The following is a 72,089-nucleotide window of genomic DNA, read 5'->3' as shown; positions in this document are numbered from 1 at the left end:
AAGAACACTTGGGAGATGCTTGAAAATTTGAAGATCTAACAATAATTATGACGATATTTGTGTAAGCAATCCATGATTTGGATGAAGGATAGTAGAATATCTAAGTGTAGGAGGAAGATACTTACCAAATGTGGAGGAAAAGCTCAAGACCAGCCTTTGAATCTCGAATTTTAGAGAGAGAAAGTGAAAGAGATGTGTTTGTTCTCCTTGAGAAATAGTGAATAAAGTGGGAGGAGAGATAAGGGTTTTTCTATCCTTGTGACAAGGTACTTGGCTGGAAAGAGTAGGGAAAAGGACAATGAAATGACCAGGTATGGTGGAATACTAACTGGGGATGGTCTTGGAGTGGGTATGGGAGGTAACTTGTGTCTTTGCCCAAAGGGTAAGTCAACACTCCACCCATAAATCTTACCTACTAGATTTTATTCTTAGGCAAGGATTTTCCCCAAAATATAATTAAAATATGGATATTTAGGGTTTATTATGTTAAAATACGAGTTTGGGTGAAAATCCCGCGTTAAAATCATGAAAAACGAGCTTAAAACGAAGTTTGGGTCAAAAACCGGCAATATGGACCGAACCTGCGAGGTTCGGCTCTAAGAGAGTGAGAACCGAGAGAAAGGAAGGAAGGAACCGAGAGAAGAGAAGGGGACCGAAGGTGCGAGGGGGAGGGACCGAAGGTCCGAGGTCTCGGTTCGATCTGCTGAGCTTCGGTAAGGGTGTGGTTCGCTTCTGACATCTTCGCTTCTGACAAGTTCGGTTCCTAAGAGATTCGGCTCCTTAAGAGGTTTCGGCTCCTTAAGAGGGTTCGGCTCCTTAAGGCTGTTTTTCGCGTAGACTTCCGTTTTCGAGCTGTTTTCGTCAAATTCGAGGGTCGGGATGCCCCGAGTGATTATAAACAGTTGAGAGAGATTTCGAGAGAGATTTGGGAGAGATTTCACACTCTTGGAGAGATTTCCCATACAGAGAGAGATTTGGGAGAGATTTCACATTCTTGGAGAGATTTCACATACAAAGAGAGATTTGGGAGAGATTTCACATTCTTGGAGAGATTTCTCATACAGAGAGAGATTTGGGAGAGATTTCACACTCTTGGAGAGATTTGGGAGAGATTTCACACACTTGGAGAGATTTCTCATACAGAGAGAGATTTGGGAGAGATTTCACATTCTTGGAGAGATTTCTCATACAGAGAGAGATTTGGGAGAGATTTGGGAGAGATTTGGGAGAGATTTCACACACTTGGAGAGATTTCTCATACAGAGATAATGGATATTGACACACCATACAGTCGTATAGTCTCTTTGATGTACGTCCTATCCAATTTCTCCATCATGTCGGTTTCTTTGATTGGTAGGAAGTGCGCGAATTCGGCCAGTCTGTCGACGATTATCCAAATGGTATCGAGACCACCCAATGTCTTGGGTAACTTGGTTATGAAGTCCATGGTTAGCCGCTCCCACTTCCTTTTGGGTATCACTGGTTGTTGTAGGAAACACGAAGGATTCTGTTATTCTACCTTGACCTTGGCACAAGTCAGATACTGTCCACATATGTAGCGATGTCGGCTTTCATGTTTGGCCACCAATATTGTTTCTTAAGGTCCAGATACATCATTTCTGGACCTGGATGGACTGAGTGGCGAGTTTTGTGTGCTTCGTTCGTGAGGACGTCCCTGAATCCACCGAACTTTGGTGTCCAGATTCAGATTCCGGAGGTACCGAGCCCTGTCGCTCTTGACTTCTAGGTTCTTATTCACTCCTCTTAAGTTTTCACCCATCGCATACTCTGGTTTCAAGGTCTCTAGTTCGAATTCTCCTGATTTGCATAGACAGGAATGGATGGATTGTCATTGCCAATGACCTTACTTGGCAGCACGAGTATTCCTTTCTGTACAAGGTATTCGCCACCTTGTTGGCCTTGCTCAGATAATGGCAAATCTAGTACTACTAGTCACTTAGTAGTTCTACCCATCGTCCTTGAATCAGGCAAAGTTCTTTTCGGTCGAGAATGTACTGAATGCTCTTATGACTGATGAAAACTTGTGTATCTTTGCGTCGTAGGGATGGCGCTTCCAATCTTCTGGGGTGAACACTACTGTTCCTAGTTCTGGGTCACGTGTGGTCTAGCCGACTTCGTACACTTTTAGTCGTCTTGAGGTATTGGTAATGAAACCTGATTATTGCGTAGGGCCTGCTTTTGTGTTTGGAGGGCGGTTTCTTGCTTCTCTCTCTATGTGATTTTTGATTCTTGTTTGTCGTTCCAACGGATTTTCACCATCTTGTCTGTTGTTTAGGTCGGTGGGGAACGTATGGGTTTGGTTTATGCGACTAGACTAAATCGAATGGTAGAACATCCACTCGCTCTTATGGGTAGCCTTATCTCGAAGTTCATGGTAGGACTCATTCCTGGTCCATCTATCATTAACTCGTGCATATAGGTCATATGTAATTGAGTTTGGTAAAACAGTCGGATGGCGTGGTACTCCTCTCTTGAGTACTTCAAGGTTCCGTAACGAGAGATGACCCGGAGGTCCACGTCGGATTTGTGCTTATGAGAGACGAGGGTTTCGATATTCAGGAGGTTAGGTGAGGGGTCTTTCCGTAGCACATTTAATTGGAACGGTGAGGACTAAACCAATCCAAATCGATTGATGTTATCGAAACTTCCTAGTGAAACATGTGTTAAGTTGTATTCGAATGAAATGTTTGTTAGGGAGATAAAGTATCATGTGCCTCTTGTTAGTACGTTCTGTGTTGGTCGGTGTTATTATTACTGCAGATGATTCGCATTGCAACAACTAGTACTAGTAGTATACATGTTCTGATAGTTAGCGATGATACTTCATATTATGATCCCTAACAGGCCTCTAGATGTTCACTCGATGCGCATAAGTGTTTTGATTTAATTGAACGAGAGAGTATTTCAACTAATTTTAAAAGACGATAATCTTAGCAACATTCCACGTACATTACAGACATATGGTACTTCAATATTCTTGTTTTGAAACGTTCCAAAATTCCTAATAAGGTTCCTTGTTACTTTCGCTGGTTCGGTTGTCACACTCCTCCCGTTCCTCCGTCATTCCTCTCGGTTGGACAGTCCCTCTTGAAGTGTCCCTTTTCACCGCATAGGTAGCATACTGGATTTACACCAGTATTGGTGGTTAAAGCGATGTGTTGGGTCAGGGTCCTACAGAAGCGGACGGTATGTCCTTTCCTGTTGCAGTTGATACAGTGTAGAATCCGGCAAGCTCCTGTGTGATGGTAGTTACACTTGTTACACTTTGGAAGTGTCCCCATATATTGTATGTCCGGTGCTTGAGTGGTAGATGTTGTGGCTGATGTCGAGGCATGAGTTGCGACTTTTGTCGTAATTATAGGAGCAGCCACGGATCGCTGTCCTTTAGCGAGTTTTTGAGATGGGTTACACTGTTTTTTGTCCCAAAACTTCTGTTTCTTGCTCTTAGGTTTGTGGTTTGAGGCATTTTCGTTGGTAGTCGCCCGCTGGTGTTCTTGATTGTTATCGCGGTTAGTCTTTCTGGCGCCATCTCCGCTCCCGCTGGCATGGTTAGCATTGAGTTGCGCCATGACGGCTGCCACGGCTGCCGTGACCGCAGCTTGAAAAGTAGCAGAGTCTATCTGCAGGGTTGGTGCCTTGCTAGTTGGTTGGTTACCTCTTGGTGAAGACATAATTCTGTTTCATGATGAAAAACGACTTCGTGAGTGGGTATGATTACCTCAAGTGCATTCTTACAATTTATATTCACATATGCAAATTTCACACATTGTTGTACTATTATCAGTGTTCATGCTAAACACTCCTGAGATGGAGTTACGAAAATGGGTAGAATTAGGTTTTGTACGAATGTTAAATTCACCCATCCTAGTTACTATCTTTGCCCAAACACTCTTAGCTGAGGAGTTCTGATGGAATCCGACGTATTAGTGCTGGTATGATCGCACCCTATAGGTCTACGAAGAAGGCAACTTTCAACCAAAATGTTTTAAAGGTGAGACGATAATGAGTCGTTAGAAAGGGCTATGCGTCGTGGGTTATCCAACTAAGTTTATCTTAGTTCTAAGTGTATTGTATTTCGATTTTTATGGTGTTCTGAAAGCAATTCCTAATGAAAGTCTGTAATAAACCCATGTATTTTAGTAGTTCTGTATCCAAGTGAAACTTTGTAATTTGATCCAAGCTAGGTCCTTCTTACGACCACTTGATGTATGCTTAGTGGTATGATTAAGACTTAATAGACCTTTGAGTCTAATGGGCCTGCCGTAAGCCCATTTTGTTGATATGATTCTAGTAATCTTAGTTTCAGAGAAAATTTTTGACCTCGATGCAGGTCTACACCAACTCATTGTAAGGAAAAGTTTTGACAGTAAATAAATCCCCCGATTAGAATAACCACTTAAATCGCAGGGTTGAGCTTACACATAGAATAGAGTAGCACTAACGCATACTCATGAACCTAATCTACAAGGTCTTGTGAGCAGTATGAACTTTACTCACGACGATCTGTCCCTTGCGATGCCTGAGACAAAGTCGATGCACCTTGCAGCTCTGCCAATCGACGCTTGGCTACAACCATTCTCTCTTCGAGTGTCGTGCGTCTACCCTGTTTCTCTTTTGCCTCCGCCCGAGCGGCGATAAGGTTCTTAAGAAGTTGGTCTCTGGGATAGCAGTCTCTTTCCAGGCCTCGGGTACGTGAGATGGTGGTGTCTGTAGTAGCGCCCAATTTCCGTACTCGATTTGCAGTCCCCCTGTTTTAATCCCCGATGTTCGCGATCTGCCGGGTCTTCGCCGGGAGGGCTCTGTCAGTCGGTCCCCCGTGGTTGAGGTCATAGCAACTTCGTTGGTCTCCAAATGGTGATCGTTGTCGTTGCTGTCGATTCCAACCCTCGATCACGGTTGGCCAACGGGGCACAGGTCCGATGTAGTCGAAGCGGTTTGTGGGAACCTTGGCTATGTACGGAGGGTTGATCACCTCTGGTTCCTCTTCTGATTCTTCCTCGTCTTCATCTTCACTAGTCATTATTTCGATTTCCTCATCTTCATATTCTTCTTCCTCGTTTTTCCTCAGGTTCTTCATCGGGGTCTTCTTCGGTTTCTTCTCCTAACCGTCCACCATTTCCCTGGTTGGGAAAGTAGGAGTCGCCTGGTAAGTAGAATCTTTCCATGTTATACATGCGAGAATAGGAGGGGTAGGAAGCATATATTAGTCGTATTCCTAGAAATACTTATAGGGGTTTGATCCTCATTAGTTACTTCTATAATGACATAGTGCATACTATTTACATATAACAAAGATATGATAGACCTTCGAATAAGTGATCCTACCATAGGTCCACATCCAAACAAGGAAAAGGAAGTAAGGCAATGACAACAGATTCTAAGTCTATGATCTCTAAGTTATATATAACTTTTGAGTATCCACTTAGTGACTATAGACCTATTATTAAGTATCTGTTTAGTTTTCACATAAGTTATAATATTACAAAATACTCCTATAGTATTTTTAAACGTTATGTTTGGTTCTTAGCAACTTTCTTGTATGGGAAGTTTTTAGGCTTGTTGCTCACTACAATCATACCCCGGCATACATTAGTCACACCTCGGATAAATATAGTTGATCGTGCTATATTCATCCTAAGTCTGATTACATATCCCAAGTTCTACTCGTAGTGTCCAACTCCACGTTTTACTTTTGTATTGTCCTAGATACGATACTATACTAGTTTGTATGTATGTACTCATACTTTTAACAAGAAACTATTTCATTTCTAACAGTATAATTGTTTTGAAATTGTTAAATCAGAGACTTTTAGTCCCAATGTATTTATAGTTTGTATATGTTATGTGGTTCGATATACTTAGTTCACTATAAACAATGCTCTGATACCAATCTGTCACACCCCCAAACCAAGGATGGCGGAAACGTCCGGGGGTGGCGGACTTCATGTATAGTATCATAACAACGTGTATAACAGTGATCAAAGCAATACAACCAATCATAAATATAAAGGAAAAGAATTACATGGTTTCAAGTGTTACATATTTCAATGATTGATTACAACATGATATAAAAATAGTTGTTCAACGTCGTAGGTTTCCATCCTCAAAAGCTTGTGATTACCTGGTTTCGCTGATTCCCTGAGAATACAAGTAGTTTTGAAAAAGTGTCAACAATTAAGTTGGTGAGTTCATAAGCTTTTTAGATGAAGAGTTTGGAAACCGATCTTTGTTATGAATTGTATGATACCAAGAAAAATCCAATATTTTCCTTACGAAAGTGATGTGTTGTCTTAAATTCCAAGACCGAAAGTGTACAGTACTATCCATACTTATTGATATAAAAAGTGATTTTAAATCGACATAAAACCCTTTTTGATTTGAGAAAATCCCCGTAAACTTTATGTGTTGTTAACTCCCTATGTGAGTCGCTATAACCATACTATGACTAATGAACCCGCCACGACGTTTCTCAGGCGTCGAAAAAGATAATGACACTTGTCACCTCAGACCTGCCGGTCTAGCTGTTGCATGCAGCTCAGGTGTGGTTTGTCAAAACCCAATATAGATCTATACACAACTATCACGTTCTCCCTACAAGAGACTCTGGTTATAACTACCAGGAATTTTAACCCGTACTCTAGGAGTACTAAGAGGAATGTCTCACAATTTACGTTAACAAGTTTACGTGTGGTGTGTGTATGTGTAAAACCTTTTTCTGTAGGAATAAAACCTTCCGAACTGTGTTTGTTGTGTTAATGGAATCATAAACTATACTTATTATAGCTTATCAAAACATTTTGTAATGGTAGAAATCCTCTTTGTATATGATGTAAACCCTTATAATGAGGTAAAAGACATGTAATATAACCAACATGTACTTATATATGATAATACACACCTTGCTCAGCAAATTACAAGGTGTAAATGAGTTATTGACAATTTTCTAGTTTTATCTTTTCTGTTCCTGTTCTTGGAATAATTATAGAGAAATCATACGGAGTCGAAAACTGATTCCGTAAATTCTCAGGGTTTAGAAAATGTGTCTAGTTTGTTCATAATTTTTATTATGATTTTTAGAAGTCTCTAACTGGTGTGAAAACATTCGTATTCACTGACTGGTCCGTATTCGTTGCTACAGTGATAAGCCGTTTTGTAAAAATCGCCAAAAATTGTAGAAAAATCGTATGGAGATGTACAAGTAGTCATTTTAAAGGTATGAACCTGAACTATTTTCATATTAAACAGTTTTGAAAGATATTAAGTCTAAGTTGGTCAAAACAGTCCATGAATAGGACTCAACTTTTCTGATGAAAGCTGTTGTTTGAGTTTAGTTAAGTTTTTGGTGTTTTAACTTGTATTCCCCCCCTAAAACTTGAAGAAAACATGAAAATGTAGGGGTATGAACTCACCTTGAGTGATTTCAATAGATGCATGATGAAGAAAAGAAGTGTTCAACTCAAGAATACTTGGGAGATGCTTGAAGATTTGAAGATCTAACAATAATTATGACGATATTTGTGTAAGCAATCCATGATTTGGATGAAGGATAGTAGAATATCTAAGTGTAGGAGGAAGATACTTACCAAATGTGGAGGAAAAGCTCAAGACCAGCCTTTGAATCTCGAATTTTAGAGAGAGAAAGTGAAAGAGATGTGTTTGTTCTCCTTGAGAAATAGTGAATAAAGTGGGAGGAGAGATAAGGGTTTTTCTATCCTTGTGACAAGGTACTTGGCTGGAAAGAGTGGGGAAAAGGACAATGAAATGATCAGGTATGGTGGAATACTAATTGGGGATGGTCTTGGAGTGGGTATGGGAGGTAACTTGTGTCTTTGCCCAAAGGGTAAGTCAACACTCCACCCATAAATCTTACCTACTAGATTTTATTCTTAGGCAAAGATTTTCCCCAAAATATAATTAAAATATGGATATTTAGGGTTTATTATGTTAAAATACGAGTTTGGGTGAAAATCCCGCGTTAAAATCATGAAAAACGAGCTTAAAACGAAGTTTGGGTCAAAAACCGGCAATATGGACCGAACCTGCGAGGTTCGGCTCTAAGAGAGTGAGAACCGAGAGAAAGGAAGGAAGGAACCGAGAGAAGAGAAGGGGACCGAAGGTGCGAGGGGGAGGGACCGAAGGTCCGAGGTCTCGGTTCGATCTGCTGAGCTTCGGTCCGAGAGGGTGTGGTTCGCTTCTGACATCTTCGCTTCTGACAAGTTCGGTTCCTAAGAGATTCGGCTCCTTAAGAGGTTTCGGCTCCTTAAGAGGGTTCGGCTCCTTAAGGCTGTTTTTCGCGTAGACTTCCGTTTTCGAGCTGTTTTCGTCAAATTCGAGGGTCGGGATGCCCCGAGTGATTATAAACAGTTGAGAGAGATTTCGAGAGAGATTTGGGAGAGATTTCACACTCTTGGAGAGATTTCTCATACAGAGAGAGATTTGGGAGAGATTTCACATTCTTGGAGAGATTTCACATACAAAGAGAGATTGGGAGAGATTTCACATTCTTGGAGAGATTTCTCATACAGAGAGAGATTTGGGAGAGATTTCACACTCTTGGAGAGATTTGGGAGAGATTTCACACACTTGGAGAGATTTCTCATACAGAGAGAGATTTGGGAGAGATTTCACATTCTTGGAGAGATTTCTCATACAGAGAGAGATTTGGGAGAGATTTCACACTCTTGGAGAGATTTGGGAGAGATTTCACACACTTGGAGAGATTTCTCATACATAGAGAGATTTTGCGAGAGATTTCACATACTTGGAGAGATTTCTCATATAGAGAGAGATTTAGGAGAGATAGAGTGAAAGAGGTTGAGAGAGACTACGTTTGTGACCTTTTTGAGTGTTTGGCTTCGTAACCCCAAGGTTTGTACACTCTGTTAAGCCTCGTTATGATTGTTATATGCCCTCGAGGGTTAAGGAATAATGTTTTATCGAATAGATTCATCACTTACCCTGATTAGGGTTTAGAATTTCCGAACACGCGAATACTCTAAGTGATACTTTGTATTAAGATAGCGAGTTGTACAATGAGAAGCATAACGGAAACCCTAATATACAAGGGTTAGATAAGTTGACCGGTTTGACTTGTTGACTTTATTTGACTTTGACTTGACCAGAAATTGACGGTTGTCACATCATCCCCCCGTTAGAAGGAATTTCGTCCCGAAATTAACGGTTCGACTGGGACTTCAAGAGTTAGGGAAAAGATGCGGGTATTTTTGTTTCATCTGGTCTTCGTACTCCCAGGTGAACTCGGGTCCTCGTTTAGCGTCCCAACGGACCTTCACAATAGGAATGCGACTTTGTTTCGTTCTCTTGATTTCCCGATCCATGATTTCAACCGGTTCTTCTACGAAGTGGAGACTCTCGTTGATTTTGATTTCGCCGAGTGCTATTACAAGAGTCTCGTCGGACAGACACTTCTTTAAGTTTGATGCGTGGGAGGTCGGGTGTATGTTATTAAGTTCTCGTGGCAGTCGAAGTTGTACGCCAGTGGCCAATTCTGGCAAGGATTTCAAATGGCCCGATGTATCTTGGATTTAGTTTCCTACGTTTACCGAAACGTATCGTTCTTTTCCACGGTGAGACCTTCAGTAGTACATGGTTCCCAACCTGGAATTCCAAGGGTTTGAGTTGCTTATCCGCATAGCTCTTTTATCGGTCTCGAATTTGTGGATCTTTTCCTTTGTCTCCCTTATGGTTTCGGCCATAGAGGGTGCTGTTAGGGACTTGCTCCTTCGCTAGCTGTGTATCTCCCACTTCAGCCCAGCGCAGTGGTTATTTGCCCTTGCTGATTTAGAGATCTTCGAACGGAGCGACCTTGATGTTAGGGTGATTGTTGTTGTTGTTGAAAATTCAATGAGTGGTAAGTGGGCATTCCCACTCTTTACCAAAGTCAATCGCCCCAAGCTATTAGCATGTCTTCCAAGGTTTGAATAGTTTCTTTTGCTCTGTCCGTCGAATTATAGGTGGTAGACCATACTCAATTCTAACCTAGTCCCTGCCATGGTTGCCAGCATCGCGAAATGAATCTCCTATCCCTGACAGAGATAATGGATATTGACACACCATGCAGTCGTATAGTCTCTTTGATGTACGTCCTAGCCAATTTCTCCATCATGTCGGTTTCTTTGATTGGTAGGAAGTGCGCGAATTCGGCCAGTCTGTCGACGATTATCCAAATGGTATCGAGACCACCCAATGTCTTGGGTAACTTGGTTATGAAGTCCATGGTTAGCCGCTCCCACTTCCTTTTGGGTGTCACTGGTTGTTGTAGGAAACACGAAGGCTTCTGTTACTCTACCTTGACCTTGTCACAAGTCAGATACTGTCCACATATGTAGCGATGTCGGCTTTCATGTTCGGCCACCAATATTGTTTCTTAAGGTCCAGATACATCATTTCTGGACCTGGATGGACTGAGTGGCGAGTTTTGTGTGCTTCGTTCGTGACGACGTCCCTGAATCCCCCGAACTTTAGTGTCCAGATTTCGATTCCGGAGGTACCGAGCCCTGTCGCTCTTGACTTCTAGGTTCTTATTCACTCCTCTTAAGTTTTCACCCATCGCATACTCTGGTTTCAAGGTCTCTAGTTCGAATTCTCCTGATTTGCATAGACAGGAATGGATGGATTGTCATTGCCAATGACCTTACTTGGCAGCACGAGTATTCCTTTCTGTACAAGGTATTGGCCACCTTATTGGCCTTGCTCAGATAATGGCGAATCTAGTACTACTAGTCACTTAGTAGTTCTACCCATCGTCCTTGAATCAGGCAAAGTTCTTTTCGGTCGAGAATGTACTGAATGCTCTTATGACCGATGAAAACTTGTGCATCTTTGCGTCGTAGGGATGGCGCTTCCAATCTTCTGGGGTGAACACTACTGTTCCTAGTTCTGGGTCACGTGTGGTCTAGCCGACTTCGTACACTTTTTGCCGTCTTGAGGTATTGGTAATGACTCCTGATTATTGCGTAGGGCCTGCTTTTGTGTTTGGAGGGCGGTTTCTTGCTTCTCTCTCTATGTGATTTTTGATTCTTGTTTGTCGTTCCAACGGATTTTCACCATCTTGTCTGCTGTTTAGGTCGGTGGGGAACGTATGGGTTTGGTTTATGCGACTAGACTAAATCGAATGGTAGAACATCCACTCGCTCCTCTGGGTAGCCTTATCTCGAAGTTCATGGTAGGACTCATTCCTGGTCCATCTATCATTAACTCGTGCATATAGGTCATATGTAATTGAGTTTGGTAAAACAGTCGGATGGCGTGGTACTCCTCTCTTGAGTACTTCAAGGTTCCGTAACGAGAGATGACCCGGAGGTCCGCGTCGGATTTGTGCTTATGAGAGACGAGGGTTTCGATATTCAGGAGGTTAGGTGAGGGGTCTTTCCGTAGCACATTTAATTGGAACGGTGAGGACTAAACCAATCCAAATCGATTGATGTTATCGAAACTTCCTAGTGAAACATGTGTTAAGTTGTATTCGAATGAAATGTTTGTTAGGGAGATAAAGTATCATGTGCCTCTTGTTAGTACGTTCTGTGTTGGTCGGTGTTATTATTACTGCAGATGATTCGCATTGCAACAACTAGTACTAGTAGTATACATGTTCTGATAGTTAGCGATGATACTTCATATTATGATCCCTAACAGGCCTCTAGATGTTCACTCGATGCGCATAAGTGTTTTGATTTAATTGAACGAGAGAGTATTTCAACTAATTTTAAAAGACGATAATCTTAGCAACATTCCACGTACATTACAGACATATGGTACTTCAATATTCTTGTTTTGAAACGTTCCAAAATTCCTAATAAGGTTCCTTGTTACTTTCGCTGGTTCGGTTGTCACACTCCTCCCGTTCCTCCGTCATTCCTCTCGGTTGGACAGTCCCTCTTGAAGTGTCCCTTTTCACCGCATAGGTAGCATACTGGATTTACACCAGTATTGGTGGTTAAAGCGATGTGTTGGGTCAGGGTCCTACAGAAGCGGACGGTATGTCCTTTCCTGTTGCAGTTAATACAGTGTAGAATCCGGCAAGCTCCTGTGTGATGGTAGTTACACTTGTTACACTTTGGAAGTGTCCCCATATATTGTCTGTCCGATGCTTGAGTGGCAGATGTTGTGGCTGATTTCGAGGCATGAGTTGCGACTTTTGTCGTAATTATAGGAGCAGCCACGGATCGCTGTCCTTTAGCGAGTTTTTGAGATGGGTTACACTGCTTTTTGTCCCAAAACTTCTGTTTCTTGCTCTTAGGTTTGTGGTTTGAGGCATTTTCGTTGGTAGTCGCTCACTGGTGTTCTTGATTGTTATCGCGGTTAGTATTTCTGGCACCATCTCCGCGCCCGCTGGCGTGGTTAGCATTGAGTTGCGCCATGACGGCTGCCACGCCTGCCGTGACCGCAGCTTGAAAAGTAGCAGAGTCTATCTGCAGGGTTGGTGCCTTGCTAGTTGGTTGGTTACCTCTTGGTGAGGACATAATTCTGTTTCATGATGAAAAACGACTTCGTGAGTGGGGATGATTACCTTAAGTGCATTCTTACAATTTATATTCACATATGCAAATTTCACACATTGTTGTACTATTCTCAGTGTTCATGCTAAACACTCCTGAGATGGAGTTATGAAAATGGGTAGAATTAGGTTTTGTACGAATGTTAAATTCACCCATCCTAGTTACTATCTTTGCCCAAACACTCTTAGCTGAGGAGTTATGATGGAATCCGACGTATTAGTGCTGGTATGATCGCACCCTATAGGTCTACGAAGAAGGCAACTTTCAACCAAAATGTTTTAAAGGTGAGACGATAATGAGTCGTTACAAAAGGGCTATGCGTCGTGGGTTATCCAACTAAGTTTATCTTAGTTCTAAGTGTATTGTATTTCGATTTTTATGGTGTTCTGAAAGCAATTCCTAATGAAAGTCTGTAATAAACCCATGTATTTTAGTAGTTCTGTATCCAAGTGAAACTTTGTAATTTGATCCAAGCTAGGTCCTTCTTACGACCACTTGATGTATGCTTAGTGGTATGATTAAGACTTAATAGACCTTTGAGTCTAATGGGCCTGCCGTAAGCCCATTTTGTTGATATGATTCTAGTAATCTTAGTTTCAGAGAAAATTTTTGACCTCGATGCAGGTCTACACCAACTCATTGTAAGGAAAAGTTTTGATAGTAAATAAATCCCCCGATTAGAATAACCACTTAAATCGCAGGGTTGAGCTTACACATAGAATAGAGTAGCACTAACGCATACTCATGAACCTAATCTACAAGGTCTTGTGAGCAGTATGAACTTTAATCACGACGATCCGTCCCTTGCGATGCCTGAGACAAAGTCGATGCACCTTGCAGCTCTGCCAATCGACGCTTGGCTACAACCATTCTCTCTTCGAGTGTCGTGCGTCTACCCTGTTTCTCTTTTGCCTCCGCCCGAGCGGCGATAAGGTTCTTAAGAAGTTGGTCTCTGGGATAGCAGTCTCTTTCCAGGCCTCGGGTACGTGAGATGGTGGTGTCTGTAGTAGCGCCCAATTTCCATACTCGATTTGCAGTCCCCCTGTTTTAATTCCCGATGTTCGCGATCTGCCGGGTCTTCGCCGGGAGGGCTCTGTCAGTCGGTCCCCCGTGGTTGAGGTCATAGCAACTTCGTTGGTCTCCAAATGGTGATCGCTGTCGTTGCTGTCGATTCCAACCCTCGATCACGGTTGGCCAACGGGGCACAGGTCCGATGTAGTCGAAGCGGTTTGTGGGAACCTTGGCTATGTACGGAGGGTTGATCACCTCTGGTTCCTCTTCTGATTCTGCCTCGTCTTCATCTTCACTAGTCATTATTTCGATTTCCTCATCTTCATATTCTTCTTCCTCGTTTTTCCTCGGGTTCTTCATCGGGGTCTTCTTCGGTTTCTTCTCCTAACCGTCCACCATTTCCCTGGTTGGGAAAGTAGGAGTCGCCTGGTAAGTAGAATCTTTCCATGTTATACATGCGAGAATAGGAGGGGTAGGAAGCATATATTACTCGTATTCCTAGAAATACTTATAGGGGTTTGATCCTCATTAGTTACTTCTATAATGACATAGTGCATACTATTTACATATAACAAAGATATGATAGACCTCGAATAAGTGATCCTACCCTAGGTCCACATCCAAACAAGGAAAAGGAAGTAAGGCAATGACAACAGATTCTAAGTCTATGATCTCTAAGTTATATATAACTTTTGAGTATCCACTTAGTGACTATAGACCTATTATTAAGTATCTGTTTAGTTTTCACATAAGTTATAATATTACAAAATACTCCTATAGTATTTTTAAACGTTATGTTTGGTTCTTAGCAACTTTCTTGATGGGAAGTTTTTAGGCTTGTTGCTCACTACAATCATACCCCGACAAACATTAGTCACACCTCGGATAAATATAGTTGATCGTGCTATATTCATCCTAAGTCTGATTACATATCCCAAGTTCTACTCGTAGTGTCCAACTCCACGTTTTACTTTTGTATTGTCCTAGATACGATACTATACTAGTTTGTATGTATGTACTCATACTTTTAACAAGAAACTATTTCATTTCTAACAGTATAATTGTTTTGAAATTGTTAAATCAGAGACTTTTAGTCCCAATGTATTTATAGTTTGTATATGTTATGTGGTTCGATATACTTAGTTCACTATAAACAATGCTCTGATACCAATCTGTCACACCCCCAAACCAAGGATGGCGGAAACGTCCGGGGGTGGCGGACTTCATGTATAGTATCATAACAACGTGTATAACAGTGATCAAAGCAATACAACCAATCATAAATATAAAGGAAAAGAATTACATGGTTTCAAGTGTTACATATTTCAATGATTGATTACAACATGATATAAAAATAGTTGTTCAACGTCGTAGGTTTCCATCCTCAAAAGCTTGTGATTACCTGGTTTCGCTGATTCCCTGAGAATACAAGTAGTTTTGAAAAAGTGTCAACAATTAAGTTGGTGAGTTCATAAGCTTTTTAGATGAAGAGTTTGGAAACCGATCTTTGTTATGAATTGTATGATACTAAGAAAAATCCAATATTTTCCTTACGAAAGTGATGTGTTGTCTTAAATTCCAAGACCGAAAGTGTACAGTACTATCCATACTTATTGATATAAAAAGTGATTTTAAATCGACATAAAACCCTTTTTGATTTGAGAAAATCCCCGTAAACTTTATGTGTTGTTAACTCCCTATGTGAGTCGCTATAACCATACTATGACTAATGAACCCGCCACGACGTTTCTCAGGCGTCGAAAAAGATAATGACACTTGTCACCTCAGACCTGCCGGTCTAGCTGTTGCATGCAGCTCAGGTGTGGTTTGTCAAAACCCAATATAGATCTATACACAACTATCACGTTCTCCCTACAAGAGACTCTGGTTATAACTACCAGGAATTTTAACTCGTACTCTAGGAGTACTAAGAGGAATGTCTCACAATTTACGTTAACAAGTTTACGTGTGGTGTGTGTATGTGTAAAACCTTTTTCTGTAGGAATAAAACCTTCCGAACTGTGTTTGTTGTGTTAATGGAATCATAAACTATACCTATTATAGCTTATCAAAACATTTTGTAATGGTAGAAATCCTCTTTGTATATGATGTAAACCCTTATAATGAGGTAAAAGACATGTAATATAACCAACATGTACTTATATATGATAATACACACCTTGCTCAGCAAATTACAAGGTGTAAATGAGTTATTGACAATTTTCTAGTTTTATCTTTTCTGTTCCTGTTCTTGGAATAATTATAGAGAAATCATACGGAGTCGAAAACTGATTCCGTAAATTCTGAGGGTTTAGAAAATGTGTCTAGTTTGTTCATAATTTTTATTATGATTTTTAGAAGTCTCTAACTGGTGTGAAAACGTTCGTATTCACTGACTGGTCCGTATTCGTTGCTACAGTGATAAGCCGTTTTGTAAAAATCGCCAAAAATTGTAGAAAAATCGTATGGAGATGTGCAAGTAGTAATTTTAAAGGTATGAACCTGAACTATTTTCATATTAAACAGTTTTGAAAGATATTAAGTCTAAGTTGGTCAAAACAGTCCATGAATAGGACTCAACTTTTCTGATGAATGTTGTTGTTTGAGTTTAGTTAAGTTTTTGGTGTTTTAACTGGTATTCCCCCCCTAAAACTTGAAGAAAACATGAAAATGTAGGGGTATGAACTCACCTTGAGTGATTTCAATAGATGCATGATGAAGAAAAGAAGTGTTCAACTCAAGAACACTTGGGAGATGCTTGAAGATTTGAAGATCTAACAATAATTATGACGATATTTGTGTAAGCAATCCACGATTTGGATGAAGGATAGTAGAATATCTAAGTGTAGGAGGAAGATACTTACCAAATGTGGAGGAAAAGCTCAAGACCAGCCTTTGAATCTCGAATTTTAGAGAGAGAAAGTGAAAGAGATGTGTTTGTTCTCCTTGAGAAATAGTGAATAAAGTGGGAGGAGAGATAAGGGTTTTTCTATCCTTGTGAGAAGGTACTTGGCTGGAAAGAGTGGGGAAAAGGACAATGAAATGACCAGGTATGGTGGAATACTAACTGGGGATGGTATTGGAGTGGGTATGGGAGGTAACCTGTGTCTTTGCCCAAAGGGTAAGTCAACACTCCACCCATAAATCTTACCTACTAGATTTTATTCTTAGGCAAGGATTTTCCCCAAAATATAATTAAAATATGGATATTTAGGGTTTATTATGTTAAAATACGAGTTTGGGTGAAAATCCCGCGTTAAAATCATGAAAAACGAGCTTAAAACGAAGTTTGGGTCAAAAACCGGCAATATGGACCGAACCTGCGAGGTTCGGCTCTAAGAGAGTGAGAACCGAGAGAAGGGAAGGAAGGAACCGAGAGAAGAGAAGGGGACCGAAGGTGCGAGGGGGAGGGACCGAAGGTCCGAGGTCTCGGTTCGATCTGCTGAGCTTCGGTCCGAGAGGGTGTGGTTCGCTTCTGACATCTTCGCTTCTAACAAGTTCGGTTCCTAAGAGGTTCGGCTCCTTAAGAGGGTTCGGCTCCTTAGGAGGTTTCGGCTCCTTAAGAGGGTTCGGCTCCTTAAGGCTGTTTTTCGCATAGACTTCCGTTTTCGAGCTGTTTTCGTCAAATTCGAGGGTCGGGATGCCCCGAGTGATTATAAACAGTTGAGAGAGATTTCGAGAGAGATTTGGGAGAGATTTCACACTCTTGAAGAGATTTCTCATACAGAGAGAGATTTGGGAGAGATTTCACATTCTTGGAGAGATTTCACATACAAAGAGAGATTTGGGAGAGATTTCACATTCTTGGAGAGATTTGGGAGAGATTTCACACTCTTGGAGAGATTTGGGAGAGATTTCACACACTTGGAGAGATTTCTCATACAGAGAGAGATTTAGGAGAGATTTCACATTATTGGAGAGATTTCTCATACAGAGAGAGATTTAGGAGAGATTTCACATTCTTGGAGAGATTTCTCATACAGAGAGAGATTTGGGACAGATTTCACACTCTTGGAGTGATTTGGGAGAGATTTCACACACTTGGAGAGATTTCTCATACAGAGAGAGATTTGGGAGAGATTTCACATACTTGGAGAGATTTCTCATATATAGAGAGATTTTGGAGAGATAGAGTGAAATAGGTTGAGAGAGACCACGTTTGTGACCTTTTTGAGTGTTTGGCTTCGCAACGCAAGGTTTGTACACTCTGTTAAGCCTCGTTATGATTGTTATATGCCCTCGAGGGTTAAGGAATAATGTTTTATCGAATAGATTCATCACTTACCTGATTAGGGTTTAGAATTTCCGAACACGCGAATACTCTAAGTGATACTTTGTATTAAGATATCGAGTTGTACAATGAGAAGCATAACGGAAACCCTAATATACAAGGGTTAGATAAGTTGACCGGTTTGACTTGTTGACTTTATTTGACTTTGACTTGACCAGAAATTGACGGTTGTCACAAAATACGAGCAAGTAGACATCGGTTTTGTGTTCGTGCTACATGTAATTAATGGATTTATGATAATTTATGTTTATTTATATCTCTTTAGCTTCATTATCTTTTTTCTCATATCTGAACATTAAACCATTTTAATTTGCAGCTTAGTAGAAATCTTCATTCGTCAATTATAGAAGGGACATTTCCAGAGTATGTTTTCCTTTTAACTTTTTGTGCAGTTTTTCCCTTGGGTAGTTTTTTTTTTTTTTTTTTTAATCTGGGAGACAAGTTCTTATCTGCCACCAATGTTTTTTCCTGCAGATTTGTATGCAACTTCTTGAGGAAAATGGTATGTGTACTTTTGGCATGACTTCACCATATGCATTTTTAATCCATCAATTTATATTTCAGAAAACATATTGAAAACGATTATTTTTTGAATGTTGTTTGTACTGTTGCATTTTTTCAATGTTGATAATAAAACATGTCATCCAAGTGTTTGATATAATGTCAAAAAGAGAAGGTTTTTGTGTAAATGAGGCAAGTTTGATATGTTGGACTTATTGGGAAGATTTTGTTAGAATATGTTATGCTAAACTACATACTATTTTGTTAGAACGTACAATAACATGTTTATACTTGTGTTGAAATATTCTGTTAGAAGTAAAGTAGATAATACTCTGTAAGAATTTCTAAGGAATTGAAGTTTAAGCAACAAACGGAAATGAAATATTCTTTTATAATTGAAGTTAATATATGTAGTTATGTTATTTTGGTGTATTCAAACCTGCAAATTATTTCTGAATGAGAAAACACAATAATCTTTTAGAATGAGGTTATTAACACTCATCGATTTGATGGCTATTATTCGTAAAAGAATTCGCAAAAGAATGTTATTTAAGTGCATTTTGTAATGTATTCTGTCAGAATTTATTTATATAAATGCATTCTGTTAGAATGTTTTTGAGAATGTTTGTTAACAACAAGTATATTTGTTTAACGGGTAATACTAACGAGTAATGTATCTTATTCTCTCAGAATTATAAGGAGAAGAAATTCAATACTGATCACACAAGAGAAATATTTGGAATCGAGTTCAACAACAAGTATATATGAGAAGATCAAGTGGATATTCTATTAGAATATGTTAGAATATGTATAAGGATATTAGTATGTAAGAATATGTATAAATTTGTATTTTATTTCGGATGTGTATTAAGAATAAAATCATATACCCAAATTGGATGTATATAAATAATATCTAGAATTCTTAAATTAGATTAATTATCAAAAATATATGCATTGGAAATATATTCTACAAGAATAAAATCGAAAATATGTTTACTACTTTATGGTTGGCATTTTGTCATTCTGATAGAATAAAATCAGATTTTTAAATTTGAATTAATTTAAAATATTCAGATTTTTAAAAATAATAAAATTAATTATCCCTAAAAATCCGAAAATTTCCTTTTTTAATATAGGTTAATTGACTAAAATGCCCTTATGCTGAAATTTGTGTGATTATGTAGCACATGGTTCCTGGTATGTATTTTATTTAAGTAATTTTGCATTTTTGGCCTGGGACTCGGCGAGTTGAAGGCCCAACTCGCCGAGTAGAAGCGGGATGAGACGCGGGGTTTAAGTATGGGACTCGTCGAGTCGGGTCCTGGACTCGACGAGTAGGCTCTGTCTGGACAAAACCCTAATCTGAGGGTTTGCACCCTATTTAAACAACCTTATACAACCTCCATCGCCCCTTTATGCTCCCAGAAACCCTCCATAGCAAACCCTAAGCGTTTTGGTGCAAGATCTAAGGCTTTTGAGTGATTTTGTGGGTTTTGACCACAAGGAAGAAGGAAGAGCCTAGAAGGATCAAGAGGAGACTGAAGGATTCGAGTTTGGTGCATCATTTGCAGTGTTTGAAAGGTATAAAGTCTGTACCTTGCTTGCTTATTCATTTGATCCCTTTTTGGGGAGATTTAGGGCTTTTATAAGCCATTCTTGGTAACCAACATGATTGCAAACATGGTTGGGGGTTGAGGCTTCGGATCTAGGCCCATGGAAGAGTTAGAAGGCAAAAAAGGGTTGCTTTTGCACCCATGGAAGCCCCTATGCAACTTAAGAGCCTCTTTTAGAGCCTTTTTGGCTCAAAGTCCCATGCATGCACGTAAAGTTCGTAACTTTACGTGCTAGATCGAGTTTAGGGGCCTAGATCTATCATTTGGACAAGAGTTGTACACCAGAAATCGAAGGAATAGACTTGGGACTGTATCGACTCGGCGAGTCATCCTTGGGACTCGGCGAGTCCGAGGCTTGACTTCTTTTCTGTTATGGTCCAAGAGACCCAGTTGAGTGAAAGAAAGGTTTTAGAGGGTCCAGGAGAGTGACCCAAACGTATCGGGATAAGCCATAATCTTGGAGTTCATGGGACTCGGCGAGTGCATGAGTCGACTCGGCGAGTCCAAGGTAATCTCCCAACTCTTGAAGATGAACTCGACGAGTTGTTCATACAACTCGGCGAGCCGAGGACAGGACGTGTTCATAGGACGAAGATGGACTCGACGAGTTGTTCATACAACTCGGCGAGTCGGATGAAGGTTCATCCGGGGTGGTGTTAGAAGGAGAACTCGTCGAGTCGTTGCTAAACTCGATGAGTAGAGTCGTGGATGAGGACAGTTGAAGAGATAGGGACTCGACGAGTTGGCGGCCCAACTCGACGAGTAGAGACGTGAATGAGGACAGTGGAAGAGATAGGGACTCGACGAGTTGGCGGCCTAACTCGGCGAGTCGGGTCAACTGGAAGTTGACTTTGACTTTGACTTGGACTTGGTTAGGGGTAAAATGGTCATTTTACCCTACGAATAGATATCAGACTCTGATTAAGTGTTTTGTGGGGATTATAGCCGAAGGATTTCCGAAGCAGCAGCAGACAGAGATTTCCCGCACAGATTATCAGCAGCTACTCGTTCGAGGTGAGTTACCTTCCAGTAGTTGTGGGTCTACGGCCACAATGCCGGCCCACCAGTAGGAATTGTATGTTAGATGATCGTCTTTGTGATATCATCTAGGTTTGCTACTACCTGATATGTTATATGCTAGCATGATATGTATATGTGACAGTAGTAGAGTCCGGTTGTTAGGACCGGAGGGTAGGTCAGACACCCCAGATATGTCTGACAGTATGTGATGATATGATTATATGCTGGCATGATATGTTATATGTGATAGTGGTAGTAGGAAGGTAATAGTCCCCAAGTTCGGTTGTTAGGACCGAAGGGTAGGTCGGACACCCCAGAAACGCCTGACAGTATGTTTACGTTATGATACATGTGATAGTAGCGGTAGGGGTGGAATAGTCCCCGAGGTTCGGTTGATAGGACCGAAGGGTAGGTCAAAACCCCATAATGGCTTGACATGGGTAGGTCAGCACCCCAGAATGGCTTGACACGGGTAGGTCGGCACCCCAGAATGGTCGTACTGGGTAGGTCGGGCACCCCAGAATTGCCCGGCAGTATGTATGCGATATGTCTGTATGGTATGTGGTATGATGGGGGAACTCACTAAGCTTTGTGCGTACAGTTTTAGTTTTGGTTTCAGGTACCTCTTCGTCTAAGGGGAAGGAGCCGGCAGTGTAGCAGCGCATCACACACACATATGATTTCCGCATGGAGTTTTCTGGGATTGTACTCTGATTGATTTTTACTTTGACATTATGATTTCAGACACATTGTTATAGTTTTGTTTGCAAATGATATGGCATGGGAAATGTTTTGGTAAACTATGTTGAGAATTACTAAATAAAAAAAAATTGGGCTTGGAAATTGGGATGTTACAAGTTGGTATCAGAGCCCTGGTTTGAGGGATTCGGACACACCCTCGGGAGTGTCTGGACTCAAACCGAGGGATTTAAAAGATTTTTACAAAGAAAATGGTTTTCTAAAATCTGAGTCAAAGGGTTTTGAGAAAGAACAAGGTGTGTGATGCGTGCGACCAGCTGAGCTCAAGTAAGTTTTCCCCCAAGATACCCATACTTGTTATAATAAGTTATATGATATATGATTCTGAGAACTGCATGCTGGATTAGGGCTAAGGATCTAGGAGGATGCCTTGTATGCCTGATGTATATGATTCTGAGAACTGCATGCTAGAGTAGGGCCAAGGATCTAGGAAGGATTCCTTATATGCCTATTGTACGAGCTGTATGTTAGGACTGTTTAGTCAGCAGTAGGATAGCCTGATTAGGTTATGCCTTATGCGGTTACTCGATGCACGAATGCTGCTTGCTTTGTGCTTAAGGGGGTCCTGGCTAACTTTAACTAACTAGTGAGCGGATATTTAACAGTACTCGCAAGCTAGTTAGGGAAGGGAAGTAGGGACTCCTAGTGCAACTGATGGCGGAGAGTAGGTCAGAGAGTGCCCCAGGAAAGCCTGGGATGAGACTAGATGGAAAGGGATATTGGTTAAGGGACCTGGTGAAGTCGAGACAGTCCTTGAGGAAAGTACAGATAGATGTTGAGGGTAGTATGGGCCCGTATTACTGGAAGCAGAGGATCCGTACTCGAATCAAGGAAGGTTGAGACAGAACCGGGAAACTTGGAGAGTGTGTTAGACCTCTCGAGAGTATGTATGACCCTGACATTTATGCGTGTATTTTTCAGTATGGTGACCACGCGACATGGAGCATGAGGTTCCGGATCAGGATCAGGATCAGGCTCGGGTGAAGGATCCGAGCAGGTTGATGACGGGCTGCGCGAGTTCATCGCGTTTGAGATCACGAGAGGCATTCTTGAGTCGACCCCGGTCATTTTCGAGTCGATCAAGGAGGGGATTGTTGAGCTGATGGAGGATCGCCTCCGGGCATTCAGGAGTGATATGGCATCTAGCCAGACGAGTACGCGCACACTGTCCTTTAAGGACTTTCGTGGGAGTGGTGCGCCGGATTATCACGGGGTGAAAGACCCCATCGCTGCCAGGAGATGGATCGTAGACATTGAGTCTGCGTAGTTGACGAGCTTCTGCCCGGAAGGGTCGAAGGTCCGCTTTGCTGCGGGATGTTTGAGGGATAGAGCTAGAGACTGGTGGGAGTCGATTGGTGACTCATTGGGAGCCCCAGCCGTCGAGGCCATGACATGGTCAGATTTCGTGACCAGATTCAGAGCTGAGTTTACGCCGGCTGTAGAGCTTCAACAGCTGGCCAGAGAGTTTTTGGATATGAGGCAGACTACGGAGACTGTGGCGGAGATCACCGCCAAGTTCCGGGAGAGAGCATTGTTGGTACCCCAGTATGCGGGGGATGAGGAGATGCGGAAGACCCGCTACCATGATACGTTGAGGGCTGATATTCGGGAGCATGTCAGCTACTCTGCCTGCCCGACCTTGGAGTCCATGATTGCCAGGGCATGGGAGAGGGAGCTCGATTTGGAGCATGTGAGGAAGAGGAAAGCTGAGTCTGAGCAGGTTACAGGGGTTTCGGGGAAGAAACTCAAGGGATCCGACGTTAGGTCGAAGGGCCAGCCGGGCCAAAGCCGCTGCAGGAAGTGTGGCAGGCCGCATGAGGGAGCTTGTAGAGCAGGATCGTCAGGCTGCTACAAGTGCGGCAAGACGGGGCACTTTGGCAGGGATTGTACTGCCCCCGCCCCTACAGTACAGATGACAGACCTGATTTGCTTCCATTGCAATCAGAGGGGCCACAAAAAGGCCAATTGCCCGAGATTGACAGCAGCGTCAGCAGCGGCGCCGGTTTCAGCGACAACACGGGTTGCGGATGGCCGGAAGGCCAAGACAGAGGCTCCAGTGGTGCGGAGCCGAGCATTTCTGTTGACAGCCGAGGAGGCACGCGCTGCACCTGATGTAGTGACGGGATCGTTCCATGTGAACGGTATCCCAGTTCAAGTATTGTTTGATTCGGTTGCTACCCGATCGTTTGTCTCTCTTGCGCTTAGCAAGAAGTTCCCTGAGTCGTCGGGCACGTTGGATTGCCTTCTAGAGGTCGACATTGCGGACGACCGTTCAGTGCGAGCATCAGATGTCTACCGAGATTGCGTCTTGCGACTGTTTGAGGAGCGTTATCTGGTAGATCTGGTTCCCATACCTTTGCGGGGGAACAAGGTTATTATCGGTATGGATTGGCTAAGCCCCAATGGGGCAGTGATTAACTGTGCGCAGCAGTTGGTGCGGATCAGGACCCCATGTGGGGGAGAGCTGGTGATTCAGGGCGAGAGGCCACAACAAGGACCAGCTTTATGTTCAGCAGCGAGAGCTAGGCGTTACCTTCAGCAGGGTTGCGCAGGATTTGTTGCCTATGTGATGGATACCCGGGAGATGGGTAAGGCAACGGTGAGCGATGTGCCCGTGGTACGAGAGTTTGCGGACGTATTCCCCGAGGAGTTTCCTGGGATACCTCCAGAGAGGCAGGTAGAGTTCAGGATTGAACTAGTCCCTGGTGCGGCTCCGATAGCCAAGGCACCGTATCGGTTGGCTCCTCCTGAGATGCAGGAGTTGTCTACACAGCTGCAGGAGCTGTTAGACAAGGGTTTCATTAGACCGAGCAGTTCACCCTGGGGAGCCCCGATTCTATTTGTGAAGAAGAAGGACAGGTCACATCGGATGTGTATATATTATAGGGAGCTGAATAAGGTAACAGTGAAGAACCGTTACCCACTCCCGAGGATTGATGACCTCTTTGACCAGCTACAGGGAGCATTTTGGTTCTCCAAGATTGATTTGCGATCAGGGTATCATCAGATGAGGGTCAGAGAGGATGATGTACAGAAGACTGCGTTCCGAACGCACTATGGCCACTATGAGTTTGTGGTGATGCCTTTCGGTCTCACCAATGCTCCTGCCGCGTTCATGGACCTCATGAACCGCGTGTGTAGACCGATGTTAGACCGGTCTGTGATAGTGTTTATTGATGATATCTTGGTTTACTCCAAGACGCGAGAGCAGCATGAGGAGCATCTACGAGAGGTTCTGGAGACTTTGAGAAGGGAGAGCTTGTACGCTAAGTTCTCCAAGTGCGAGTTCTGGTTGCGTGAGGTGCAGTTTCTCGGGCACCTTGTCAACCAGAACGGGATATCAGTGGACCCGGCCAAGGTTGAGGTCGTGATGAGGTGGGAAGTTCCAAGGTCTCCATCTGAGATTCGGAGCTTTCTGGGATTGGCAGGCTACTATCGGAGATTCATTCAGGACTTCTCCAAGATAGCCGTGCCCCTGACCAGGCTGACGAGGAATGTCGTGGTCTTTCGCTGGGGGCCTGAACAGCAGGCCGCATTCGAGACACTGAGACAGAGATTGTGCGAGGCGCCAATCTTAGCCCTGCCAGAGGGCATGGAGGATTTTGTGGTATATTGTGATGCGTCCATCTCAGGTTTGGGCGCAATACTGATGCAGAGAGGGCATGTTATTGCATACGCTTCGAGGCAGCTGAAGCCTCACGAGGCAAATTACCCGACGCATGATTTAGAGCTGGGGGCTGTTGTTTTTGCCCTTAAGATTTGGCGTCATTACCTCTATGGTGTTCGTTGTACCATTTACATGGACCACAAGAGTTTGAGGTACCTCATGGATCAGCCAAACCTGAACATGAGGCAACGTCGGTGGCTGGATGTGGTGAAGGATTATGATTGCGAGATCCTCTACCACCCGGGGAAGGCCAATGTCGTGGCCGATGCGCTTAGCCGCAAGGCAGCGCCAATCAGGGACATCTGTCTGAGGATGACAGTGGTAACTCCACTGTTGGAGCGGATCCGGGAGGCTCAGCAGGAGGCTATGAAGGAGGAACATCGGAAGAGCGAGCGTATAGTGGGCCAGGTTTCCTCCTTCGAATATGATAGCCGAGGGTTATTGACTCTTCACCGTAGGGTGTGGGTCCCTTATCATGGAGGCGTGCGCCAGATCCTGATGGAGGAGGCACACAAATCCAGATTTTCTATCCATCCCGGAGCGACGAAGATGTATAGAGATCTTCGTCCTGATTATTGGTGGCCCTGCATGAAGCGGGACGTAGCATGGTATGTAGAGCGGTGCTTGACCTACAGGAAGGTCAAGGCCGAGCACCAGAGGCCACACGGCAAGATGCAGCCGTTAGATATTCCCTTGTGGAAATGAGAAGATATTACCATGGATTTCATTACCAAGCTTCCCAATACTGCACGGGGAGTGGATTCGATTTGGGTAATCGTGGATCGGTTGACCAAGAGTGCCCATTTCATACCGATCCAGGAGAGCATTTCGGCCGAAAAGTTGGCCGACATCTATATCCGAGAGGTGGTAGCTCGGCACGGAGTGCCAGTTTCAGTGATTTCCGACAGGGATGTGCGGTTCACTTCCAGGTTTTGGAAGAAGTTTCATGACGAGCTGGGTACTCGTCTACATTTTAGCACCGCCTTTCACCCGCAGACGGATGTTTAGAGCGAGCGGACCATCCAGACGCTAGAGGATATGCTGCGGGCATGTGTTTTAGACTTCGAAGGTAGCTGGGATACCGACCTTCCGTTGGCGGAGTTCTCGTATAATAATAGTTATCATGCGAGTATTGATCGTCCTTCCTTCGAGATGTTATACGGGAGGAAGTGCAGAACCCCAATATGTTGGGGTGAGGTTTGCAAGAGGGTCATGGGGAGCACCGAAGTGGTGCTCAAGACGACAGAGAGGATTCAGCAGGTTCGAAGCAGACTTCAGACTGCTCAGATTCGGCAGAAAAGTTATGCCGACAAGCGCCGATCGGACCTGGAGTTTCAGGTCGGGGATATGGTTCTCCTGAAGGTGTCACCATGGAAGGGCCTCATCCGATTCAGGAAGCGAGGCAAGTTGGGTCCCAGGTATATTGCACCCTTCAGGGTTATTGCCCGGGTGGGCAAGGTGGCATATAGGTTGGATTTGCCAGCCGAACTCAGTCAGATTCATAGCACTTTTCACGTCTCCCAGTTATGGAAATGTTTGGTGGACGATTCGGCAGTGGTACCATTAGAGGATATTCAGGTCGATGACAGCCTGAATTACATCGAGCGGCCTGTAGCGATTCTCGACCGGAAGTCGAAGGATTTGAGGAACAAGAGGGTCGAGCTGGTAAAGGTGCAATGGCAACACCGGAAGAGCTCGGAATGGACTTGGGAGCCGGTGGATGAGATGATGGAGCATTGCCCAGAGCTTTTCCAAGAACGAGCAGCAGACTTCGAGGACGAAGTCTAAAATAAGTGGGGGAGATTTGTAGCACCTGGTTCCTGGTATGTATTTTATTTAAGTAATTTTGCATTTTTGGCCTGGGACTCGGCGAGTTGAAGGCCCAACTCGCCGAGTAGAAGCGGGATGAGACGCGGGGTTTAAGTATGGGACTCGTCGAGTCGGGTCCTGGACTCGACGAGTAGGCTCTGTCTGGACAAAACCCTAATCTGAGGGTTTGCACCCTATTTAAACAACCTTATACAACCTCCATCGCCCCTTTATGCTCCCAGAAACCCTCCATAGCAAACCCTAAGCCTTTTGGTGCAAGATCTAAGGCTTTTGAGTGATTTTGTGGGTTTTGACCACAAGGAAGAAGGAAGAGCCTAGAAGGATCAAGAGGAGACTGAAGGATTCGAGTTTGGTGCATCATTTGCAGTGTTTGAAAGGTATAAAGTCTGTACCTTGCTTGCTTATTCGTTTGATCCCTTTTTGGGGAGATTTAGGGCTTTTATAAGCAATTCTTGGTAACCAACCATGATTGCAAGCATGGTTGGGGGTTGAGGCTTCGGATCTAGGCCCATTGATAGCTTATTTTATTTCCTTATTTTTATTAGTTTATTTTAGATTTTTAGATCTTTTTATCATTATTGCATTGTATTTTATTTATTTTTCTTTAGTATGGATCGTACCGGGTGTTTTTTATGTTGCATGAGGAATTTTGCAGGGTTTTGGAGCTTATCGCGATTGTGGATTAGAGTGAAGACGGACTTGTGGGCTCTCGAGGCGCTATTGGGCTTGGCGGATCCACCAAAGAAGATTTGGGCTTAAAAAGATAAAGGCTTGGATGAAGTGGGCTTGTGAAGATGGATCATGGATAATTAATTTTGGGTTTGGAGCATCCACATTTGAAGCTAAAAGATGATTGGTTGATTTGAATCACATGGATATGGAGGGGACCAAAGGAATCTTTGGTAGTGGAAGGGTGGAGTGGTGGAATGAAGGACCAATAGTATTACAGCAACATTTGCGCGGGTAAAATTTTCGTCGCGCGGGTACCCGCGCAACTGCCCAGTTTGGGCATTTTGGTCATTTGGCTTGCCATTACCTTGGGGGATCAGACCTAGCAGCCATAACTTCGATTTTACACCATTGGAGACCTAGAGGAGGCGATTTTGGAAGCTCAAGACTCATTTCTCTTCATCTTTCCAAGATTTTTGGTAGTTTCTTTATGCAATTAGACTTTTGTGATTGTTGTTCTATTGCCATGAGTGGCTAAACTCTTTATATTGGTTAACTTTGGTTAAAACCTTTGAATGTTTGTGGGTTTTTGAAGGATTCATGCTAGATTATCAATTATCTTATGTCTATGGTTCTAGATCATATTTCTTATGCTTGTTTAATGCTTTGATCATGAGCTTGGCACTTGAATGAGCTATTGTTAGTTTATTTCTTTGGTTTTGCATTGAATCATTGAATTAACTTAGAACAAGGGCTTTATGATGGTAAAAATCATCTCTAGTTTATGAATCATAGCTCCTTTATGGATGTGTAAGCATTGACATCCTCTAGGAATTGGGGATTCCTTCTTTCTTAAGGCTAATTAACTTCTTGGGTTCAATTGCTTCAATTAAACCCTTGATCTTGATTAAGAGGGTGTGTTGTGGGCTTCCCCAACCTCCATACTACCTAAGAGGAATCTTGGCATATCATGCTTCATGATTGCTATAACCAATTTGGGATGAATGATAAGCTTCATGTTGAATCCTAATGATAAGCACACAAATGTTCATTGTGTTGAATTGCCTTAGTTAACCAACTCTCTCCACTTTGTGAGCATCTCACTATCTTGCTTAATTGTAAGTTTTTAGTTATTCAAGTCTTTTAGTTTTCAAGCAATCATAACACCCCCCCCCCCTTTTTAGTTTAATTGTAGTTAGTTAGTTTATTTACAATAGTTTTTTTAGATTGCATTGGTGATTGAATACAACCATTTCCCCGAGGATCGATACCCCTTTTTACCATTATATTACGTTTTATTTGCAAACAAAGGGTGTAATTTGCTTGGTGGACTTGACATCCCACCACCCATGGAAGAGTTACAAGGCAGAAAAGGGCTGCTTTTGCACCCATGGAAGCCCCCATGCAACTTAAGAGCCTCTTTTAGAGCCTTTTTGGCTCAAAGTCCCATGCATGCACGTAAAGTTCGTAACTTTACGTGCTAGATCGAGTTTAGGGGCCTAGATCTATCATTTGGACAAGAGTTATACACCAGAAATCGAAGGAATAGACTTGGGACTGTATCGACTCGGCGAGTCATCCTTGGGACTCGGCGAGTCCGAGGCTTGACTTCTTTTCTGTTATGGTCCAAGAGACCCAGTTGAGTGAAAGAAAGGTTTTAGAGGGTCCAGGAGAGTGACCCAAACGTATCGGGATAAGCCATAATCTTGGAGTTTATAGGACTCGGCGAGTGCATGAGTCGACTCGGCGAGTCCAAGGTAATCTCCCAACTCTTGAAGATGAACTCGACGAGTTGTTCATACAACTCGGCGAGCCGAGGACAGGACGTGTTCATAGGATGAAGATGGACTCGACGAGTTGTTCATACAACTCGGCGAGTCGGATGAAGGTTCATCCGGGGTGGTGTTAGAAGGAGAACTCGTCGAGTCGTTGCTAAACTCGACGAGTAGAGTCGTGGATGAGGACAGTTGAAGAGATAGGGACTCGACGAGTTGGCGGCCCAACTCGACGAGTAGAGACGTGAATGAGGACAGTGGAAGAGATAGGGACTCGACGAGTTGGCGGCCCAACTCGGCGAGTCGGGTCAACTGGAAGTTGACTTTGACTTTGACTTGGACTTGGTTAGGGGTAAAATGGTCATTTTACCCTACGAATAGATATCAGACTCTGATTAAGTGTTTTGTGGGGATTATAGCCGGAGGATTTCCGAAGCAGCAGCAGACAGAGATTTCCCGCACAGATTATCAGCAGCTACTCGTTCGAGGTGAGTTACCTTCCAGTAGTTGTGGGTCTACGGCCACAATGCCGACCCACCAGTAGGAATTGTATGTTAGATGATTGTCTTTGTGATATCATCTAGGTTTGCTACTACCTGATATGTTATATGCTAGCATGATATGTATATGTGACGGTAGTAGAGTCCGGTTGTTAGGACCGGAGGGTAGGTCAGACACCCTAGATATGTCTGACAGTATGTGATGATATGATTATATGCTGGCATGATATGTTATATGTGATAGTGGTAGTAGGAAGGGAATAGTCCCCAAGTTCGGTTGTTAGGACCGAAGGGTAGGTCGGACACCCCAGAAACGTCTGACAGTATGTTTACGTTATGATACATGTGATAGTAGCGGTAGGGGTGGAATAGTCCCCGAGGTTCGGTTGATAGGACCGAAGGGTAGGTCAACACCCCATAATGGCTTGACATGGGTAGGTCAGCACCACAGAATGGCTTGACACGGGTAGGTCTGCACCCCAGAATGGTCGTACTGGGTAGGTCGGGCACCCCAGAATTGCCCGGCAGTATGTATGCGATATGTCTGTATGGTATGTGGTATGATGGGGGAACTCACTAAGCTTTGTGCTTACAGTTTTAGTTTTGGTTTCAGGTACCTCTTCGTCTAAGGGGAAGGAGTCGGCAGTGTAGCAGCGCATCACACACACATATGATTTCCGCATGGAGTTTTCTGGGATTGTACTCTGATTGATTTTTACTTTGACATTAGGATTTCAGACACATTGTTATAGTTTTATTTGCAAATGATATGGCATGGGAAATGTTTTGGTAAACTATGTGCAGAATTACTAAATTAAAAAAAAAAAATTGGGCTTGGAAATTGGGATGTTACAGATTATATGGTACATGTTACCCTATTGTAGTATCATAGACTCTCAGATCATGACCTTTGATTCTATTCCATCCGGTGGTCCAGATCTGTGCATTCTGACACACAATAGTTAGTAAAAAACAAAATAACCTAAGCCTATATATATATATATATATATATATATATATATATATATATATATATATATATATATATATAGAGAGAGAGAGAGAGAGAGAGTGTGTGTGATGATGATGATGGTTCAAATAAAAACATTGAATAAAATGAGAATATGAGAACACTACTTTTAAGTTATTGTTCTGCTATGAATTTTATATCTACAACTTTATGTCATTATTCAGAATATATATGATTATTCATACGTTAATATTCACATTATAATTCACTATAATACTACACTTACACAAAATTCATAGTAGAATTATAACATAAACGTAGTGTTCTCATGTTTTCATTTTATTTAGTGTTTTATTTGAAATATATATATATATATATATATATATATATATATATATATATATATATATATATATATATATATATATATATATATATATATATATATATAATGTCAGACTGGAAGGCCCGATGCTGAAAATGATACTATAGTATGAAAAAAATGTTGAAATGTTTTTGGGACCATTACTTATAGAAAAACAAGTACCACCTTAATATTATTCGTTAGAGTTAAGATCCCTAGGCTAGTTGCGGAAAGTAGAATTACAATAACCAAAGAAAGCAATAATAATGTAAAACAAGTATGAACATTAAAGGAAGTATGGAGAACAATAATAGAAACTCAGAGAATATTTCAACTTTTAAATAGTGTGAAATTTATTATGTACATGGTAAGAGCGAACACCTATATATGGAGAGACGATTTATGGGATCATAGGGATATTAAAGTTGCACAAGTTGTAGTACAACTTACTTGTATTTTTCTTACCCTAACAAAAAATATTTTGATGATACACTGTACCCTATTATAAAATGTCAAACATCAAACTAGGTATCATTGGTTCACATCAAGGGAAAGATCATGTAGTTGATCGGTAACTTTAGTTGTACATTGAGCCTCGTTTTGATGATTTATTCGGTTGTTAAATATCACTTCTTGTTTCAACATATCGTTTACGTTATTTATGACAACTTATTTATGTTTGTTTATGCTCGTTTATGTTTAGTAATGTTTGTATGCATATACTCTTATTTTTCTAGCTCTTTGCTATCAATATATGTTTAACTGTTTGTTCACTATATCTTGATTTTTATTTGGGTGTTTATATTCATTTATTTATGTATGATTATCAATCATTTGCATGTTTATGTTCCTTTATGTTGATTGGTAGATATATTCATTTATGTTGGTTGGTGTGTATATATATATATATATATATATATATATATATATATATATATATATATATATATATATATATATATATATATATATATGTGTGTGTGTGTGTGTGTGTTTGTTCGTTTATGATCATTTGTGTTTGTTTATGTTTGATAGTTTATGATTGTTTAAAATGTTAGCGATCATTAGAGAACGAACACGAACTATGTAATATGTTAAACGAACGAACACGTATAATAGAAAATTTTCGATTATGTGTTCCGTTTATTCGGTTAACTTAAAAAAGAGCATGAATAATCCATTATTCGTGTTTCTTTGATTTGTTTATAGCCCTGCATATGGGGAATCACTTTTTTCTCCTTTGTAAATTGATGAATGTTGATAGCAAATTCAACCATGTATACAAAGTAAGAAACTTCACTTTCAACTTGATTTTTGTACTTGTGTGATATTTGAGGATAAGAAACGACATGTTACATGGAAACATATGTTTATCATAAGCAGCAGAATACATAGTGTTGCAATATGTTGAGGCCTCCCGAAATAAATAATAGTCTCTAAGGAGAGTGTTGTGTGCACTATAGAAATGTCATGAAAAATGTAAGAACTCATATATATAATGTCATGAAGAATGAGTTGATTTAACAAAAATGGGACGAGTTTCGTTCATAAAACTAGAACAATGTAAGCTCTCGTATAATGAATGTTTCATATGGGACAAGAAGTTCGATAATGTTGTATTATGGAGAACATGATGTAACTATTTAAAATAATGATTCATGTTTATAACAAGGGTTTTAAGCCCACGCATTGCAACAATAGTTTATTAATGTAAGAAAATTCGGGATAAAATAGCTTTGGAAATTCTGAGAATTGTGGTTTTCACTTTCAGATTAAAGTATTTGGGTAGTACTCCCAATCTTTAATCAGATAAGACTCAGAATTGAGAGAAAACAGAAGAGAGAATGTTTTGATGTTATGAAGAAGAAGTGTACCAACACAGATTCGGATATATTCATATAACAGAAAAAACTTCATGTCTTAAAACTGCCACATGACAGTTTTATGTCCTAAAACTGTCCACAAACGGTCATAAACAACCTTAAATCCGGGTCTAGAATATGGATCACAAATTCAGGTCTAGCCAGGGGCTCTGCCCCTTGGAACCCGCCAGGGGCTGCCGCCCCTTGGACCCTGCTCCCAGGGGCGCTGCCCCCGGACCCCCGTCGGTTTAGGGGCTTCGCCCCTAAATAGCAGTATACTTTCAATAAAAACAAAATTAAACAAACGTGCACTCCACACCATACCGATTTGTTCAATAATTGTCAAAGTGACATTGATCAACAAATTAACCCCATTACACTTAAATAACATTAGTGATATAAAATCACCAACAATTAATCCTGTATGTGCAAAAATGTTATTTTCAACTGAACAAATTAATACAAATTCTTAAAAGATTATTTTCGATTGAATTTTTTTTGCAAAATATAAGTAAAACATGACATTTTTTGTAATTTCAGTATTTTACTACCACACAAAGTCCATTTATGTAATTTTGTTGCAAACTATTACACATAGTTCATTTTTATAATTACAGTTACACATGATACGTTTTTGCAATTTTTATGTTTCCTACTATTATAGATGAACTATATTTAAAATTTTACTATTACATGTACCGTTTATGTAATATTACATTTTGTAGGAAAATGAACCATTTCTATAATTTTACTATTACAGAGGGACAATGGCGAATTTAGGATTTAAACACACAATGTCCATCTAGAATGGGGCGACAAAAATCAACGAATTCAAATTTATTTGTTATTGGGTCGGTTTGTCAATGATACTATCTAAGACATATATAGTATTAACTTCAATACCAAAAAAAGCAAACACAGTTTAAAAAGTACTAGTAAAAGTCTAACAAATGTTCACGATGATTTCTCATATTTTGAAAATATTCTATACGTGAATATATAACAGTAGACAATCATTTATGAATCATCGGTTCCATGTGTTTCTTCATGATCATGAGACTAAGAACATGGTTTTTTGTCTTATTAGAAAAAATGTTAATATTATAACCGAAATAACAACATAAGGATATACTAAATTAATAAATAAATATACATTTAATACTATTCTTATATTTAACTTTATATATATATATAATTATAATTATAGAGCTAGGTTCAAATAAGGATGACATTTATTGTTTGTACAATATTATTATGTGAGAATGACTAAGAAAATAGATTGTTGTTAGGTTTTTTTAGCATCTAAACATATGATCATGATAAAGGAAACAATACAAAATAATATGTGTTCATGCAACCTAGGATCTAAGTTCCATAATATTATTGCTACCCTATGAAAAATGAAAAGAATGAAGAACTACATACTTCTCATGCAGATAGTGACCTTCAAGCTTAAGATCTTATATGTGCCATCTTGTTTGGATGTGAGGATCCAAACTAGAATCCCTCTCTTGGTTCACACCCAATGAACTCAAAAGAGTTGAATTAGATTAACTAGGAGGAAGGACAAACTCACAAGGAATTCATCCACTATAGAGGGAGGAAGAAGGATGGTGTAAATTTGAAACCAATATGCAAGGAATGGTGAGATCCTATGGCCATATTTATAGCCTTGAATCCCTTCCTTGGATTTGTCCTCCATCCCATGTGGGATAGGATGCATTTTCGAAAATCACCTCTCATCCCATGTGGAATGAGTGATTTCATCCAACCCTGATTCTGTAAGGGTTTTTGGAATATTTCAATCAACTAACTATTATTTAATTAGTATTCAACCCTATAATTAACTAAACTGTTTAATTAATTCCCAAAATATGTTCTAATTAGTTGCTAACTAATTATTAAACCATAATAATTAATAAAATAATTTCTCCTTTATTTATTCTACTTAATTTGACTCTTGAGGGCAACCCAAGAGGACCCTGTCATTATTAGAAATATCACGAATAGTAAATTTCATCCAATGCATCTGTTGAAGTTTGATCGTACTTGATGCCATTGTACTAACTTCAATAAACATGGAGTTATCCCATATCTTTAAAGCTAACTTTATTTCACAATTTTTAGGGAAAAAATTTTAGTGGTAGGATATTTTGTTCCTGAAAACAATTATGTGACACAATAAAAGATCTTCAGTCTGTCACAAAGTTCATTAGCCAAAGCCTAATTACTTTCATCAGGTAAACTCTTATACTGGAGTTGACGTTGTATTAACTAGAAGAAGACTTTTTTGTATTTCATTGCAGTAGCAAGCATCACGTATGTAGAATTCCAGCGTGTTTTGCAATCAATGGCTATTTTTTCACAACTAACAACTGATTGTTTTGCATCATGTTCAAATGTATCCATTCTTTTTGGTGTTGTTGTCCAAAAAGAAACACTCTCAAGAAATTTCTTAATCCCCTAAAGGAATACAACCCACTTCTCACAACTAAATTCAAAATGTGTCGCACGTCACATATGAAACAACTCTCTACCTAAAATCAACCTATCAACAGACATTTTTCTATCATCAATTCAATCATGCAATCATTTGTTGAACAATTATCAAAAGTTAAAGTTGATAATTTTCTATCTAGTATGGGGACAAGGCATATATATATATATATATATATATATATATATATATATATATATATATATATATATATATATATATATATATATATAAACCTACCAGTATAGAAATTAAATTCAATTTAATTTAATGAAAATATAGTATTATATTAAGCATATAGCTTTAAAATTAGTAATTACCTCAAACGTTGGCTTTGCAATTTCCATGAATCATCAATGAAATGGGATGTCACGGTCATGCATTCTTTTCTTTGATTGTTGCAAATCCACATATCGGTAGTTATTGCAATCCGACCTTGATTACTCCCGAAGAATTGCATTAACTTTTCCTTTTCCTCGTCATACAATTTCAAGACGTTGTCCCTAGCTGTGTTTCTAGTAATTGACTTAAATAATGGTTGAAGCCTTTGACAAAAAAACTCTAAAGCCTTCATGTTCAACCATACGAAGTGGGTAGTCATATTGCGCTATCATCCTAGCAAGATCTATTCGTGAATCATCATAATTAAAACAGTGGGTTGCTAAAACTGATCCCCCACTTACGTCGTTCTTAGACTTTTTTCCAAATAAACAATTTTGAAAATCATCAATTCTCTTTTGAGATTTTACCCACTTTACATATGTTATGGTGACCCAACAAACGTTTTGTTCCGGTGTTTTGTAAGTTAATGCCTTGTTGTAATAAATGCAAACAACAATTTCGGTTCCTTTAATGTTTTTCAATTCGAAATGAGCCCACACCGGGGATGGGGCTATTTTGTGGAGCCTAAACGATTAGCTGTTTCAAAATATATAAAGATTTCTACAAAATATGAATTATAAATTTCGGCAAAAAAAATGTATAAATACATTCGTTTTTATATTAATCAAACATCAAACATAACATTTGGTTGTTTTGCCGAGGCTTTGGTCTCTTTAAAAAACATATAACATTTGGTTTACGTTTTTATATTCAAGCAAACACCTATACTAATCACTCCATAAAGAACGGATGAATAAGGATGTTATACACAACAGATGAATCGATGATATAAAGAATAGATGGATCGATTTTAATTTGTAAATATAAGAAAGATGAAGATGTTATACCTGATTGAGGTGACAGAGGGAGTGCACGTAGAGTATGAGATATTGTTGTGTTTGTGTGTCGCTCATGAAGGGGGAGGAAGGGATCGATGCTTCAAAAAGTTTGAAACTTCATTGTAGCAGGAACTTTTGGAGTTTAAGTTGAATGAGAGAACTGATAAAAGAAAGTGGCTGAGTTCTTTAGGCGGAGGCTCAGAGTGACGACTAAAGTGTCGACGGTGGAGAATGTAGTGTCGCCGTGCCAGAGTTGTTTAGGCAGGGGCGACGGAGGCGGAGGAATCGCATGACGGACCGACGGTGTGAAGCAATAAACTGATGAAAGTCGTCTGGAGAGAACCGAAGTTAGGGTGTGTTTGGGTGAGCTTTTTGACTTCAAAATTCCTTTTCATAAAAGTCCTTATTGATTTATTACTTTTGCCAAAAGAAGTTTTAAAAATATGTTTGGAATAACATTTAGCTTTTTAGCTTTTAAAAACCCAAAAGTCATCAAAAGACATCATTTTGTGACTTTTAAAAATAATATGTTTTCTTCTTACCAAAAACTATTCTAAAAAAACTTTTAGAGTTCCCAAACATGTTATTAAAATTTTTGACTTTTTCAAAAAGGGAAAAACGAAAAGTCATTTTAAAAGTAATGTCAAACACCCTATTAGGGGAAGGAGCAAGAAAGTGAAACTGAAACGTCAAAACACAAATGCACGTTAGTATAACTAAGTTTGATTTTGGAATACTAACCCTAGACGGCTACAATAATTCAAATAGGATTTAAATAAAAAATTATCATATGTATATAATTAATACATATAATATATAATAATACAAAAATATACGAAGTTAAATATCCTCTACAATTTCTTCTTATATATATCCTTCTAACCATGTTAAATGGTGATAAGTGAATTAAAATATTATTAAGGAAAATTAAATGTAACAAATGTTATCATTTGACATGGATAGGAGTATGGTAGAAAGAAACTGCAGGAAAATATTTAATTTCTCAACTACAAATATATATAACATATTAACAGCTCCTATGGGGGTTTCAAGATGAGACTGCCCACCCCTGTCCCCGAAATTAAAACGGGGGTTAACCGCACCCTCGCCCCCGCCCTCGATTTTTTTTAACAAATATCCCCATACTAGATCGAGGTCTCATGGAATTAGGATCTCAATAGACTTTTTGACATCTCTAGCCTAAAGCCCCTTCTCCCCAGCCACTCCGAGCCCCTTATATAAGAGATGAAAAAAAGTTAGAAATTTATATGTATAAATGTTTATTGTACCAAAATAGAAAAGTTAGTGTACCTCATATACAAAATCATTTTATATTAGCTTCTACCCATACACCAAACCAGAATTAAGGTAAAAGACGAAAAAGAATTAAGAAGACGAAAGCAGTGTTCGGTTATACAAAATATTATAATTTCTTTGGTTTTTAAGTTTTCAGTTTTCACCGTTCTATTATTTTTTAGCCGAGAAATTATATTAGGTTTCAAAGATTTATTTATTTTTGTTATATTTATACAAAAGATTTGGTTTTATTAATAAACTCCTAAATTTATGCTCCTAAAACTTTTACAAGTTTTAAAAGTTATAAATAGATTATGTCAATTTTGAAATATCAAAATCGTGTATTATTTTTTATTTGTGTCACCTACATCCAAAGGGTGTCCTATTTGTGATCCTTACATGCGTCCTTTGAAATTTACCACAAATATGGAAGATAAAATTTCAAATTTTACCACAAATATGGTAAATAGTCCCTATATAGCGTTTGCCTTTGTATAAGGAATATTTATGTAGTTTTGTATTGCACAATTAGGTCATTTCTATAAATTCATTAGGGAAAATGACTTACCAAGGTAATTAACTTTTCGGTATGTTCATATATAGGTAACTATCTTTTTTTTGTACATATCTAGGTAACAAACTTGTTGGAAATGTTCACATATGATCATTATGACCTGCTATAGCAGGTTAAATCCTAGATGTGAACACTTTCAACAAGTTCGTTACCTAGACGTGTACAAAAAAATAGTTACCCAAATATGAACAACACGAAAAGTAAAAGTAAATTACACGAATGGTCCTTGTGGTTTGGGGGAATTTGTGTTTTTTGTCTCTAATTTATTTTTTTAACTTGGATGGCCCCTAGTATTTATTTTTATTGCGTGTTTGGTCCCTGTTTTATCTAAAAAGACTATTGTGTCCTTATTAATTTATTTTTTAATTAATTTTCTTATTTATGTATTTATTTTTTACATATTAAAAAAAATTAATAGACCCCACATATTTGTATCTCCTCGGATGATCTTTACTGTTTATTTTTTAATTAATTTATTTTTTAACTCGGAGGATCCCTACTGTTTAATTTTGTTACGAGTTTGGTCCCTGTCTTACCTAAAAAGACTATTGTGCCTTTATTATTATTATTTTTTAATTATGTATGAATACTTTATATATTTAAAAAAAAATTTAATAGACCTCACATATATGTATCTCCTTACAATCTCATCTCTCATCATCCTCAACTTCTATTTATTTTCCATCTTTAGTGATATCAACGTCTTCACCATCCCTTCTTTTTTCGGTCCTTCAACTCCATCGAATCAACACCACAACCACTAAAGATGAAGAAACAGTAGGTTATGGTGTTGGTTCGCCAGAATTGAAGTACCAAAAAAAGAATGATGATGAAGATGTCGATGTCACTAAAGATGGAAAAGAAATAAAAGTTGGGGAGGATGAGAGATGGGATGGTGACCGGTAAGACCCAAATTAAATTTCTCAAACGTGGTTTCAGGTTTATAGTGAGGAGATACAGATATGTGAAGTCTGTTAATTTTTTTAAATAAATCAAAAATAAATACATAAATAAGAAAATTAATTAAAAAAATAAATTAATAAGGGCACAATGGTCTTTTTAGGTAAGACAGGGACCAAACGCGCAACAAAAAAAACACTAGGGATCATCCGAATTAAATTTCTCAAAAATGGTTTGAGGTTTATGGTGAGGAGATACATATATGTGGGGTCTATTAATTTTTTTAAATATATAAAAAATAAATACATAAATAAGAAAATTAATTAAAAAATAAATTAATAAGGGCAAAATATTCTTTTTAGGTAAGCAGGGACCAAACGCGCAACAAAAATAAACAGTAAGGACCATCCGAATTAAAAAAATAAGTTAGGGACCAAAATCACAAATTCCTCCAAACCACAGGGACCATTCATGTAATTTATTTTTACTTTTCGTTTTATTCATATTTGGTAACTATTTATTTTGTACACATCTAGGTAACGAATTTGTTGAAAGTGTTCACATCTAGGATTTAACCTGCTATAGCAGGTCATAATGGTCATATGTGAACACTTCCAACAAGTTTGTTATCTGGATATATACAAAAAAAAAGATAGTTACCTATATATGAACATACCGAAAAGTTAATTACCTTGGTAAGTCATTTTCCCAATTCATTATTATATAGGGAACATTCCGTAATTGTTATTTCCAGCTAATAAACAGAAACATTTTCTGAAATTTCATTATTATACATGGACCATTTCAATAGTTCAGGAAATAAATAAAAATAAAAATAAAAACTGTAGCATGAAGTGACCTTGAAAATAATAACGACAACCAAGTAAATGCTATAGATATTATTGGACTTGCTTCTTCTAGCCAGTAACGCAAACAAATATCTAACGCAAAAACCTTATGATTAAATGTTTCACAAACAACCAACTTGTGTCGTCACCTTCATCAACCTCAGACTTTGGATCTCGTATCTGATGAAACCTTGATTGAATTTGCAACATCGATAACAAAACGATATCTAACATCAGATTTCAAAAGACGTTCCATGGCCGTGTTCACATAATCTATCGGGATAACCTCTATATCCGCTGTTATTCCATGTTTTGCACAAAAATCAAGCATCTCTTGAGTCTCTTTTAGTCCTCCAATATTACTACCACCAACAACCTTCCTCCCTATCAAATTTTAAACCATTACACTAGAATATACTCTCTCCGTCCCAATATTATTGTCCACAGACAAAAAACACACATATTAATAAAAACATTAATTACCACTAACTTTATTTAATAAAATGACAGTTTTGTCCTTACTTTGCATTTAATGTTCAATTAAATGCTTAGTTGGTTAAGTAGTAATGAGAGAATATTTTGATAAAAATGTTATTTATTTTTAGAAATGGACTATTATTTTGGGACAAACCAAAAAAGAAAAATAAACTATAATTTTGGGACGGAGGGAGTATATAATTAAACCATCAATGTCCAAACAAGTTACATATATGTAGTCTTTGTATATAGAGCATGTGAAATTAAACTAGACTCCATCATTGACAAGTAAAGTCCTTGATATTCTCTCGAAAAGAGATTTTAAAGGAAGGGAGTCAGAGAGACTCCAAAACATATACAGAGCGAGATGTGACTATGTGAGCCGATGTGGGACACCAATAAAGATAATATTGATCAAGTTAAGTTAAAGTAGTTACCTAAGACCAAAGGAAATGCAGGTAGCTCATGTGGCACTGCGGGCATACCAACAAGAACAAGCTTTCCATCGGTTTTCAGAATATTAAGAAACGGCACGATCGGATGAGCTGCAGAAACCGTATCTAAGATACCATCGAGTGTTCCAGTAGCAGCCTATTAACATAATCAATAAACCCAAGTTATATATATATATATATATATATATATATATATATATATATATATATATATATATATAATTTCTGAAAAAAAAAATATTATTCTCTACGACACCACCCACATGATGTGAGATATAAATAAGATAAACAGTGGACAGGGCTCAAAATGGGCCCAATCCACATTAAATGTTCCATCCACATTAAATTGACATTCAAACCAAACAAATAATTTGCTCCAAGTAGAAGAGGGTGTCATTGACCTGCATTTGGCCGACGTCTTTGCTAACAATGAAATGGTCGGCTTTAAGTCCATCAAGTGCTTCCTCCTTCTTCTCCGGGGTCGTACTAAAAACTGTAACTTCTGCCCCCAAAGCCTTGGCTATCTTTACTGCAACATGACCGAGTCCACCAAGACCAACTATCCCGATCTTCATACCAGGCTTGTCAAGTCCGTAGTGTCTGAGGGGGCTGTAAGTTGTGATCCCAGCACATAGCAATGGTGCACCGGAGTCAAGTGGCAAATTGTCTGGCCAATGCAACACGAAGTGCTCATCAGCAACCATGTGATCAGAGTAGCCACCGTATGTGATTGTGCCATCGGAATAATTAGGAAAAGCATAAGTGAAGGTCATCTTCGGGCAGAATTGTTCAAGATTGTTAGAACAGCTTTGACATGATCTGCATGATCCCACCAAGCATCCAACACCGACTGTTTCTCCAACTTTGAATGTCTCTACTTTGCTTCCTACTTCTGTGACCACACCCACAATCTCATGCCTTCATTTGTCATCATAAGATCGATAAATATATGCATACACACAAATTCATATTGTAACAAAAAAGGAAGGATAGAATTTGTACCCTGGAACTACCGGATAAGTAGTCACTCCCCATTCGTTCTTGGCAAAATGAAGATCGGAATGACAGATTCCGCAATAAAGAACTTTAAATCTCACGTCTTTGTCCCCTGTAGCTCTGTAACAAATCAATGACAAATGACGTCACGCATAATAACTTCAATTTTCAAAGCAACCATTCTTGTTAGGGGAAACAAAGTAAAACATGGAAAGAATAGTACTTGCTTGATCAAATTCATAACACGAATTACGGAAAACAAAATAAACACAAAATCCTTTGGATTTTAGTCTTTTAAATGCTTACCTTCGGGAGAAGGTGAGGGGTGAGAAGGTTCCCGAAGTGTCGCTTGCAGCATAACCATAGGCCTTGATGGGATGCTCTGTCTCTGGTGATTTCGCCATTTTTGAAGCTTAGATATGCAGCAGAAGGTGTGAAGAGAAGAGAGTGTGTATGAGGTACTTATAGGCTGATTTCGCGTTTATGATGCTAGTCAAAGTTGTCGTGCTAATTTTGGTAGTGGGAAAAAGAAACAGCGCACTTTCCAGGTTAGTAAGAAATCAATGAGAACTTCCAAATCTTTGGCCGTTAGGGTAAACCACCAAAGTTTTGTTTCATAGTCGTGGAAGATATATATTTTATCGCTCATAATGATATATTATATATTCTCTTATCGCGATCAATATAAATATATTTTATATTTCTTATAATAACATTGTTAACTAAACTTTTTGTGTTTTAATATTCTTAATAATAATGGGTAGTAGAGATGATTTGTAAATAGACATTATTATCTTTTGGATAACAAAGGTAACTCATACAGGGTCATCACCTGAGCAATCTAACATTCTGCCGCTTAAAGGCCACATTTATGGATAATGAATTGATATGGTAAGTTACTTTTTGAAATATACATATTTAGTCCTTATTTTTTTTTTGTAAATTAAACCCTTATACTTTATTAATATGTACACAATAGGTCCTTTTGACCGTATTCTATAGGTTTTGCTGATGTGGAAGCACACGTGGCACTAAAAACAACTGCATAAACAATTAATTAGCTTAGTCACTCCTTATAAACGAATGTTAACATCCAAAATCAGGAGGAATCACCTTCAAACTCGAACAAGAGAAGTGGGGAATTCGTAGAAGAAGAAAGAAGATGTCGAGTGGCTCAAGAATCTCCACAGGTTCAAGCAATCACAAAGTAGATAAGGAAGTCCTCTGTGATTGTGAACTCCCTTCAAGAATTCGTACCTCCAAGACCAAAGATAACCCTGGAAAGAAATTTCGAGTGTGCCCTAACTCATTGGTAAATACCTAAATTGATTTTATTTGTCACATCGCATCAATTTTCTTCTTCTTACCTTCTATGTTGTTGATTTTATTACTACAGAAACCAGGGAAAAAGTGTAAATTTTGGGAATGGATTGATGAAGAACCTGAGAATATGAAGCCCATTGAAGAAGATACTCTTTCAGATGTTACATATTATCTTATACAAGTTTTAGAGGATGTGGCATCTGTTAGAGAAGAAGTGAAACAGTTGAAGAGTATGATTTGTGTACTGATTCTGATGGTCATTGTTAAGGTTATGTTTTGGGGTTGAAGATATGCTTCTGGAGGTTTTAGGGGATTTTGATGCAATAGACTTGTTGTGTAATTCTTGTTTATGTAATGGATGTTGATGTACTTTATGTTTATGTAATGGTAAAGTTTATTGCTATTATGTATGGATGTTGATGTAATTAATTCAGTCAAATGGAGGTAAAACCAAGACAAATTACAGGAAATATTTTTTTTATAGACAATTGAATGTAAAGACAAATAAAAGTGGCTAACAAAAGGCATCAAGCCATTTAATAATTACAAAAGATAAGCCCACCAGGAGGGGTAATACAGTAATGATCATGTCTTGGGTAGATAGGTCGTATTGCATTATGATCTTCTTGAACCAAGTCATCATTATGTATTGGACAAAGTTTGTTGAGGAAATGATCATTGAAGTTTCTTTTGAGAGATATAACTTCATCGTCCTCTACATGTTCAGCTTTCAGACCATCTTCTAAAATGGAGTCAACATCATCAATAGAAACCAAATCTTCATCTTCAAGGTCTGCTTCTTCCTCCTGAATCCAATCAAACAACGGTTCATGATAATGATCCACATACACATCCAATCTCTTCTTTTCATTCATATCTTCAAGAAAATCGTTAAAATCGCAGTCATTCTGAATAGCATGTAATCCCTCCGACAACCTCACTTCATGTGGACAATAATACACATCTCTGCATCTTTCGTTAGTAAGCTTTTCAAGAAAGGGGATGAAATCAGGGAAGTTCATCTTGTTCACAACCGTGTATGGTACAGAGGCTTTTACTCCATTAAAATACATCAATGGGGTAGGTATGAACACCCCATTATAGTGTACATCAACGATTGTATCTGCATCTTCTGCCATTGTTGATGGTGATTGCGAGTCAAGAAGTTTGAGGGATTATCGGGTGAATGAATGGGGGAATGGCTGATTAAATGAGCCCTAATTGTCATTTCAATGTGGTGTAATTTAACAATATCCACGTAAGATGACATGTAGACGCCACCTGGTTATTTCATTTCAAGAAAATAAAATAAAAATTGTATATGACCGGTAAACCGGCTATAGCCGGTCAAAAGGATTGCATAATTACAAAAAATCGGGTATAAGGGTTTAATTTACAAAAAAATAAATAAATAAGGACTAAATGTGTACATTTCAAAAAGTAACTTACCCTATGAAGTCATTATCCCTTGACCTAGTTGTTTACTCAGACTCTTTTTTTCACAGCAAATCATAATATAATTATTTTTCTCAGACTATACTATAATACTTTTTTTTTCACAGCAAATCATAATATAATTATTTTTGTCAGACTATACTATAATACTTTTTTTCACAACAAATCATAATATAATTATTATTTTTCCTATTTTTGAGATTGAACCAAAAACCTTCTAATTAGTTGTTAGTTTATAAACTCCTAGTTAGCCAAGTGGGTTAGCCCAACTTGTCCATAAAATAATACTACACTACTAAAAAATTGGGTAAGTTGTGTGAAAAATTAGAAAAATACCTATGGAATAACAATAGATAGTCTACCAAAAAATGTTTACCTAATTTAATGACGGATTTCTGACGGGATAGCTAAATAAGTATGTAGTTATTACGTAGGTAATTTGATACATAATAACTACAGAAACAGAAAAACTTGATTTTTTTTTTAAATTCTATCAGTATTTCGTAGGTAATTTGCTATAGAATACCTATGGAAACGAAAAAAACGAGATATTTTAAAATTCTGTCGGTAATCCGTAATAAACGTTTTTATTTCCCCTCTTTTTATTCTCTAGATTATTATTAATATTTTTTATTTTATTTTTTTATTATTATATTTATAATTATTATTTTATTTTTATTGTTACATTCATAATTATTATTTTATTTTTATTATTATATTTATTTTTAGGTTTAAAATTATTATGTTTTAATTATTATTATTATTATTATTATTATTATTATAATAGAAGACAACCAAATGCTTCTTAGATACACAAAAAAAATTCAATTAAATAATCATTTAAGTAACATAAGATGAAGAATCGGTGAGTTTCGAATGAATATAGTTCAAGATAGATGACTTATCTTCAACCACATTCATTTGAATGCTCTGCATTATAAGAGATAGATAGATAGATATGTGTATGAATCTCCACCAATCACAATACGACACGTCAATAGAGATTTAATATTATATAAAACTAAAATGAACATACACATAATCTTAAATGTGACTTGGGCATTCTGAATCAAGATGAAGCATTTGGTCGAAAGCGCTAGGACTTTCGCCAAATGTGATCATGGCATATCAAAATGTGCTAGAGCTTTTGTCAAAAGCGCTCCACCCTATGGAGTAAGAAAAACATCTTCCTGGTATATCAAATGAACTCCTACCTTCACCAAATGTGATGTTGATGAAGGATGTGCCTTTTTTATGCACTAGTTCATCTTGAATGTGTTGGATAAACCTGAATGTGCTCTTAGAGTTGTGAATGTTCTCCTGGATGTGATGACACCTCTAAAATGTGTTTCTTAGGTGTTTATAGTTAAGAGTAATAGATGATCTTTTGCACGATCTTTTGAGAGGGTTCCATTTGTTGGTCAAATTTAAGGTCTTTGTAGTCCTGATTATACTATTCCATTGTTTGAGCTATGTAAATAAGAATACTCCCTCTATTAATTTGGACGTAAGTCGCATTGACCGAACCACGTTAAATATTGTGTCTTTGTATGTGTGTCGTTCTACATGATTTCTAGTTTATTCCATAACAAGTGGTATCTGAGCTATCGTATGTTATGTAGATTGAAGAGATGTCGTCGCACAAGTTCAACTTGGATAAATTCAATTGTTCGAATGACTTCACTTTATGGAAGGTGAAGATGATGGATCTTCTGGTTCAAAGGTTTATGCAGCGCCTTTGGAAGGAGAAGCGAAACTAACAAAAGAAGTGGCTAAAATGTTGAAGAAGGATATTCTAGCAAAAGCGTATAATGCTATTATGTTAATCTTGATGGACGAAGTACTGATGGAGGTTGTGGATCAAACATTCTGCTGTGAGGCCTTGGGAGAAACTATGTGACAAATATCATACCAATTTTATCAATAAATGGTTGTATCAGAAGCAATGTGTGTATAATCTCTAGATTATAGAAAAGTATCCAAGTAAATGATCGTATGGACAGCTTCAATCTTATCCTCCTAGATTATTTATAAGGATTTAATGTAAAGATTGAAGATGAAGATCAAAATCTCATTTTATTATGTTCACTGTTGAATTTATATATGAATTTCATTGATACCATATTGTATAGTATAACAATGATCACTATGAATGATGTGAATGGTTCTTTGTTGTCTAAAGAACTGAAACAAAGAATTTATCGTTAGTGAAAATTTTCCGGTTTTGATTTGTTCGGTAGCACGAGAAGAACAAGAAAAACATGTGGAGGAAACAGATGGAAGCCTCATTCCAAATCTAAGGCTTCAGATAAGATTAACTGTTATAGTTGCAAGAAAAATAGGCATTTTAAAAGAGATTGTCCATATGCAAAGAAGGGTAATTTCAAGGCTGCATCAAGCAACAATAATAGTGTTGTGGTTCAAGAAAGTTTAGATGAAGAAGACGTAAATGACATTTTGGTTATAAGCACGACTAGTTCTACGACTGCTTGGATCTTTGACTCGGGTGCATCTCACTATATCACGTAAAATCATGAGTGTCCAATCTTCTAAAGAAGGGAATGTCATGATAAGGATTGATGATGAAGGGATGCGAAGTATCAACGGCAATGGCACGGTGTAGATAAAAAGGCATGATGTCATGGTAAGTGTAACATCCCAAAAATCATAGTAAAATTTTCATTTTTAAAACCCTTAAATAATCCATAAACCATACAAAAACATTGTTATCAAGAACATAGTCAAAAGCAGAGTATCCCAAAATCATCAATCAACAAAATATCCAAGGTTGATGTGCATAATCACGCCTTCTGTCACACCCCGAAACCGTTGGCGGAAACATTCCAGGGCGGAGGACGTCATGTATAGCATCACAACCAATGAATAACAGCAATTATAGCAACACAACCATTACAGTGAATATTTGAAATAAACGTTTGCATCTGTTTGAAACTCAGTTTGAATTACAAACAATAGTTTTGTATAGTAAAAACTTAAAAACTCTTAATGCTTCGACTCCTCAAAAATCCAGCAAGTACCTGTCTACTGATTTCCTGAGAATACAAGCAGTTTGAAAAATATCAGCATAAAGCTGGTGAGTTCATAAATAGTAATTTGTAATGAAAACTTGTTGATGAACGAGCCGAAATGTTGGTGTAATCTCAAGAAAATCCGATATTTTCTTTAGTGAAAAACGTAGTGTTATCGATTTTGTATACAACCATGAATGTTTGTTTCTGAAAAACCGTAGTGATATGCGAAAATACTACCTCATGTAACTAGCTAAAGCTAATCATGAAGTATAAGTATTTAATATGTAAAACCGTAGCATAAATGATTCGGTTTTGAAAACCCTGGCTCGGCCAGTAAGCATAGTGTGTTTAGTTCTATTTGGTATAAATAAAACTGCTGAAGAAAGCCAGGTTGGTAAACTAAAGGTGATTTATACATAATGTGAGTCGTATAACCATGCTTGATATGACTAGAGACCTTTCCAACGTTCTTCATGCGTCGAGTTAAATGACATTTGTACATCTCAGGCGTGCCCGCCTAACTGTAGCTAGCAGTCCAGATGTGGGATTGTCAGTCCCGAATAGATCTATTCACAAATCTCACGCTCTCCCTCCAGGAGACTCTGGTTATATAGTGGTAGGATTTATCCCTGTACACCTAAGGGTACAGTAGTGAAGTAGCGCCTCACAGTATCGTACAATTTAGTTTACATGAAATGCAGTAGCGTTCTACCGTAGTGAAAATCCGAATGTATACCGCGTATAGTGATAATTACAGTTATGGAAATCATGATAAAGCAGTGATGTAAGCTGTAAACGGTTTATGTTCCTGTGCATATGTTTAGTAGTGAAAGTTTCTATGCTTGATAAGTTTCAGAGAAATCCCAAACTATACCGATTATAGTTTACATGTATAACGTAGCAAATAGCGTATCCGTAAAAACTATGCAATTTTTAATGAAAACGTCCCTTATACTCGACATGGTACAAAAAGGGAAATAAAGTATGAAATTTGCATAAGTTTTATGTGTATTCCTGAAAACATTTATGTTTAGTTTGTAAGAAAACATTTATGTTTAACTTGTATTCCCCCCTGAAAACATTAAAAATGCGGAAAAATGTAGGGGTATGAACTCACAGTTGGTGCGTGGAGTTGTTGATTGAAATGAAGATTCCCGAGTTGTTGCACGTGACACTTAACGAAATCCTATTATCAAATAAATACGTATATATATCCAAATTAGCGATTTCGATAAATAAAGTGTCAGAAACACTTGAATTCGGTTGAGGAAGGGTACCGAGACTTGCTTGAATCGAAGAAATGAGTTTTCAGCCAAAAGTACCACCCAAAAAGGAGTTTACGGTCTTTGAACACGAGTTTACGGTCTTTGAACACGAGGTTACGGTCTCTGAAGGTTGGCGAGTTTACGGCCGTAAACTCAAGAACTGAGTTTACGGTCTTTGAAGATTGGGCCGTAAACTCGGAAAAATGGTGCTAGGTGCTGATTTCGACGAGATGAGTGATTCCAGACGTTCCAAAGGACTCTAAACGGTGCTTTTCGACGTTTTTCCGGGGTTTGAAGGCGTTTTTAGAGTTTACGGTTCGAGATTCTTAGAGAGAGGAGGAGAGAATGTGGTCAGAAACGTCCTAACGAAGTCGGAGGCATCATATTTATAGGGGTGAGGTGGGGTCCACTCGTCACTGACCGTAAATAGGTTTATGGTCGTAAACGAGTTTACGGCCGTAAACTAGTTTACGGTCGTAAACTAGTTTACGGTCGTAATCCCATTTTAGACCAAAAATGTAGTTTTCTCGAGATTTTCGGGTTTCCGCGCGATTTTTGATTCCGACTCGTAAATAATTTAATTAAATATAAATAGATTATATATTAAACCAAAATTTGACGGAAAAAGTTAACGGATATGAAATTTCATTAACGGAAAATGCGTAACAGAAAAGGAAAAAGTTTCGGGTTGTCACACCTTCGCCTTGCCCCGATCATCTGATGTACCTAAAACCATGAAATCAAAATGTAAGCCAAAGCTTAGTGAGTTTCCCCCAATATACCACACACAACTAAATAGATATCAACATGCATATATGAGCCTTCATCCAGACTTGACTGCCTCGCAAGGCATACATCCTATCTGGATTGCTCTGCGGGCCTACGTACTGACTGGACCGCCTCGCAAGGCCTACAGTCTATCCGGACCACCCCAGGTATCTTGCCCTTCAGCATAAAGCAGGACCGCCTCAACCCAACTTATCATAATATGTCGACATATACACATAATCAAATAAAAAATTCTAACAAGCAAAACAGGTAATCATAAATATCTACCGACTATCTGATCCCTACAATATACCACATTCCATATGCCAATATACATACAAAGTCTAGAGGGCCAACATTGGTGCCTTCGACCCCCGAGTACAGTGAAAAAGAACTAACCTCAAAGTCCAAAAGATAGTTGAACTAATCACTGCTCCAAATACCAACTTTACAGGTCACCTATACAACAAATAGGGACCAAACCTCAATATACTACTCAAAATACCCCAAATGACCTATGGTCAAACTTAGTCAAAGTAAACGGTCAAACATCAAAGTCAAAAGTCAACATCTAGCCGGAGTACGCCCAACATACTAGCTCTATGCCCAACGTAGAGCCCAAGATGGCAATTACGGGTGGAAATGAGGCTACATGCTACGTTGCCATAATTACGCCCCGTGTAACAAGTTGTTGTTCAACTTTTCCCATTAAGTGCTTAATACAGAAAGTTAACCATCCAATTCTCATATTTGGTTCCTAGTAGCTCCATAATGGATAAAGTTTCCAACTTTATCCATTAGGATGGTCCAAACAACCAAGATATAGTCTTTAAGTATCAAAGGAACCGAGAATGCTTCTTTGCCAGCTTAATCCATTAAGTCTAAGACTCTAACCTTCAGATCTGAATCAATATAATGTTTAGATGGATAAAGCTTCCAACTTTATCCATAATAGGGCCACAAACTTTCACAGTCTAAACTTTATGCACTAAAATAACCATAAATGCTAACACAACTTGCATGGCTTAATGAACAGGCACTAAAGCACAACTTTACAAGTCCAATAAGTCCCAAGAGTATTCCATATAGCTCAAAAGGTGTTGGAGTTCTTCCAACTCCCAAAACACAAGTTTAAGGGACCAAAAAGTGGCAATTATCACAAATAACTAGATCTATGAAACCAATGAGCAAGTTATAAATTTTTTACTCACAATGGTTCAGGAATGATGTAACCTTGTTGGATATATACTTGAACCCTTCCTATATACACTTTTCCACCACCTTGCTCTTCAAGATTCAACCTTCCAATGGAGAAATAAACTCGTAAATGATGTCAAGGCTAAAAAACAAATAAGAGGAGGCTAGGGTTTCTCAAGGAATTATCTTAGGTGATGGAGGCTGGTTATGAGAGGGTTTCACATAAGTTAGAGCCCTTAAATAGGGCTCAAAACTGAAGAATTAGGGTATTGATCTTCCGTGATTACCCCCTGCGTCCCATAAATTACGCCATGCGTAGTTCATTAAACTCGCGTCCAAAAAGTCAAAACTTACGCCATGCGTAACTTTCCAATGCCATGCGTAGGACAAAACCCTCAATTTCCACTTTAACTTCAAACAACTATAACTTCTTCATTTCAACTCTATTTCGTCGTTCTTTATATGCAAGGAAAGGTATCGAAGAGCCCCATAATCCTATCTACTTATCTTTGGCTTAACACATGTCGAACTAAAACCATAATCCATGAAAGAAGCCTGATATATAACTTTTCCCATATTACCCTTTTCTTCGAAACACAATTCGAGGGTTAAACACTTAACCAAGCATTGTCATCATCTGGTAGGGTCTAAGCACTATTACCTTGATGCCCAAGACCTCTACTTGATCTGGTTACTTCCCACTATCCTGAAAAGAAACATCCAAAACTAGGTGTTATAGTAATAAAACTTGATTACTTATAAGTTCCCGGTCTTCAAAAGAACTTGATTTCTCTTGGCACTTTGGCTAAGCATGGAATAAAGTATTATGGTAAAGGTTACTGGGTGAAATTTTACAAAGGAGCTTTTCTAGTTATGAAGGGGAATCTACAATATGGAATTTATTTTCTTGAAGGTTGTATAGTTAGAGGAACAATGACTATATCTCATTCCTTGGAGCAAAATAATGATAAAACATGATAGTGGAATTGCATATTGGGGAATATAGGCGAAAAAGTAATATTAGTATTGAGTAAACAGGGGTTGTTTGGTGGACAAGTGATTAGAAATGTTAAATTATACGAAGCTTGTGTCAAAGGAAAACAACACAGGGTGAAGCTTAGTTCTGGTTAAGACACAAGCAATGAGATCATCAAGTATGTTCATCCAGATTTATTGGGCCCATCTTCACTGAAATACCATGGTGGATGGTAATAATTTGTGATGTTCATTAATGGCTACTCAATAAAGGTCTGGTTATATCTCCTGAAAAAAAGGGATTAACTGTTTGAAAAGTTGAAGGAGTGAAAGAATATGGTTTTTTACGGAAAGGAAAACAAGTCAAGACACTCATAATAGGTAATGGGTTGGAATTTTGCAATGCTCTGTTTGAAAATTTTTGTAAGGAAGAAGTATAGTGAGACATCACATTGTATGACACACACCATAGTAAAACATCGTGGCAGAACGAATAAACCAAAAATTAATAGAGCGTGCAAGATGCATGCAGTTATTTATGGATTTATTGAAGCAATTATGGGAGGAAGCAATAAATGATTCTTGATGATCTCCTTTAATTAAAATCAACTTAAAGACTCCTTCAGAGTATGGTCTAGGAAACCCTCAAATTATTCTAGTTTACAAAACTTCAGATGCCCTACTTACTCTTATGTTAATAATGGTAAAATGGAGACAACGGAAATGAAGTAACTGTCTCTATGATATGCATCTGGAGTGAAAAGTTATCATCGGTGGTGTACAAAAGAAAGAAATAATCTAAAAACTTATCATTAGCAGAGATGTTACCTCTCATGAATCTGTTATGTGTAACCATAGATGTAACGGCCAAAAGTTTGAGTATTTGACTATACTATATTTGAGTGAAGATGTTGAGCTAGGTTTTTTGAGAATGAACTTACTTTAAAGTGAATGTGGCAAACAGAAGAAACACATCGCGATCGTGCAAGGATGCAACACGAAATGTCAAATAACAAAGAATGGGCCGAAAAGTCAATGTCGCACCGTGAGTATGGGTACATGTCATGATGCGATTATGAATATGAGTCACAAAGGATATGTGGTAGAAGGATGTGACACGTGTCTTAGGTTGTGACATGTTTTGGCAGGCATCAAAAAAAAATGAAGTCACGACGTGACTATGGGATTGTCCCGACATAAAATCAGATTATCACCCTAGTATAAATAATGCAAAGGTTTCTTCGAAGGATTCTTTTCGGGAATTTAAATTAGAATCAATGAGTGATGATTACAGCTTATAGGCAAGGATCTTGAGGTCAGTTTTTAAGGTACGATCGTTGAATTCGATAGGGTATTCTCTTGAATCTGTACTATGTTATTGTGTTTACGTAGCTTTAATTATGCATGGTTGTCAGAACCCGATGTAGTTACTAGAGTCATGATATGGTTATGTTATGAACTCAATGATAATGTTGAGAGATGAATTTTGTTAGAGAATTCTCGATTTGGACGACCAGGGTTGTGAGCCCTACTCTTTAGATATATGAGAATGATCTAAAGACTTTTGCGGTTAGGTCATTTAGTAGTTTTAATATGGAATTTAATTAGTCTAGTGGTAAATGGTTACTAAGGTTAACTCCTAGTAGGGATGAGTAATTGGTCGGACCCAAACCGAACCGGTACGAAGACCAAAGACCTGAAATCCAATTTTATTAAATTTCAAGGACCGAAAATCAGACCAATTTAAGAAGGGTGGGTTCTTGTTCCGGGTAAGCCGGGTCCGGGTTCGGTTTTGGACATGACTATAAGTTGTTGGATTTTTTTTTTCATTTTGTTAGGCTCATGATTCAGATTTTGGGCTTGCATATTTTATTAAAAAAAATCTAGTATACGTAATTTAACTTGTGTTCTAGAAATGAAAAAGTTTTAATATAGAGAAACTAAGATGCAAATGCTAGTGCCACTAGTATACGTATTTTTTGTTTTCCTTTTCTACAAAAAAGTGACTTTTGTTGCATTTGTATAAAACGTGGTATAAATTTCTTTTTTACAAAAGTGACTTATACTTGTATGGTTTTTTCTAAAATAAGTTTCTTTTACCTATAAATTTTTCTAAAAATCGTGAAAATTATTTTTAATTGACGTTCGAACGGTAGAGGGAGAGCAGAAAGAAAAAAATCATCAAACATAATGAATAGAGAGAAAAGATTGTTTTACGACGATCAAATTAAAACCAAAAACTGGCTCAATTAGATGTATTTCCAGTTTTTTCCGGGTCCGATCCCGATTTTTTTCCGGTCCAATGCGGTACATCCCTAGCTCCTAGTGAGTTGGGATAAGTCTTGAGGAACTTGATATATTGTCCAAACAGGTTTGAGTAAGTGGTTGAGTTGCTAGACATCAGCAACTAGAGGCCAAAGCAGAAGTTAGTTTTCACTAACAGGTCGGGTGAGTGCATGTGGAAATTTATGAGTTCACATCAAATGAGTTTTATATGCATAAGTATTTTATATTAAGTATCTTATCACTTAAATGAGAATGCTTTAAAGTTTTAGATTTAGTTTATATGGCTAGTAGTTTTAATATGAAAATAATAGCGTACATTATATTTATTGTTTACAAGGCATTGCTACTAGTTCTATTATGAAAGTTTTAGCATGCCATATGGTTGGTACCAACTATTAGGACAGTTGATATTATTATGTGTATAGCTGTAAAGTGAGTTTATTAGCTTAAAAAGAATGGGTAACAAAATGCAATATATATTCTACTGTTGTAATATACTCCAAAGTGAGTATTGGAGATTATAGTTTGGGACACATGGAAATTATCGAGATTTTATTTCCCGTAATTAGTAGTTGTTAGTGAATGTATTTATGTTATAGAACCTACTGGTAAGTTATGGTCACAAGTTACCTAATGATAGGTTATGGTTACAATTTCTTATAGAGAAACCCCGTTTATATGTCCTTTTAAAAGGACATAATGACAAGAGGTAATTATTCCTCATTGGCTTTGGGATAATTTGTATTCCCAAGGATGATAAGGAATTGATTATGAAATAATTAGGGATATTGAATCCTATATGTCCAAGTTTATATTTTGGGATACTAAGTCTTGTGATTGCATTTTAATTTGTAGGGTTATGTCTGTGAGTGAAGTCTTATTTGTTGTATTATGTTTTGGTATATAGTATTCTCTATAGGATTATGTTTGCAGTTGCAATCTTATCTCCAAGGTAATGTCGTGGGATATGAAATCCCAGGGTGTACAGTTTTATCTAGTAAGGTTATACTTAGGGCTTTGCAATTCCTCATTATGGTTTATTATGACATGTTTAAATGTTAAGAGGTTGCGGGTATATTTTAATTGTAATATTGAAAGCATGCTTGTATTTTTTTGATGGATTAAAACCTATGTAGCTCACAAGTTTTTTCGAGTCACGTGTTATTTTTAAACGTGTTATGTACTTAGGTATCTGAGTAAATCTTATAGAGATACAGATAAAGAAGGCTCATAGAAGGCTTAGCTAAGTCTTTAGGTGGTTTAATCCCTTCTTTTTTACTATGGTTGTTGATATTATTGATTAACACCAAATGTTTGTAAACTATGATAAAGAAATAAAAGGTTTGTGTAAAACCATATTTTTACTGTGATCGATTTTCATAGTAATTGTATAACCATAGAAAATTTTGAAAATATAAAAAGTATATGTATTACAATTTGGTAACAGAGCCATGGTTTAAGCGAAATAGATGGGATTATCCTTCCTACGGTTAAACTATGTGAAATAGTGTACATGTTTCCTTAAGAATGATGAATTGATTTTAGAAATTTTTATGTCTTAAGTGATGTGATATACAGTAGAAAAAGATTTTCTCATAAGCATTAAATGAATTATGCTTTCCTGTATAGGGATGTTGAAGGCATGTTATATGAATGATATTTTACTTTCACCTTGATAGGTGATTGTAGTTGAATTGTTTCTAATGAACAATCGGGTAAATTGTTTATCGCATAGTTAAATTCCTATATATAGCATTAAACTTTTGACATTCTTAAGAGATTTGCTATTTTGTAGCATTATATTAGGATTGAGTTGTATGTGAGAAGTACATCAAGAGTGAATAAATATTTGAGCTTCTAGGAGGAACTTAGAGGAATAATTGGCATTGAAGAAGGATTGATGAATCAGTCTCAGAAGATTCGTTACATTTGAGCAAGAATGTCACATTGCTACCAGTATGGAGCGGAAGAACAAGTACGAAAAGAATGTAAATTAAAGCTTCTAGTGGATGAAAGGTGAATTATATGCCACAGAAGGGGGTCATGTTCGAGAGATGTGCCCAAAATGACGTGCAACGTTCTTTGCAGATTATGATTGTGTGTAAAGGGAAGAGAAAAGGGAGTACGAGTGGAGATATAACTCCTAAGATGAGATAATGTAAAGGACAGATAGTTCATATGAAACAGTATGATGATACGTTTATAATAAGATAGGTATCCAGTTATCTGTTGGATTAGGTGTCTAAGCCCATAACTATAAGTGGTATGTACTTGAATTGATAGCAGCACAGTCCTTTTGGGTTGCCCTCAACCTAGCAACTGGACAAGGAAATTATGAAAGGAGAGATATTAATTTATAAGATTAATAAATTAATATATATATATATATATATATATATATATATATATATATATATATAATTGATTTATTAATATGTTAATGGATTAATATATTAATTAGAAATCATTTTGTTTAATTAATTGTTAGCCAGAAATTAATCAGAATTGATTTTGGGGTTAAAAGAATTAATTATAAAGTGCAGGGACTAGTTTGCAATTAACTGATAGTTGAATGGAAGGATCCAGAACTCCCTTGGAAGGGGGTGGACGAAAACCCTAGGGGAAACCCTAGAGAATTCGTCCAAGGGGTCCAAGATAAGACCTTGGGTCTTGCTTAGGCCCTAAGCAAAGGATAACTAGGGTTTTTCCTAAACCCTAGTTCCGTCAACTATTTAAGGAGCCTCCTGGCTCACATTTTGGGTACTCATTCTTTGGAAGAATACCTTGGCCGAAATTGCATACTCTCTCCATCCTCTCTCCTCCAAGTTTCCTTCTTGCTAGTTCTTGGGTGTGATTCCATTAGAGGCATTACACTTGTGGTGCTGAAGCTTCCAAGAAGATCAAGATCAAGATCAAGGGAATATCAATTGTTTGCTATAACAATTGAAAGGTATGTAACTCCTAAACCCTAGTTTGTTAATTTCGAAATTAGCCTCTCTCCTCTAGGGTTCTTGTTTTGCAATTCAAAGTTGTATGTTCAATAGTTAAAACATAGATCCAAAGTAGGTTGCATGTGAACTTAGGAATTGTTTTCTAGTTTATTTGTTGTACCTAAAACCCTTCAGTGGTATCAAAGACAGGTTGTTTTAAATTGAATTGCTACAATTGTTGAATTGCAAATTAGGGTTTATAGCTATTAAACCCTAAAGGCCAAATTTTTGATTTCTAGGGTTTTGGATCAAAGGGTTTTTTCGAAAACCCTAGCCTCCAAAGAACCCTAATCGAAATTAGGGTTAGGGTTTTGAAAACCCTAGCCTCCTCCCTTGTAAATTTCGAAATATGCTAGAGGATAATTAGGGTTTCTTGTTTTGGATAATTGTTACTTAATTAGATTAATTGGATAATTATCCTTACCCTATTTTTCGAAATTTAGAGGGATAAGGATTAGGATTAAATTAATGGATTAATTTAATTAGATAATCCTTACAAGATTTAATAATTTGATTAATAGTTAATTAAAAGATAAATATTAAATCTAGTTAATTGGTTTATTTAAATTTAAATTTAATAGCTTAAATTTCGAAATTTATAAACCCTTGAAGTTTTAAAATGTTTTAAAACACACCTTATATATATTATAATTAAAAGTTTAATATTATATATGTATAAGAATATGGTCAGTCAAATCGCTAGTATGCCTCATTCACGAAGCTAATCTATAAGGGGGGTATAAGGAAACTGCCTATAAAATGGTAGTTGAATGGGTGTCCACTCTCACCCACCGCTTCCTTGATTAGTGGAGGGTCGTTAGCAGAACGGATTTGATAGGACAACTACTTCTCATTAAAAGTATAATGATATTAAAGAAAGTACTAGAACATTATTTTCAAAATCCCAACTCTAGTTACTTTAGGAAAAATGTGAAAAGTATGCTAATCCATGAAATTGCACATTATGCTTTATTGGTCGTTAGTGGAGCGTGTGTGGTTAACCAGCACACTAAAAGGCACCAATAAAGAGTAGTAATGGGTATCTCATAATTGTCATTTTGATGGAGCGTGTGTGGTTTACCAGCACATCAATAGTTAATGATAAAGAAAATGAGGTTACCAAGCACATTTGCATGGTTATTCACATCTTGTTTGTGATCCTCGGCATCCCAGTCACAAATAGAAGAGCATAATCTGAGATTAAAACATGCCATTGAATAGTTTCAATGTATCTCAAAAGAATTAGGAATTTCACTTCGTTTGTTTCGTCTATTGGTGGAATTGGTGAATCGTCATTCACCTACCTTTATGAAATTTGCACTTGGATCTCGGCATCCCATTTCTAAGTTGTGAATCTTCATAGTTGGATCCTAACCTTGATATTATATCTTTGGGTTATTCTATTAAGGTATCTTGAAATCTAACTAAAACTTTCTTTCTTTTCAGATGTCTACTCCTGGAAACACTTCTGCTTCGTCCTCCTCCAACCAAAACTTCTCTTTGCTCAATATATGCTCCAAAGTCGTTATGGATGGCTCAAACTATAACGATTGGATGCGCAACATCAAGATGGCTCTTCGTTTCGAGAACAAATAATATGTTCTTGAAAAGGAGCTCAAAGAGCTTGATGAGAATGAAGCTACTCCTGAAGATCTTGCTGCCTACAAGAAACATTACGATGATGCTACCAAAGTGGCATGCATCATGGTGGCAACTATGTCCCCAGAACTGCAGAGGTACTATGAGGACTACTGGCCTTTCGAGATGAACAAGGACCTTATGGAAAAGTACCATAAGCGAGCTTGTCAAGAAAAGTTCGAAGTAGTCAAGTCACTCATGGCTTGCAAGATGAAAGATGGGGAGTCGGTTGTGTCACATGTGCAAAGAATGCAACGCTACATAGAGCGTTTGGTCAAGCTCAATATTCACTTTGATGAGGAATTGGCCATTGACATGGTCTTGAACTCACTTCCTGAATGTTATGGTCAGTTTATTCTAACTTACCATTTGAACAATACTGAGCAGACCTTGGCCCAATTGCACAACTTGTTGCAGACAGCTGAGGCAGGGATGAAGGGTAAAAGTATACCCTCCACACCTACGAGTGCCCCTGTTTTGGCTATTGGACAGGGAAAGGGGAAAAAGAGAAAAGGTCCTCCCAAGCAAAACTGGAAGAGCAAGGCTCAAGCTGGGTCATCTAGTAATGGCCCAAAGGCTAAGCCCAATGGTTCCACTCCCCATGTTTCTGATCCAAAAGAGGCAGTTTGCTTTTACTGCAACCAAAAGGGGCATTGGAAGAGATCTTGCCCACAATATCTACAAGATATCAAGGATGGCAAAGTGAAGCCATCTTCGGCAGGTATTTACACTATTTCTGCTAATAACTCATTATCTTCTCGTTCATGGGTCCTTGATACAGGATGTGGTTTTCATATCTGTTCTGATTTGCAGGGTCTAAAGGAAAGTAAGGAGATAGAGCGAGGAAGGATAAACCTGATCATGGGAAACAGAAAGTCTTCACCAGTAACCAAGATCGGAGTTTATCAGCTTCTGCTTAGTAATGATGTTAGATTAGATTTAATACATTGTTGCTATTCGTCTGAGATGACGAGAAACATTATTTCATTTCATGCATTGTTCAGACAAGGTTTTACATATTCTTTTAATGATTTGAATGGTTCAATTTCTGTTTATAAGAATGGTGTTTTTATGTTTGAAGCTTTGCCTTGTAATGGTGTGTATGAAACAGTGACTTGTGTTGATAGCCTAGGAAATAGTGTACTTAATATTGACTTGTCTAATAGTGTAGACAAGGCATGCTTGTGGCATTGTCATCTTGGACACATTAACAAGAAACGCATAGCCCAACTCCAAAAGGATGGAGTGTTGAAATCATTTAACCTCAAGTCAGATGATATGTGTGAATCTTGTCTTTTGGGAAAGATGACAAAATCACCATTCACAGGGTCTTGTGAAAGGGGTAAAGGTCTGTTGGATCTCATACACACGGATGTGTGTGGGCCCTTCAGATCAACTACAAGAGATGCTAATCGATTCTATGTGACTTTCACTGACGATTATAGCAGATATGGATATATCTACTTGATCAAGCATAAGTCAGAAACTTTTGAAAAGTTCAAAGAGTTTAAGCATGAAGTCGAAAATCAATTGGGCAGAAAGATAAAGATACTTAGATCCGATAGAGGCGGGGAGTATCTTAGTATCGAGTTTAACGACTATCTGAAAGAATGTGGGATAGTCTCACAATTGACTCCTCCTAGGACACCACAGTTAAATGGTGTAGCTGAGAGGCGTAATCGAACCTTGTTAGACATGGTTCGTTCTATGATGAGTCGGGATTCGCTTCCTATTCACTTCTGGGGGTATGCCTTAGAGACAGCCGCCCACATCCTCAATCTTGTCCCTACAAAGAAGGTTGCCAAAACACCTCACGAAATGTGGACGGGAAAAGTTCCCTCGTTGGCACATATTAAAGTCTGGGGTTGTGAAGCTTTCGTAAGACGAGAGACTCACGACAAGCTAGCAGCTAGAAGTGAGAAATGTGTTTTCATTGGTTACCCAAAGCAGTCTTTTGGATATTTGTTCTACAGGCCTAGTGAGAACGTGGTCTTTGTAGCACGAAGAGGAGTCTTTCTGGAGAGAGAGCTCATATTCAAAGAGGACAGTGGGAGCACCATTGACCTTGAAGAAATTCGAGAGTCAGCCAATGAAGGAACCTTAGATGACACTAGCACTCAACCAGAGGAAACAGTTCCTGTTGAACCAATCAATAACTCATTACCTCTTAGAAGATCCACTAGGGTGAGTGTGCCACCTGAGTTGTATGGTTTTCATATTACTTCAGATGGTGACACATTCATAAGTGACAGAACACTGGTAAACTTAGATGAACCAGTCACTTATAAGGAAGCAATGGCAGGCCCAGAGGCTTCCAAGTGGAAAGAGGCAATGGACAGCGAGATTAAATCCATGTATGACAACCAAGTTTGGAATTTGGTTGATAGTGCACCAGGTCGCAAGACAGTTGGGTGCAAATGGATCTTCAAGAAGAAGACAGACATGGATGGAAATGTGCACACATTCAAGGCTCGACTGGTTGCAAAAGGTTTCACTCAAACCCCAGGGGTTGACTATGATGAGACCTTCTCGCCAGTGGCTAAGATTAAATCTATTAGGATATTGCTCGCCATAGCTGCCTTTCATGATTATGAAATCTGGCAGATGGATGTCAAAACTGCTTTCCTTAATGGGAAGTTGGCTGAAGATGTTTACATGAGTCAGCCAGAGGGTTTTGTTGATGCAAAGTTCCCCAATAGAGTGTGCAAGCTTGAGAAATCCATTTATGGATTGAAACAAGCATCTCGCAGTTGGAATCTTTGCTTCCATGAGAAAGTCAAAGAGTTTGGTTTCTCTAGAAGTGAAGATGAGTTCTGTGTGTATATCAAGGCTAGTGGGAGTATAGTAACTTTTCTGGTGTTGTATGTCGATGACATATTACTCATTGGTAACGACGTTCCAACCTTGAAAGAAGTTAAGTCTTGGCTTGGAAAGTGTTTTGCCATGAAAGACCTTGGAGAAGCTGCCTATATTCTTGGGATTAGAATATTGAGAGATAGAAAGAAGAGACTAATTGGACTTAGTCAGAGCACATACTTGGATAAGGTACTAAAGAGGTTTAGTATGGAAAATTCCAAGAAGGGAGAGCTACCTATCCAGAGCAATACCAAATTGAGTAAGACTCAATGCCCGGGTACAAATGTTGAAATAGATGACATGAGTCGTGTACCTTATGCTTCCGCTGTCGGATCAATCATGTACGCTATGACATGTACTCGCCCTGATGTGGCATTTGCTTTGAGCATGGTCAGTCGCTATCAGGGAAACCCAGGTAGAGCTCATTGGATAGCAGTTAAGAATATACTCAAGTATTTGCGAAGGACAAAGGACTGGGTTCTTGTGCTTGGTGGCAGTGATACTTTGAGAGTAGATGGTTACAGTGATGCCAGCTTTCAGACGGATAGAGATAACTTCCGTTCTCAGTCGGGCTGGGTATTTTTACTGAATGGAGGAGCAGTTACTTGGAAGAGTTCCAAGCAAAATATGGTGGCTGATTCTACTTGTGAATCAGAGTACATAGCAGCAAGTGAAGCGTCGAAAGAAGCAGCTTGGTTGAGGAACTTCATCGGGGATCTCGGACTTGTTCCAACCATCCAGGAGCCTATGGAACTGTTCTGCGATAATGAAGGAGCGGTTGCCTTGACAAAGGAACCGAGAGATCATGGTAAGACCAGACATATCGACAGAGAGTACCATTTCATCAGACATAGAGTTGAAGAAGGCCATCTTATAGTAAAGAGGGTGTCATCTGAAGATAACCCAACAGATCCCCTCACAAAGGGTCTGAGTATGGCTAAGCATATTCAGCATGCTCGGAGCATAGGACTGAAAGATCATATTAGTTTTAGTAGTTAGATCAGTTTTATTCTGAAACTTGTAACAAAGTAAATGTAATTGACTTTTGGTGATTAAATAATAAAGTATTATTTATAAGTTTGGTTTCTGCCTTTTGTCAATTGTTTATTATTGTGTTTCATTTTTGCATGTTTTACTTCCCGAATAATAAGATTATTCAAACTCCACAGTCACTCATACTTTTGGAAGTAAGTAGTGAATTAAGACTGTCATGAACTGGATTGTAGATTGTTTAAGGATAGACATGGCAATAGAATTGCTGCAACGTTCATGAGTACTCAGAAATTGAGATTTGAGTATTGGACAAACCCTCGCTCAGAGTATTACTTCATGGAATTCATCACGAGTAATACTGAGACGATAATATCTTATAATCTTGAAACGAAGATATATGAGTTGTAATTTACAAGTCGGTTGTGCATTGGTGATACGAAAACGCATCAGTAACTTGATGTTATAAAACGTATTGTCATGCGTAATTTGATGAGTAAAAGACACAAGCATATGAGTCAACGTTTATTCGTTCCTTTTGCCCTAACAGGAAAAGCGATATCTGTGGGCCCCTCGATGATTTGGTGTTGACTTATGTGCTGGGCCCAGCCAGGACTAAATTGATGTGTTCGATTAGAAGTCCTACATCATCACAAATCAGGAATCGGGAAACATAGATTCTGGACAAACAGATTGATTACATTCCATGTCTTTTTTCTGGGGATATCAAGCAGAACGAAGGGTTATATGATCACTTATTTTAGGACACGTAACTGACTGGGTCAGAGTTCGGTAACAGCTTTTTGGAAGCTACAATTTGTTGGTCAAATTTAGAAGGCATACTAGCAATTATAGTTACAGACTTATCCAAGTGGGAGACTGTTGGATTAGGTGTCTAAGCCCATAACTATAATTGATATGTACTTGAATTGATAGCAGCACAGTCCTTTTGGGTTGCCCTCAACCTAGCAACTGGACAAGGAAATTATGAAAGGAGAGATATTAATTTATAAGATTAATAAATTAATATATATATAATTGATTTATTAATATGTTAATGGATTAATATATTAATTAGAAATCATTTTGTTTAATTAATTGTTAGCCAGAAATTAATCAGAATTGATTTTGGGGTTAAAAGAATTAATTATAAAGTGCAGGGACTAGTTTGCAATTAACTGATAGTTGAATGGAAGGATCTAGAACTCCCTTGGAAGGGGGTGGACGAAAACCCTAGGGGAAACCCTAGAGAATTCGTCCAAGGGGTCCAAGATAAGACCTTGGGTCTTGCTTAGGCCCTAAGCAAAGGATAACTAGGGTTTTTCCTAAACCCTAGTTCCGTCAACTATTTAAGGAGCCTCCTGGCTCACATTTTGGGTACTCATTCTTTGGAAGAATACCTTGGCCGAAATTGCATACTCTCTCCATCCTCTCTCCTCCAAGTTTCCTTCTTGCTAGTTCTTGGGTGTGATTCCATTAGAGGCATTACACTTGTGGTGCTGAAGCTTCCAAGAAGATCAAGATCAAGATCAAGGGAATATCAATTGTTTGCTATAACAATTGAAAGGTATGTAACTCCTAAACCCTAGTTTGTTAATTTCGAAATTAGCCTCTCTCCTCTAGGGTTCTTGTTTTGCAATTCAAAGTTGTATGTTCAATAGTTAAAACATAGATCCAAAGTAGGTTGCATGTGAACTTAGGAATTGTTTTCTAGTTTATTTGTTGTACCTAAAACCCTTCATTATCCCAGTTAGTAGACTATGTCTTGCAGGGATGTAGGTAAATATTAGAAATTAAGATGTGAAAATAATTACATAAGGAAATGTAGAGACCACCTGGTCAGTGGCTCATTGAGAAATTGAATTAATCCATATATTGATAAGGAGTGATAAAAATGGCAATATAGTTTTAGATAATGGCGTGATGGTAAAGGATACGCGATGCGTAAGATAAGTACGTTGTTATATGTAAATAGTAACTATAGACGTGGCAAAACCAATAGATGTTCACAGAGCGATAGTGTTGATATGGAAAAACCTCATGTGAATGTATATTCAATGAATGAGGTATGAGTATTGATATTAGAAAGTAAACCTCTTTTATGTGGATATGAAGTTTATAGAAGTTGACATGATACTTAGCATATTAATAGTGAAATAAATGATGGACTTCCTAAATTCTAAGATAGAGAATGTGTTGGGAGATAGAAAAGATGAACTTGTTTGAACTTGTGAATTCGTAAAATAGAATGGTGAAGTCGAGACTATATGAATATAGTGTGCATGCGGTGTTATGGGCAAATATCACTATAAACACATGGAACTCATTGTCACTTGATCGAATCATAACATTTTCTGAGAATCAAGTTTTTGGAAGAGGGAGACACTATTAGGATGGTTTTTCCTATTGCAAATTAGTGTTAAAGAGGGTATGAATTTCCCCGATGATTATTATGAGATTACATATCTCATGGTGCATATATATTGGTGGTTAACCAATTGTGTTAGTGGTCCATATGAGGACTAATTACGGGGCCCTTATTGAGATGGATATTTCCAAAAGAGGTTAATGTTTTGAGTCATGGAATATGGTTAAAATCGTAGGGAGTGTTATGAGACCTTGTCGGGTAATTTATACTCTGACAATGGTCAACATTTGGGTTATAGAATATGACTAAGTATATATGAGATAAAAAGTGAAATTATGATAGCACATGAAGGGATAAAGAGTTAGTAATATCCCGAGGAGGGATAAGAAACAACTCTACCTGGTATTATACATCCTGTGCAAGGTAGAAGTCGAGGGATACCTTAATGAGTTGTATTGTCTTCTCAATTGATAAGGTTTGATAGGGTATCATTTTATGATGAACCAGGAACACAAGATTAAGTAGTTTACTCAAATGATGATTAAATGTTGGCTAGGAAGGGTTACTTCCTGGTAAGAGTATTGCTAGAATGGTTACTACTAAAATTAATCGATTCTCTGTTGGAAGGGTTACTTTCAATTGTGATTGGGGTTTGTAGATGAAATGTTTTAGGAAGGGTTACTTCATGGCAAGGACTTTTATTGGAAAAGTGTTATTTTTCTAAAAAATGTATGTTGTTAAAAAGGGTTATTCTAACAGTAATTAGTATTATCTTGGAAGGATTATTCCAATAATGATTGAGACTATGTTAGAAGGGGTACTTCTAACAAAGATGGTGGCTTTGCTGAGAAGGGTTACTTCTTAGTTAGGAATGTTGTTGGAAAGGGTTACGTTCCGATAAAGTGACCTATAGGAAGGGTTACTTCCTATAAATTGATAATGCTTGTATATGTGGTTTTGTTAGCAAGGAATTATTTTATATCAATAAGATAAATTGAAAATTGGAATGCTTTGTTGGGAGGGTGTACTTCCAACAGTGATGGTTTCTTTGTAGGGAGGGTGTACTTCCAATAATGATGAGTAGTCTGTTGGAAGGGTTACACCCACTAATGATGAGTGGTATGTTGGAAGGATTACTTCCAACGGTGATGTTTATATGATGAGCAGTTGGTTGGAAAGGTTACTTTCAACGACAATGGGCGGTCTGTTGGAAGGGATTACTTCTATCAGTAACGAGTAATTCGTTTAAAGAGTTATTTTAATAATAATTATTATTCACTTGAAAGGGTTACTTCTAAAAAATAATGATATTTTACTAAAAGGTTATTTCTAGTAGCAGAAAATGTTTTGTTGGAAGGGCTATTTCCGACAGATATTAGAATTCTTATTATGAAAGTTTAATGGGGAAAGGTTATTTCCCAATATATTTAGATGGAATGTAACATTGGGGTCACATAATATTTCAGAAGAGTGTAATTTAATCATGAATACCATGAATTGTAAAGAAATTCTGTTAGGTAGATGGAATACGGAATTGGATAATTCCAATGAAATGACATCATTGGAGGAAAGATCGTGGATAAAGGAAAAACGACGAACTTTTGGTTGAGTATTTCAAGAAGAAAGACCATGGAAGTTGGCAATTATGCTTAAGCCCGGAAGAATATGTTAAGGTACTTTAAGTACAATTGGAGGAAACTCTTGGAGTTAAACCTTTGAATAATGTTTGATCGATAATGACATCATAAATAAGGAAAATAATGATGATGATTGGTAGGAGATAGCAAAGTTTTCCAACAAAGCCCTAAGTTGGGAATATTATGTGGTTTATATTATGTTATGCTATAGAAAATATGATCCCCAGTATATGTGAATTATCACATGGGAATATTGGTGAAATCTAATATCAAGAAAGATATTAGATGATTAATAGTGGTTGTAACTGTTTAGAATTTTCCCTTAGCATTCTATCCGATAATGCTCGGATGAGGAAAAAAGTAGTTAAATATAAGAGTTGTAACTCTTTTGGATTACTCTTGCACTATTAGTGCATATGAGTCACGGGTAGTGTGATATAGTTAATGAAATTTCTCACAAATGATGTCTATTTTAAGACTCTTTCTAGAATCTTAATGTCAATGAATATGTTCGAAGAATGTATAAAGGGCGTATGACAGTGGGATACACTGTAAGTGCTATATTATATAGGTTGTGATAAGATAGATGTAACGACTTGAATTTTCCCATTTTTGCCATTGAGGTTAGTTTCATTACATTTTCATGTTAAGTTACCTTTTTAATTGTTAAAGTTAACTTTTAGGGGGACAAATTGCAAGAAAATGTTACTTGATCATGTATATGGGTCATATAGCCATTTTCACACACTTTGAGGGTCTAACATGAAATTTATCATGTATTTAAACTCCACTAAACCCAAAATCCAGGAATTGTTATCTATTTGTAGTCATCATACTCTAGAGAGAGTTTGAGAGTGTGAGAGCATATTCTAGGGTTTGGTGTTCATCCTAAAGGAAGGAGGTGGAGTTTGTGGAGGCTTAGAGTCTTGCTTTGTGGTGGTGTTTGGGGAACCTCTTCTTTATCAAATATCTAAGGTATTACTCCATTTCTAGAAGTTTAATGCTCTACTTAAGTTCATTTCTATTATCTATTTAAATCATACACAAGAATGAACCTGATGTAGTTGCTAGAGTTATCATATGGTGCTTATATGCATTCTTGATATGGTGCTATTATGAACTCAATGATATTGAAGTAGGTTGCTATTTAGATAATGAAAACTTACTTTAATGTGAATGTGGAAAACAAAATTACCCCTTCGAGATCATGCAAGGACGCGACGCGAAATTTCAAAGGTCAAATAGTGAACCGGAAAATCAATGTCGCAGCAGGAGTATTGGTATATGCCGCAACACGATTATGAATATGAATCACAAAGGATACGTGGTAGAAGGACATGACACGTGTCTCAGGTTGAGACACGTGTTGACACGTGTTGGCATGTGTCAACACAAAGCGAATTCGCGGCGCAACCCTAGAATTTTCGCGACGCGAAATCGGCTTATCAACCTAGTACAAATAGTGAAAAGGTTTCTTCCATGGGTTCTTTTTTGGGAATTGAAACCAGAACCAATGAGTGATAATTATGGCTTATAAACAGGGATCTTAAGGCTAGTTTGTGAGAATATGACCGTTGAAAGTGATAAAGTATTATCATAACCCGATAGTATGTAATTGTGTTTACGTAGCATTAATTGTGGTGGATTGTTAGAAGCTGATGTAGTTACTAGATTCATGATATGGTGCTACTATCAACTCAATGGTAATGTTGACATATGAATTCTGTTATAGAATTCTCGATTTGGATGACTAGGGTTGCGAGAACTAATCTTTATATATTTGAGATTTAGCTAGCGAATTATAGGGTTTGGTCATTTAGCAGTTGTGATATGGATTTTAATTAGCCTTGTTACAAATGGTTACTAAGGTTAACTTCGAATGAATTGGGACAAATTCTGAGGAACTTGGTATATTATCTAAATAGGTTTGGCCAAGCATTTGAGTCGATAGACATCACCTACAAAATGTCAAATAAGAAGTTCACTAACTGGTCAGGTGAGTGTAGGTGGATATTTATTAGTTCATAGCATATGAGTTTTTTATGTCTAAATATTTGATATTAAGTGTTTTTTCTTTTAAATGATTATGCTCTCAAGTTTGAGATTTATTGGATATGGCTAGCAGTTTTAATATGAAAACTATAGTGTATATTATGATTATTATTTATAAGTCATTGCTACTAATTCTATTATGAAAGTTTTAGCATGCCAGATGGTTGAAACCAACTATTGGGACAGTTGATATTATTATGTTTATAGCTGTAAATGAGCTTATTGGCTTTAAGCGAACGGATATTAGAATTCATTATATATGCCAATGTTGTAATATACTCCAAAGTGTGTATTGGAAATTATAGTTTGAGATACATGATCGTATTTAAGTTACAGAAACTAGTGACAAATTACAGTCACATGTTACCTAAGGATAGGTTATGGATACAATTTATTATAAAGAAACCCAATTTATAGGTCCTTGTAGCACGACATAATGACATGAGGTAATTATTCCTCATTGGCTTCAAGATAATTTGTATTCCCAATGATGGTAAAAAATTGATTATGGTCTAATTAGGAGGTATTGATTCCCTTATTTCCAAGTTTATGTTTTGGGATACTAAGTCTTGTGATTTCACTATTATCTATAGCGTTATTTCCATGAGTGTAGTCTTATCTGTGGGATTACGTTTTGGAATACAGTCTTACAAGTAGGATTATGTTCGTGGTTGTAGTCATATTTGCAGGGTTATGTATTAGGATATTAAATCCCAGTGTGTATAGTTTTATCTGTGAGGTTATACTTGGGGGTTTGGAATTCCCCGTTTGTGTTTATTATGACATGTTTAAATGTTAATAGGTTGTCAGTATGTTTCAATTGTATTATTGAAAGCATGCTTGGATTGTGGTGTTGGGTTAAAACCCATGTAGCTCACAAGTCTTTTTGACTTACATGTTAGTTTTGAATTTGCTATGTACTCAAGTATCAAAGTAAAGCTTAGAGAGATGTTGATAGAGAAGGGATATAAAAGGCTTAGAAAAGTCTTTAGTTGGTTTCATTCCTTCTCTTTTACTATGGTTTTTGATATTATTGTTGTAACTCCAAATTTTTGTAAACTTTTATAAAAAAATTAAAACTTTTCCTAAAATCATATTTTTATGGTGATTGATTTTCATAGTATTTGTACAACCATGATAAATTTTGAAAAGATAAAAAGTATGGGTGTTACAATAGAGGAGATAGAGCAAGTCTTGCATGGAAAGATGATCGGGGTGCTAACCAGAAGATGGAGTTTGTAACACAATCACAGAAAGAGATGTGACAAATGAAGAACCATAAACTAACATGGATTAGTTAGTGATGACCAGACAATTGATGGTGCCGAGAGAAAAAGAAATAAGGAAGAAACTATAGCTAGAAAATTATTGAAGAGGAAAATTCAAATTCATAATAGATATATTGGATGTGCGAGTTCATGTGAAATTCGTTTGATAGAATATGCTCTTGTGATTGGATAAGCATCGATATTAACGTGCATCGATATTACAAAAAGTTCGTAATGAGTGAAGAACCAACAAACTGGTTGATGGCGATAAACGAAGAAATGCAATCATTAGAAAAGAATAAAACATGGGTTTCTGTCCTATTTCTGAATGGAGTAAAACCAATAGGATTTAAATTTGTTTTTGATAGAAATAAAGGAATTCCTTAAGTTGAATCAACTAGGTACAAAACGAGGTTGGTGTCAAAAGGGTTCTCACATAAAGAAGGAATTGACTATCACAAAGTGTTCTCACCGGTCGTGAAACACATATCGATTCGAGTTCTATTGGCCATGGTGAGTGCCTTGATGGGGAGCTTAAACATCTTGATGAGTTCCATAATTCAAATCGATTTACATGTCCCATCCAGAAGGGTTCCAGAATCCAAAGAAATATCATGTATGTTTACTAAAGAAATCTCTTTATAGATTGAGACATTCTCTAAGATAATGGTACAAGAGATTTGATTCTTTTATGATTTAGCACGAGGACATTCGAAACCAGTTTGATAATTTTGTTTACTCAAAAGAATTGACAAATGGTTTATATATATATATATATATATATATATATATATATATATATATATATATATATATATATATATATATATATATATATATATATATATATATATATATATATCTGTGTGTGTGTGTTGCTATACGTGGACAATATGCTCATTACAATGAAGGAAATGGATGGAATTAATGACTTGAAGGTGCTATTGATGAATGAGTTTGAGATGAAGGTTTCAGGATTGAACGGAAGATATTAAGAATGAAGATTTGAAGTGATTGAAGAGTCGCGCGATTATATATATCTTAGTAAAAAATATATTGAGAAAGTCTTACAATTATTCTACTTTGATCATTCCAAACTAGTTGGAACTCTATTGGAAACACATTTTAAACTTAATCAAAGTACTAGTCCAACTACTTATGAGGAAATGAATTACAAGAGCAGGGTTCCATATTCAAGTGATGTTAGAAATCTCATATATGTGATAGTTTGGCTTATGTAGTTAGTGCAGTAAGAAGTCTTATGAGAGGTCTTAGAAAATATCATTGAGAATCGGCTAAGCAGAGCTTTCCATATATGAAGAGAACATCTAATATTTGTTTGGCAATGGTGCTAA

General features: G+C 37.9%; 1 protein-coding gene and 1 long non-coding RNA gene across 2 annotated transcripts; one reads left to right on the top strand and one right to left on the bottom strand.

The window, feature by feature from the left end:
- Positions 1-40,616: 40,616 nt before the first annotated feature.
- LOC145166562 (mannitol dehydrogenase-like) lies at positions 40,617-43,098 on the bottom strand. Its single transcript, XM_079085568.1, has 5 exons — positions 42,941-43,098; positions 42,641-42,754; positions 42,040-42,556; positions 41,621-41,774; positions 40,617-41,090 (listed from the first exon to the last, which is right to left on the bottom strand). The coding sequence occupies exons 1-5, from the start codon at positions 43,036-43,038 to the stop codon at positions 40,867-40,869; spliced, it is 1,107 nt and encodes a 368-aa protein (XP_078941694.1). The 5' UTR covers positions 43,039-43,098; the 3' UTR covers positions 40,617-40,866.
- Positions 43,099-43,104: 6 nt separating this feature from the next.
- On the top strand, positions 43,105-43,676 carry LOC145166565 (uncharacterized). The gene is made up of 3 exons (XR_013740599.1): positions 43,105-43,182; positions 43,458-43,525; positions 43,637-43,676. It is a non-coding gene; the product is annotated as an uncharacterized LOC145166565 (long non-coding RNA).
- The last annotated feature ends 28,413 nt before the right edge of the window (positions 43,677-72,089 follow it).

The sequence above is a fragment of the Lactuca virosa genome, chromosome 3 (genome assembly GCF_052849685.1).
Source record: "Lactuca virosa cultivar CGN04683 chromosome 3, Lactuca_virosa_CGN04683_v6, whole genome shotgun sequence".
Taxonomy (NCBI): domain Eukaryota; kingdom Viridiplantae; phylum Streptophyta; class Magnoliopsida; order Asterales; family Asteraceae; genus Lactuca; species Lactuca virosa.
The sequence above is the reverse complement of the archived record's forward strand: the minus strand, read 5'-3'. Positions and strand labels throughout refer to the sequence as shown.

Coding starts and splice junctions, on each gene's coding strand:
- LOC145166562 (XM_079085568.1), bottom strand. CDS start 43,038: ATGGCGAAATCACCAGAGACAGAGCATCCCATCAAGGCCTATGGTTAT. Junction 42,755..42,940: donor CCCCTCACCTTCTCCCGAAG/GTAAGCATTTAA, acceptor GATTTGTTACAG/AGCTACAGGGGACAAAGACG. Junction 41,775..42,039: donor AAGACGTCGGCCAAATGCAG/GTCAATGACACC, acceptor TTATGTTAATAG/GCTGCTACTGGAACACTCGA.